General features: G+C 45.4%; 3 protein-coding genes across 3 annotated transcripts; 1 reads left to right on the forward strand and 2 right to left on the reverse strand.

The window, feature by feature from the left end:
- Window positions 1-9,588: 9,588 nt before the first annotated feature.
- Window positions 9,589-58,608, reverse strand: PtA15_1A189 (uncharacterized protein; the record flags this gene model as incomplete). The annotated part of the gene is made up of 4 exons (XM_053165189.1): window positions 9,589-9,628; window positions 9,728-10,911; window positions 10,972-11,062; window positions 58,445-58,608. 4 exons carry the CDS (start codon window positions 58,606-58,608, stop codon window positions 9,589-9,591), a joined length of 1,479 nt encoding a protein of 492 aa, XP_053016406.1.
- A 202-nt stretch (window positions 58,609-58,810) lies between these two features.
- On the reverse strand, window positions 58,811-59,551 carry PtA15_1A190 (uncharacterized protein; the record flags this gene model as incomplete). Its single annotated transcript, XM_053165191.1, has 4 exons — window positions 58,811-58,859; window positions 58,938-59,068; window positions 59,150-59,381; window positions 59,481-59,551. The coding sequence occupies 4 exons, from the start codon at window positions 59,549-59,551 to the stop codon at window positions 58,811-58,813; spliced, it is 483 nt and encodes a 160-aa protein (XP_053016407.1).
- Window positions 59,552-65,027: 5,476 nt separating this feature from the next.
- PtA15_1A191 (uncharacterized protein) lies at window positions 65,028-65,482 on the forward strand (the record flags this gene model as incomplete). Its single annotated transcript, XM_053165192.1, has 2 exons — window positions 65,028-65,030; window positions 65,066-65,482. The coding sequence occupies 2 exons, from the start codon at window positions 65,028-65,030 to the stop codon at window positions 65,480-65,482; spliced, it is 420 nt and encodes a 139-aa protein (XP_053016408.1).
- Window positions 65,483-72,089: the final 6,607 nt, after the last annotated feature.

Raw genomic sequence — 72,089 nt, forward strand, 5'->3', positions numbered from 1 at the left:
ATGTACGCACGTACATGATGGGGATGCTTCTTGTTCCCTCTATCTCCAGTGATGTAAAGAATCACGCATGCGCAGACTGAATCATGGGAATACATATGCCCACATGATGCAACCTCAGTTCCAGAGGGGAAATATAATTTAGTACAACTCACTTGAATACAGATTTCATTTCTGGCTTCGCTTGCCCATACATGACAATGTACTCAGAAAATTGTTTCCTTGCATGTGCCTCCCTGTTATTGAATCTGTTATATAAACCTTTCATTTTATAGATATGTATGGAGTCTATTCAAGTGAATTCTAACTTTGTGATCCTTTCAGCGTGATTTCATCGCCAGCAAACTCTGAATAATTGATACACTATACTTTCCAACATTTGTCACATCAGGCAAATTTTGTATTTGCATGTTCCTCGTGAGAGAGATGTCAAAAAATCACCTCACATGTTTAAGTTCTCCACATGATTTGGTCTGAGTCTGTTTGGGTCCAGATCGGACCGCAACATCATATCCCCTCCTCAAACTGATGTGTACCCAAATAGAAAAACACAGTTGATTACTCAACATGCTGCCTGATATTCACAGCATCTTCCTGTTCCCACTTCACATTTTCACATTCATTGATTTGAAGGCTGTTCATGTCATTTAGATGTACAAAGCCTCATATGGGGATCCTAACCATGTACATTCACCAATTTTTACTCAACCGGACAAGGTCTCTCTGATCTCCCAATTGTATCTTTCTAATGAACTGTTTCAAAATATTCATGAGTCAAGAGCTTGTTTCGTCATTTTTATCATTGAGGACCGTGTGTATTACATATCTCTATTTGCAATCTGAAGTGCTGTTTTACTTTCTCATGATTGAGTTTTTTGATGTCCTTGTTTGCTTGCTCGCCCTTCCAATTCAATGCTTACATCATCACTCTCCCATCGCGCGCGCCTCATTTCAAATCCCTCAGGTAGACCTGCTCACTGCAAGAAAAACTCTAGAAACTGCTTGCAGTTGAGATGCAAGATCTCAAGGCAAGCTGTGCCTCATGCAAGAATCAAGCACTGGGTGATTCAATTTCCATGCACATTGCATAATTTATGCAAGAGGGAGTCTAAGGTACAAAAAACTGAGTACAGGCTCCAAAATACTGAGTTGATACTTGTGCAAATTCCCCTTTCATGTGAAAATTCCCCTTTCATGTGCACATACCCCTTTCATGTGCGTGTATCCCTTTCATGTGCGTGTATCCCTTTCACAATGTGTACATACCCCTGTGAGCCGCGGCTCCCGCGAGCTCACAGAGAGGTTCACAGGAGTATCACCGACCGACATCGACCACCGACTTAGTCCCCAGCTCTCGCTATCCTAGTTCGGCAGGGAAGTACTGAGACTTCCCCCGAACTAGGTGAGCAAGACCTTTCCTTCTTTTCCGTTTCCCTCTCTCTCTCTTTCAATTTGTATTTCGAGGGAAGTACTGAGACTTCCCCCGAACTAGTGCCCCTTTGCAATTCACACAGAGGTTCTAGAACGTCGTGCCTTTGCCCTTCGTCCCCTTAGCCCACTCAGTGAAGTACCCCAAATCTGGGCGCTTACAACCCCTTTCATCATGCTTTCATGACCCTTTCATGTTTACATTTCCCCTTTGAGTTTTTTACATCCTTTTCAACCCTTTCATCATTCAGGTTTACATACCCCTTTGATGTTTACATATCCTTTTCATGTGCAAATACCCCTTATTGCACATACCCCTTTCATGCATACATACCCCTTTCATGAATACATACCCCTTTCATGCATACATACCCCTTTCATCATGTGTACATATCCCTTCTATGTGTTAATACACCTTCTCACATTCCCCTTTCATGTGTACATATTCCTTTCATATGTACATATCCCTTTCATGTGTACATACCATTTTTATGTTATTCTGGCTGGATTCAATGGCACACGGAGTTTTTTCTAAAAGAAAATAAAAGGGTGCTCAGGAGGATGCTCATTTGCAAGGTTGAACATTTGTCTCAGCCTACTGCATGAGCTCTACAGCATGTTAAGCATTGAGTTGCTGAACAAGGTGCACACTGAAGGTGCACCAGCATGGAATTTGGGTGCTTGACTCCAGCTTGAGCTGAGGCTTGATTCAAGCTTGCTGCATCTCAACTGCAAGCAGTTTCTAGAGTTTTTCTTGCAGTGTGCTGCTCCTTCCGGCGAGGGCCTCGCACACGTTTCTGCCCCGGCTGACGAACGACCCGAACCAGCTATTCAAACGTTGTGATCCTCTCTAGAGCTAAACCTGCTGATTCTCTAATCCATCCTTTGAATTGCTTTGCTAAAAAACCAGTGCCTCCAGTTTATATAACCTCTACAACTCGGCTGTCAATTGTACCCCTCGTTTCACTTCACCTTTAATTGAGTCATTACGCCAGCAATCATCCAAGCATCAACTCAGGAGTTCCATTGATGGAGCAAATCGATGTTGGTTTCATCAATGATCGCACGGGAGCGACCGTAAGAACATATTTTCTATGTATCTTCTATCCTTCAGTTATCAAACGATCCCACAGCACTGACATCCTCTGTCACAACCCCAATCTGATCGTTTGCTCCAGGAGAACGATCCCACTGTTGAACAGGACAGCGTGCCTGAAAGCCAACCTCGGCTTCCTGGAGCGCTTGTACTTCGCGATCACCCCAATCGCCCTAATCTCCTGACTTCTGCCTGCCCAACTAGACCCGCTGCTCCACCTCCTCTCTTAGTCCGCTTTACGGACCGCTGGTCGCATCACCCACTTGTATACTCGTATCCCACGCGCCAGAAGATATCCTCAAGTTCCTTTCCTCTACAGCCGCCATTTCCTCGGACCCGAAGCGGATCAACAATCTACTTCCCGCTGATTGATCCCCCAACCATCTTTTCTTTTGGTGGATGGTTTGATGGGGTCCTACAAAGCGATCTTTACTGTTTTAGCTTCGATCCAGCTGCCTCAAAGCCAAACTTAACGGCCAAAGTCGTCGCAACGCGAGGTCCAGCCCCAACTCCTCGATCCGACCCCCTGTTAGCTGCAGCAGATGGTCATCTGTTTCTCTGGGCCGGAATCACGGAAACGCTAGATGGTGCCGAGCAAGATACACGCCTCTATTCTCTTTCGCTATTGACAAGTTCCTGGAGTCGCTACACAGTCTCAGGACCCTGTCCAGCTGCAATGTTTGGATCGACTACAACAATCTTTGAAGGCTTTTTTTACGTCTACGCTGGCACTGACATCAATGGAATGGTTCACGATAGCCTGTGGCGAATTGACCTAGATCATTGTAAGATTTTCGCTCTTTGGGCTTATACATGATCTCAAAGCTGATCAATATCTCTCTGTTCAAAATATTCTTCCCTCCAGTAACCTCCAACTCGCTGTGGGAGGATATTTCATACCCCCATAACCCACCCGCGCGCATGGGCCATTCAGCGATTGTATATTCTCGCTTGTGGATTGTTTTTGGGGGTTCAAATGGTGGCAACGTTTTCAATGACATATGGAAGTTCAATTTTGGTGATAAGGAGTGGAAATCTGTAGCTTGTTCAGGATCTCTTCCCCCTCCGCGCCAACAGCATTCAGCACTTCGACTCGGCAACAAAATGTTTGTTTTCGGCGGAGTAGATGGTCAAACTACCAAACTTTGCAACATTTGGGCCTTGGACCTTCTGAGTACTTATTGCTTGTGTTTATATGTCCAACTGATCCTTTCCCTGCAGCTGAACACAAGCTTCTTTGTGATATGTAGGTTATGCTTGGTATGAGGTCGCTTGCGAAGGAGGTGCCGAAATAATGACTATCGGCCAACTCACAGCGGCGTGGGATGAAACAATTTACTTATTTGGTAGCAGCACTCCCACTGCCGGCCTGCCCCTTCGTCATTCGCTCTACCACACAATGGACTGCTCGAAAATAACTTTGTCATCCACACAATCCCGGGATTTCCAGTTAGCTTTTGGGGATGTCTGCAAAACTGTTGTGGCGCTGCCACATGAACTGTACCGGACAAACGATCTACCGTGAGTTTTCCTCTGATAGATGGCCTCGATCCTAATGCCTCCCCAAGAATTGGTGTTGCGTAGAGTTAGTGCAGTAGGCGTGCATATCATCCATGCCACGGCTAATTCTACAAGGCACTGATTCTTGGGGAAGCCGTTGGACCAGGGAGGTGCTGGTGTTATTTACGAGTAGTGCAGTCGGCGTGCACATCAACCGTTCCACGGCTACTCCTATGTACACCACACCTCTTCTGCATTACCACCAAGCAGTGCTCAAGATTATTTGGACCGGCTATTCCTGTCGTATCCCTTCTTGTAGTGAATTGTGCAATGTGTTTTTTGGCTGATATCAAGTCTTAATTTGTTTATTCAGCCCAGGCAAACGCTCACAAATGGGCAAGGACACTAAGCGATTTGCGCGAGAAAAGGCAAAAAGAGAAGCACCTCTTTGTATCCCCGGGCAGCACAACAACATACACCACCGTACCGTGCCACCTTCTCGTCAACACGATCCGTGCCCCAATGAAGTCATTACAACTGACCAAACAATCCGAGAACATTACGTATCCCTGACCCATGGTGTTTGCATCGTTGCGCCAAACAACCTTCCTCCATTCTGCATGGCAGCTTGGTATCCGTTCGAAACAATGGCGGCCAGCGAGAAAAAAGGTTGGGAAAAATTTGTCCTTCACCTCCTTAGCCGAATCAACTATGTTTCCGAAATCAACACAAACGGGCCCCAAATTCGTGGATCTTTATGGGGCGACGGCTGGCAGAAATGCTCAAAGAACACTGAACACTTTGGACGGTTTTGCTCCGTGGAGTTTTTGCGGAAACAGATGAAGCTCCTGAAATTCGACCCAGAGGACCAGAAAGCCCGACTCCTTGAAGCTGGACAGTGGATCTCTGACAAATTGAGAAGGTTTGCGCCTGGCGTCCACGACTCGAATCAAAAGCTGCTCATCACTAATCAGTACCCTTCGATGAATCACACGGAGTATGGCGAACCCTATACATTGGCCGACTTCTCCTCTTTCCTGACCTTTACCATGTACAACTTTCACAATCATCCGCACACCGATAACAATGTGAACGACTGGACGCTTGTTGGTTCAATTCCGATCTTCAACCCAAAAAACTCGGATAATCCTCAGATCTTGGCCGATGAAATGTTTGACATGGAGGGGGGTCAGTTCTCCTTTCGCGATTTTCAAGTCTGTCTAGACTTGAACAAAACCCTTGGTGTTACACTGTGCGTATTCAGATCTCAAGATTACCGCCATCAAACTCTGCCTGGCTGTTCCCCTTCTGGAATGTATACCAGAATTGGATTTTCTTGTCAGATAAACAGGAGAATGGCTAATGCTATTACCGCTTATATCAATGGCTTATATAAAAAAGATTTAGACATTGGGGGCTTGCAGAATCAAATTGACAATGCAAACGCTCCTCCAAAGAAAAGAAATAAATAGTTGTTTTCCAAATCTTTTTACAATTGGTTTTAAATGAAATGTCATGATTTCCTCTTTTTTTTATGTTCCTTAATTTCCAAACTCTTCATCCAACCCATGTCTTGAAGTGATCTGTCTTCAATCCAATTCAAGTTTCCTTCTCAAATGTCCCAAACAGTGCTTTGATCCACATCAATTTGTGACAATGTATCTCATCAGTTGTGAAAGTCAATTTCTGACAAATGAATGGTTTGGATGAATGTGGAATATTAAGTTTTTGATGAAGAACCGGTCAAGTTTCTTTCTCAGCAGAATCAATATACCACGCTGAAAATAGTCACAGTGCTCATGCAGTGTGCTTAAACATTTGTGAAAGTAACTGAGATTAAGATTTCTGGTTCAAATTGACCAAACATATGTGCATTTATGTATGAGTTTTGTCACTTTCTTTCCTTTGGACAATTTGAAACATCACAAGCATTTCTCACTGCATTTTGTATTTGAGGATGAAATCATATATCACAAACCATTCCAACAACTCCCTCAATCCCTTGGCTGGATTTTATACTGCAATTATAATCTGATGAACAATAAATCTTTGTGGAGATTAATTGGGCTTTATTTAAGCCATTCAGAGCTGTAATCAATTTAGACAAGGTGTTCTTAGCACTTGTTTCACTGCAGTCAATCCATGGATAATTCTATGCAAGAATGAATGTGTAACAACGTGAAAATGGGATTATCAAAAATTGGATCAATTCAACATGCCATGAACAACAGCTGGCATCATTGAAATTTAGTACTTCAGCAAGATAAGGTTATTTAGTTGTACATTGAAGCCACTAAGCATTAGCATTAACTATTATTTCTAGGTGCAAGTTGAATGGTTTGTTTGTGCTCAACTGCAAGAAACAACATATCCTTTTCAGAAACATTTGTCACTTCCCGCTGGTGCAATAAACAAATGGCCACAAATAATTCAATTATACTTACAGGAAACTGCTTTGATATGTTCCAGTTCAGTTAAAACTGATTTGAATTTGAGTTCTGGGTTATATTTCAAGATGAGTTATGGATGATTCCCAAATTAGTTTGAATTCAGTTATGAATTACTTATTGATACTGTCTGGAAGAGTTCAGGGTGAGCTGTGCATCAGTTCTGAATAATTTTCCCCTGTGACAAGAAGACTTTTGGGATGAGTTCCAGACCACTTATGGATGATCTTCCTGACTATATACAATACTGCTTAAGCTATATTTACTAAAGGCCTCCAGCACAGTTATGGAAAAAAATTCACGTAGGGCACTCCCTGGAGAGTGGGAACATATCTCCCCTGGTGAAAGACGCTTACAATATTGCCGCAGGCATATCTCATGCACTACATATTCAGAGTGCCAGACACACTTTTGATAGTGGCGGGCACCCTTTTGATAGTGGCAGACACACTTTTGATAGTGGCGGACCCACTTTTGATAGTGGTGGATGCACTTTTGATAGTGGCGGACACACTTTTGATAGTGGCAGACCCACTTTTGATAGTGGCAGACCCACTTTTGATAGTGGCGGACCCACTTTTGATAGGGGCGGATGCACTTTTGACGGTGGCGGACGCACCTTTGATAGTGGCAGATGCAGCACAGCGTGTGCTCTTTTGCGCCCTGCGTGCTTAGCGTTAGCGCAATTGCGCCTATCTGTGTTAACGCTACACTAAAATCTAAAATGCATCTGTGCTAACGCTACGCTAAAAGCTAAAATAGCTTTGCACCCTGTGCGCGTAGTGTCAGCGCAGATGCGCGCAATTGCAATAACGCTATGCTAAAAAAGAGCGCATTTGCGCTGTGCTACACTACACTAACAGCTATGGTTAGCGTAGCTGACCCACTTTTGGGCCTTTTCAAACTCATCTGGGGCCTTTGGGCCCCAGAAAAGCTTGCATTGAGCCATTATTCAAATTTATCCAAATATTTGAGCTCAAATTTGCCCGGGAATTATTTGACTCAAATTTAATACGAATACAAATACTCAAATCAATTTGATTTGATGTGCTAGTCTTTGTTTCCAGGTCAATTTAGGCATTTTCAGTAACCCGCCAAACTACAACAACAGGAATCCTTGCAATTTAAACCTATTTCTAGATTCTTCTTTCAAACCCTTTATTGAGTTGATTTGCTCATGTAAAAATTGTTCAACCTTTTCCTCCACTCACACAATATTATACTTTTCCTCAACACTGATTCATTGGTTATTTCAAAATCATCTGATGTCCCCAAATAAAATGGTTTCACTTATTACATCATATTTTTTCAGTGGCTGTGAGGGAGACTTCAAAACAGTGTCTGAATTAAACCTGATCTTAATGCACAGTCTGAGACAAGCAGCGGCGAAGCCGCCCTAAAAGTTTAGTTGTATTTATTGCAACATTGATGCAGGCTAGTTGTAGTTCAAATTTTGTGACCATTGAAATTCAGTATTACATCAAACTGATACTTTGATAAATATCTTTCACAGCCAATGATTTATGGCAGGACAGCAACAAGATAGAGCTTATTACCTTAAGTGGTGATGGCAAAAACTACATCACTGCTACAAAATAACTGTCAGCAGATTACATCTTGTACACTGACTTGTCTCATTATCACCAAACAAATGTATGCTGTGGATCTCCATTAAAAAGTGACTAGAGGACAAGGCGGCTTTGCCGCTGCAGGTTTATGGTCCACCCTCACAGCTGAGTGCTGCATATAAATTACTCTATTTAGGTTGTGATGGATAATCACTTTACCATAAGTTCCACCTTGACCAAATGCATATTCATCAAATCAGCCTTCATGCCTAGTTCATTATGCTTTAATTAAATATGATTGAGCTAATCTCTCTGCATTTGAGATTAGATATGCTTATATGTAGTGATGCTTATACTAAGACTATCTTGTCTAATCTCCAGCATATCCCTTAACTGACTTGGCCATGCGTCAGTAGCTATTGGGCAGGAGGAAGACCCGTTTTGCCGGACCATGGGGCTCGGTTGTAATCCATGTTTATTTGAAGGATCGCCCAACTTCATTATGTACATAAATAATTACCTCCCTTCCCGGTGGAGGAGGTTGACCATATTTTGTGTTTTGGTGGGCACCTGCGTGTACTTTTTGCAAACGGACATCCCCCCCAACTCCTTGCACTTATCAGAACGTGGGTTACATCCCTCAGGACCGGCTAGATCTTTTCTAGCTGCCTGTTGGGCTTTCTTTCCCCTCTACATCCCTCCCCTTCCTTCATGAATTTTTTAAGGTTGACAAAACTGACTAGTTTTGAGACTCGTCCTATACAATGCTGGAGCACTTCCGTCCAATCTGCAGCCCCTGCAGATGCTGTTTCACAGCCGCAAAACCTAAATTTTTGCGGAGAAATGCAGCCCCAGAGTCTAGAGAGGTGAGAGCTCTTACAAGATTTTGTTACAAGATGGACCAATTAGAGTGTTTGAGCAACATCTTGTTTTCCAATCTGCAGGTATCGATGCTGATCATGCACACCTTTGTGCCTGGTACGACAAGATAAAACAGCGCAGTCCGCGAGGATTGCCTGTAGATCCTTTGGGCACACTTGTTTCAACGTATGGTTTCTCTAGGTTTCTCTCCACTGAACATCCCAACATCTGGATTCTTCCCCTCAAGATCGGGGCCTGCAGACACATACATCCTTGCAGACCGATGATCGCCTCCGCATCTCTGACATCAGATTGGTCCAGCTCCACCGCAGAATTATGCGCTAGTTGCTGTGAGCTTGGTTTCCGAGCGCGACGGGTAGGCCATCTCATGTCTGTGGATTGGATGGCCTCGTGACCATTGGCTTCGGGTAGTAATGGGGCCACGGCCGGGGGAGAATCATAACATAGATCATGGAAAGAATTTGGATGTCTGCGCAAATCTTCTCGAGCCGCTTATCTGCCACACTTACAGTTACCACTACACATACGCTGTTCTAGATGGGCGTACTCAGGAACCGGTGAGAAAAACACCGCAGACTTTCTGGGCACACAAACAAAAAATATTGGTGCAATGTTGTGTCCTCTTTAGGAGCTCTGTATGTAAACAGAAGTTTTAGACTGGGTGTCGGGGTCAGTTCATCTCGTCCATGATTTCAGCTAGTTCGGCTTCCCTACCAAAGTTTTCAACCAGCGTAAGAGTACAAGGAACGGAGAATTAGGTCATTAATTTTCAACGCACGCATACACACTATTAAGAAGAAATCGCTTACTCTTCGGCAGTCAGCTCGAACTGGGGTTCTTTTTTCGTGTGAGATGCAGGCTCGGCATGACTCGGGATAGAGTGGGTGCCAATGTGAGGGGCGAAGCGTCGCTGGAGAATTGTCAGTTCCCATTTGCGCAGGGTCCCGTCTAAGCCCGAGCTGACGAGCCAGGGCTTGTGCGTCTGGGAGTCGATCCAGATTCTCAAGCAGTTGACCTCGTGCCAATGACCTTTGAGGGCGCCGAACCAGCCATTAGAGACTGTCTTCAATGTGGCCGAAGGCGCTGGTTTGTGCAGCGGACGGCTGGACGAGACGGCCTGTTCCTGATGCTCGATAGCTTCGAGGTTGTAGATCCGGATATCTTCGTCCGTGCTGCCAGTGATCAACCAGTTCGGAACGGCCGTCTCAGCGTGGACTGTCTGGGCGAAGAACAGGGGGAGGTTGAGGACGCAGCGGACGAAGTAAGGCTGCTCGATGCGAAGGATGTTGACGATCCGCTGGGTGGACGAGGGCAGGAGGTCAAGGGCAGAATGGAGGACGGCGTTGTCGGCAGAGGCCGTCCAGAGTTGCGCACTGGTCTGGTGGTCGATGTCGTGCCGCAGATCACAGCCGATCTTGATATCATTGATGCTCGTCTTGTGGGGCCAGAAGGTGGAGTCGATGGTGGCTTTGGCGGTCTGTACGTTCGAGGGGATGAGCCAGACTTTGAGGGCGCCCATCGAATTGGCAGACACGAGCAGATGGGGCAAGGTGCCGCTCTTCCTGCTGGAGTACGCCTCTTCCTCTGTTGGACAGACGGTCGGGTATGAGTTCAGAGAGTCAATCGGCCGGGTGTGTGATTTGAGGGTCCCGCGACACACCATCGGAGGATAGAGGGCGTCCGGCCCCGTGGACCGAGTGCTCAAGGATGGAGAGTTGAAGTTTGGGAGACCCGCCGGGGCGTCTTCTATGGCATCTTCAGCCGCGATCTCCTGCTCCGTTTTTGACCGATTTGCCTCGATCTTCGCCCGCCTTCGCGCGTGACATTGCGCCTCAATCTCGCTACAGTCAAATGACTCGATCGACTGCTTGAAGTCCCACAGTCGGATGTCCCGGTCTGTCGAGCCGGACACCAAAAGACCCAGATTAGGGATGATATGGATTGACTTGACGAAGTCAACGTGGCCGGTAGAGGTTGATAATAAGACTTGGGTCTTTCAGGAAACAAATACAAATCAGCTGTATCAAAAAAAAAAAGCATATACAATGCTCACCTCGACGTCCCATGTTTTGATGGTCTTGTCCCACGAGCCCGTGAATAAGATCTTGTGTTTTTGTTGCGCTGTGATGGGATGAGTGAAGAGGCTGGGAGGGAAGGATGGTTGGAGGTTTGGGCGTGTTAGCTTTGGGTTAGTGGCTGGTGAGCCCCTGGCAACTGGCTGGCTACGGTTGGCGATGATGTGGCACTTGCAACAACATAACAACCAAGGGCGGTGCGGCGTGGCATTTTCAACAAGGTAGCGACCGAGTTTTGCGCATCGAGGCCTATTTAGGCGTAGACACAAATGGTGGTGTGAGTGCGGGTGTTGAGTATATAAGGAGCCTCTGGAGTGGGGGATGAAGCTAACTTAACTAAGTCTCACCCTCCTACAGGTGGAGTGGTAAAACACTGGTCGCATTGCGCCGACCGGAGGGAGGGACTTACGCACTAAACGGACTTACAGGCTGACAGCATTTGGTTTTTTGGTGGGGACTTTTTTAAAACTGCCCTCACCCATCCATTTCCTGTCCAATTTCATTATTGTTTGGATTTCCATGATGACCAAAGTCTTATATATCCATGTACTATACCCACCTATCCCCAACCTGTCTTCTTGATGTGCCATGTCCCTTGTAAGAGCATCCTTACCAGTGACTAGTTTAGCTCAAAACTAGCTAGTTTAGCCACCAATCTCAACCACACCGGGTGTAGCTAAGCCCAAGCTAAATTAGTGAGAAGCTTGAATTTCAGCTAACCGTCACTACATTTAGTGACGGTTAGCTCGAAGCTAACTGCCATTTCCCGCGCCCACCACTCAGCTCCACCCCGCACAAGCAGAACCGATACGGCTGAATCGCTGTCGCTAAGTTAGTTTGCAACAGCTGCGAGTCAAAACTCGCGCCAACATAGCTCGACCGGTAAGGATGCTCTAACATCATGAGTTTTGGATTCTGTACAGTGTGAACTTTGTAATATAGGATGAAGCAGACCACAGATAGTCACAAGAAATAGATCTGAGGGATTCTGAAGGCCTCAAAAAATTCAGAAAAAGTTGGAGAGATTCTCCTTGATCTTGGGAATCTTTTGTTCCCCCAAACCTTTGCTGCCCAATGGGAAAGGGTGAAGCCAGAAACATTTGAAAAACAACATAATTCTGATTCTGTCAGCCCAAACTTGGACATTGGGTGTAAGTCCCTCCTTTGGAGGGTCCCTGCGGGACAGCGTCCCCCCTCAAATAGAGGGACTTTGTTAAGTTAGGGGATGAAGGCCAGGCGACTCCCCCGGCTGCGTTTCCAGCGGGGGTTTTGTCTCACCCCGTCCGCTGTTGCACTTGTGCAGTCTGGCAGGGATTATTTGTTGGCCCCCCTTTGCTTAACCGCTGGGGGTCATCCTCCCACTTGTTTTTTGACCCTGCTAGACAGGGATGGACAGTGGGCCATGATATCTCAGCTTGCTGGATTAGGTGGCAGGTTGCGGGTTGCTTTTTTGAATAAATTGTTGTAATGTGACTTTGTTGTGCCATGTATTTTATGTGGGGAAAACCCTGGCCTTTTTCTTATGATTTTTTGTAAAGGGGAATCCCTGGCATTTTTTTTTTGTGATTTTGGTATTTTGTAGGGGGAACCCTTGATTTTTTTTTCCATGATTCTCAAGCTTTAATATACTTGGATGTACAGCTCCAAAAGCTGGATTTCCCTGCAAAACTCTAGACTTTTTGTTTGTAAATCAGCATCTGCAAGTATCCCAGATTTGACATCAATTAATCAAACGGATGACTTCCTGTATCCTGAATTGTATGATTTGGAAGGACACTGTAAACCTTGTTTACAGGTAAAAAAATTCTGCAAACAATTTTGACCAGCAAGCAAGACTTAGCCTATCTTTCTAAATTAACAGCTTTAGCCAAAATGAAGACCTCCAATACATACTGTTCACTCAAGAATCTGCATAATTTTGAAACTTGTGTACTCAGCTGCTGCTTGAGACTGCTGCAACACTGAAACATTGTAAGAGAAAGTTTACTGTGCATAGATGTGCTCATTTATATTAATGTCACTTTTTGAGTCAAGCATGTCTGAAACTATACACAAATTTTTCACTGTATCCAATCTTGGAAGGCTTTTCCCACTGCTGGTGCACAAGCACCTAAACCTAATAGTATGTACATAAAACTGTCATCCCCTTCTGTGGAAAAAAAAGGGTTCCTACTAATATATAAAGGTGGTTGCAAATTGTTTTTGAGCTTGCTTCAGGACAAAAGACCACTGATCCACAAAATATGCCCAACTCTTGTCTACTAATTACTTTTATAATATGCACCTTCCAGATTTTTGGATTTCAAGCAGTTGAGCCACTAAAGGATTTGGTAATTGATAGAACAGACCATGCCACAGAATCATCCATTTCAGATAGCACCATAAACACCAGGGGAAATATAAATGAAGTTTTACACATAGGTGGAGGAAAAAAAGATGATTTTATTGCAAGCAATACACAGCCATCATCCCTTGAAGGTAAGACTAACCCTATTACTATTATTTATTTTGTAGGTCAAAATAAAATGATTGGTCTGAATCTTCTTTTTTTATCCTGCTGATTCATCTGCTCAGTTATTCATACTGCAGCTACCAGTGCAAAAAAATCAAGAAAACCTAGTGTAACATCTGACAGAGAATTGGAAAAAGGCACAAAGGAATGTTACACAAGAACCTTGAAAAATTTTCATATCTGGAAATCTAGTGTCTCAAAGTTGCACCTACATAAGGCTGAACTCCATGTAATTAAACGGGATATGAAAGAGATAAATAAAGCACTTGAAAATTTGTTTCAAAACAGAATTGATGAGTTCAGAGGTAAGCCATGTCAATCAAAGGAAAAGAAAATTGAAGTGAACAGAAATCCTGCTGCATCAATCAAGGAGAAAATGGAGACAAATTGGCTAAATTTGGTAGCAGATATCAACAATTTGTGGGAGTTTCTAGAGCCTATTGATGAAGAGGAATCAATCTCATTTGTCAGAAAAGGAAGTAATTTCATGATTGATTTCTTCATTGACTTGCAAAAGCATCAAATTATCACTAAGAAGAGTCTCTCCAATTTCTTAAACAATGAGGGCGGCTCAAAAATAATATCCACATATGCCTACAACAGATTCCTTCAACCCAGATTAGATGTATGCAAGCTTTACATGAACTTCAATGTTAAACTGAGTCTTCTTGAAGGACCTGCAACAGAAAAGGTGGCAGATCTTTTGAAAGGTTAGTCAAATTAAATAGAAACTAAGGGGAAATCCAAAAAATTATAGATGACATATTTCAATGATTCTCTTCTTTACTTACAAATGTACAGTTTTAAACAAGGATGCATGGATACAAATTGAATTTGATTATTTAAAGTCTCAAATCATAGCTTATTCTCAAGAGGCTCAAAAAGAAGAACCTGATGACATTCAATACTTATGTGACTGGTTCCTTGGATTGGCAGCACCAAAATCCATGGACAAAATATCAGAAAAAATAGTGATAGATTTCATGAAAGAATCTATTGTTTATTTAAAAGGATGGATAAATGTACACAATGCAGTCTGGTGGCAAATAGAAGCAAGATCTCTTATTTCAACTAAGCTTGTCTATGACATGATCAGTTTCATCCTGCGTTATAACCAACAAATCAAAACTACCATTGAAAGAGAAAATCAAGGGGACCAATTTTTTATTGACATGTGTGTAATTGAGAATTGTGTTTTGCTTCTATCTAGCATATATCACTCAATATATGTCAGGGCTAGAGAATATCAAAGCCTCTTGGATGATTTACCCTGGATACCTGATTTTCTGGTGGATAGCAATGAAAACAGGCAGGTTTCACTCTTTTCTGTAAATGAACAAGAGGCAGAAGAAATAGGAGATTGTTTTGACAAGGATCTAGAGCCATGGCTTGAAGAAATTAAAGAAAATGAATCAGTTCAAAAATCCATCCAAAAGTGCAAATATTTTATTTCAAGGTGGTGCTACTCCTGTATGAAAATTTTTTATTGGGGGGAGGAAGACGGATATAAACATGCATATATAGCTCTCATTCAAAACATCCCCAAATCTTTTAATATCATCATCAAGCATTATGAGAAGTTATTCCAAGAAAGGCTTCCAAGAGAAAAGTTCAATGAAAGAATGAACAAGGTCACTTTTTATCCAAACTATCCTTTGCAGATCTAAAGTTTTCTTCTTTGGCTTATTTTTAGCAATTTTACTTGTCTTCAATCTCATTTTTATTTTTTATTTCACATTCATGTCACTCCTTTCATTTTGTGCACTATGCATGTGATGTTTTTCCCTTATTTATTATGCTTAATCAACATGCCCCAAGTTGATCAGATCTAAGTTTATTAAAGACAGATAATCACAAAAACAAGAATCAAGGGTTTCCCCTACAAAATAATAACAAGAAAAAAAAGAAAGTCAAACAACAACACCAGAACCAATACCCATCCTCTTCTAGAGAGGTTGCAAGTATTGGGCAGATAACCCCCAGCGCCCCGAATTTGAGGCAATTGCAAAGGGGGGTCATCAAGAATTAACCCTCAAACTGTGCAAGTGCAACAGCGGAGGGGTTGAGGACAAGCTGCCAGCTGGAAGTGCAGTGGCAGAGAACCTCCTGGGGTAAGAAAAATCTAAACCCCAGGTTTATATACCCCAACCAACTCACCCACCTTGAGTTTTTGGGTATGTATGCCTACAAGAACTGTACGGGCAGTCGCGAGGCAGCAGCGTGGTGGTGGCGTCGCCCTCCATGCTGTATGTTGTGTGTAACATGGAGGGTTGAGTACTGGCTGTACCAGTCACTATGCTCCAAGGCAGCGGGTTGCCCCTACTACAAAGGCCTGCCACAATGGTTGCTACATGCCGCGCCACCCACTCCGCTCGCCTCGCGCATTTCATTTGCTACACAGCGGGGCAGAGTCGGGGCGCCCAGCCGGCGCACCAGCAGTGCAGGCGCCACATTGGCGCCACTGGGGCTCATGAGGACACACAGTCATTGTGACGCCCCCTGTCATGAACCGGGGCGCCACTGGTTGAGGTGCGAGCTTAACAAAGCCTCTCTGGAGGAGGGCCCCGCAGGGTCTCTGTCTCACAGAGAGGCTTGCCCCCAAGCGGCGAGGTTTGGAGTGAATCCCGACGGGCCCAAGGCTCGGCCAACCCCCAAATTTCATTAAATCCTTTATTACACATCAACCACTGCCAGGATAGGCCCATGAGTGGCATGGCCTTGAAGCCTAGCTTCTTGCGCAGGCAGCCAGCCATCCACCATCCATCAAGCCCCTTGTAGAGCTGCTGGACATGCTTTCAAAAACCATGCCGAGCTTGTCCCAGCGAGCAGAGTGTGTTTTTTTCAACTCCTGTACACATTTTATGTGTGGCCTGCATATCGAATGTAGTTCAGGGTTCAATTCAAACACTAAACATACTTCATGTACTTATTAGAAGTAATTGAAACTTTCATGTACTTATCCAATAGTATGGTGTAAGATCAATCCTGGAATCCTGATTCCATGACTTTACATCCTTGTAGCTTTAAGGTCATTCAAGGCATCAACATGTGGCCTATGTAGTCTTGAAGGCCAGATGCAGACGTTCAATTTGGCACCTGGGCGGCCTATTTGGCCACCAGGATGCTATAGAAAAGTGGTGCCAAACTTTCACACCAGCCAAATGGGTGAAAGCTGTACTCAGGACTCACGCCAAATTTTGCCGCTTAGTCCCAAGTCCCTCCTTTAGAGGCTCGCACTTCGCGCGAGGGTGTAAGGGTTTCACCAAGGCTCCACCCTTACATAAGCTGTGTTGTAATAGAAGCATTATTATCCATGCTTATACATAGTATTCCCGCTTTATATAGTTTTGATCCCATCTCTTCTCTTCTCCCCCAAGCTGGTCTTCCCCTTCTTCCTTCTTTCATCGGCCGATCTCAGAAATTCACATTCTTTTTATAGACTTCAGGCCTTTGGCCCTCCGTCCCTCCGTACCTTCCAGTGAGGGTTCACAGAACCCTTACAGAGGGGCCCCTGCCCGCCCCTCAGAAGAGGGACTGACTAAGTTTGGTTGAGGTGACGCCCTCACACCTATGATAGTGGAGAGCTGACATCTAAAGGGTGAGTTCCCAGATGTTTGGGAAAGCACCCTTTAGACGCCCTTCTCCGAATTGGCGGGCAGCTTAGAGCCGCTTGAGCTGCACAGAGTGTGAAACTCCATAAAATATTATGTGTCCTATGGGAGTTGAACCCATGTCTCTTATATCCATGTCAAGTGTACTAACCACTGTACTAAGGACGCTTGGATATGAATAGCTGCAGGTGGGTCAATGAACATCCACTGGTGTCACATGAAGATCCCTAATTGAGGGGAAGACCTGTAAATGACAGGTCATGAATGAGTGACACCAGCAGGTATGATAAAGCTAAGAGTAGCAGGACCACAACCTGACACAGAGTTCGCCTGCCAAATCTCAGCTGCCCCCCTTGACTCTATTTCTGTGTGGCCTGATCATGTCTGCACCGCAACTGGAACTCCAAACCTGTGCAAGTTTATGTAAATATGTACATATTCCCTTGTATATACATACACAATTTGTAACTCAAGGTAACACGTAACTTGGACTTTGTCATTGGGCCTTTTGTTTTCTTCTTCTTACTTGTGCTTCAACCTTGCCTCGGCCATGGTATCCGACAGACACAAGTTCCACCGCTCTTCCCGACTTCCCGCGCGAGAAACTCGGCTACAGAGGCAATACCAACTCGCCAAGAAAAAGGAAGCTGAAGATGAGATGGTGGCATACCATGCGGACAATGCTTGATGGGCTGCTGAGCAAGCCGTAAGAACCCAAGATGTGAATGCACCCAATTTTTCTGAGGACTATTCAACTCACCCGGTGTGGAACTCTGGCCGGTGCTAGGCCGGCAGAAGTTCGGGGAGGGGAAAAAAAGAAAACTGAGAATAGGATGCGTATGCCCTCCGGGTGATTGGCCGTGAGTGTCAGCTGGCTACTATGTCAGAGCCACCGTGACATAATATCACAGAAAAATAATAAAATTGTTACATATGTTAAAGACATTATTACTAATCTCCTACATATGTAACACTATAAAAAGTATAAATATTACCTATGAAAGAGACATTATTACGCACTCTTACATATGTAAATTGTAGAATATTACTTCAGATTCCTAATCCACGCCTAAAATAAACTAGGGTACCTCACTGCAACGTACCCTAAACTCTTACTCCTTCCCTGTGTAAATTACACATGAAAATATACCCAGTTACCACGGATAAGGTAGCGCTCATGCTTATATGCTCATGTACATATGCTTGTAAGCGCCACAGACACCCAAAAAGGCCGTGATCACGCCATATTATGAAGATATGACACCTTCTGAGGCCCATGAGCGCCTAGAATGTTCCATTACATATGTAATGATGTAAATAAAACATTCTTGACGCACAAAGATAAGTCGAAGTACCAACCAATTGGTACATGTGATGTCATTATGTAGACCAAAGCAGAACAATTGGCCACACGTGACAGTCTGCATGTCCCAAACAGTAATTACTATTATGTAACCTGTAAATTAGCCTGAAACAATTACCATGTGTTTCAGACTAATTATGATACAGGAGCATCATAAGTGGCCCAATCTAGAAGATAGGACACACGTAACAACCCCTACTAGTTAGAAGTGTTTTAGACTAGTCCTGATACGGCCAAATATTACTTTTGCAGCCATTTGCACGCCCCAAAAAGGAATAGTCCTCCTGTAGCGTTGCCAAATTGGTCTAAAATCACGCCCACAAGTTGGCCAACCGCCAAATTGAGCCAGAATTACGCCCACAAGTTGGCCAGCAGCTATATGGCTCCCTGAGCGCTCCCTGAGGGCTTTCATGACTATTTAAAGGGCCCTCTGTGCGCTCCAAAGACCCTCCCTCATGCTATTACACCTACTCTGATCATTACCCGCTTCCAACACGTGCTCAACACCTGTTCTCTGCCTGGTAAGATCCTTAGTTGCTGACTTTAGCTCAATTCCTTCGTCTGAATCTGCTCAGATTCTCCCCTGAAGAACCTCAAGACTTTAAGGGCTTAATTCTAGTAAGTTTAACCCCTTTCTCTTGAGATTCTCCGCTTCATTCTTGCTGGGATCTAAACCACCCCTGCTTGCAGGCCCCAGTACTAACAGGTACCTAAATCTTCTGCTTTTGCACGATACCTTAGAGGGATCTAAACCACCCCTGCTTGCAGGCCCCTCTTATTTTAATTATATTAATTTTATTAATATAATTAAACTACTATTTCTCTATTTTTTCACGCCACACAACCTCTCCAAAGCCTTGGATATCATCCCCAGAGTCCTTAAAACTCTAGTATTTCACTTTGCAGCTCGTGTAGCTAGAAGGATTATTGTCCTTGGCATCACGCAGGCTGACAGTGAGTGAGCGCTGAGAGATTCGTGTAAGCGTGGGGGGGGAGTTGATTTTACGACGGCTGTAGATGCGCGTTGTGGTGGCCCCTCTCGTGGCCAGCTAGTCAGGAGCAACACCGCCGCCAGCGAGATCATCAAGGTCCCTCTTTTCCCCTCATCTTCCAACCTCCTTCAAGATCTTTCTGCCCTTCTTCCTTCTTCCTCCTTTCCACCTTTCCATCTCCTCTTTCCTTTCCATTCCCCCTTTTTTCCTTCATCCTCAAAATCCCCCTCTTCTTCTCAGTCTCCGTCCCTGTCTCATCTTTCTTGGTCCTAACACAGCATCTGCTGTGGGTTTATTCCCTGTTTTTGCTTTCTGGCTCCTTCTCTCCTGTTTGATTTTTGTCTGTCTTGAGTGTTTCTTTCTCCTCTGTTCTCTTTCCCTTTCTTTTCTCTGTTTCTTCTCCTTCTGTCTCATCTCATTCTGATTTCCTCATTTCTTTGTGTTGTGTCTTCTTTTCTCCTTCTTCTGTTGTCTGTTGTGTGTGTGTGCGCGAGTAGCGCGCGGAGGATATGATGAAATCTATGTGACATGTGGCTCTCCCGGAGTCCAAGTTCGCCGAACTTGGATGATGGGAGAGGCATGGCATTCTGATCCCCAGAATACGGACCATCACTGAGCTTATAGATCCTATCTTCAGAGTTTCAACTTACGGGCTCCGCCCGCCGATCATCCTTCATCAGAGTTTTCCGGATCTTTTTCCTTCCTCTTCCTTAAGATCACATCTCCCTTCCCCTCAAACAAAACAACCGCCGCCGAGGATCCAAAACCCCGGCGAACTTCTCAAAACCACCCAAAACCCAATAGCTATCCCTGATCCCCCCCATTTTCAGCGCTCATCACCACGGACCACCCAGCCACGAGGGCAGCCTAAACAGCACCCATCCCCTCACACGACTGCCTCCGCTTGTACGGACAGGAGTCCCTCAGCGTCGGCGGGGTTTTTGTTTTATTTTTTTGAGAGAAAGCCGGGGATACTGCCGGCGGGGTTGTGATCTAAACCAGTAAGGTGGAGGAGATCGGTGTTTTGCGGGGTAAAGAACTTAAAGACTTCAGACTTGCGGGCAGACAATTGCCAAGACTTAAACTTAGAATGTTGATGGATAACTGGGAATTTTATGGTTCAGAGTGAGTCCATGCTGCTCCAAAGCCTGAGTTCGAACTGAACTCCAACCTTGGAGTTGGTGACATGTAGCAGACATCTCATCACAACCTAGCGCGCACACGCGCGCTACAACAAGACAAGAAACAAAAGAAAGCACAAAACACAACACAACAAAACCAAGACCAACCCTCCTCATCAAAAACCTGTCCAACGCGCGCAGAGTGAAAGAAGAAAATAACAAACATGATGAAAAGAAAAGAAGGGAAAACAAAACCATCAAAAAAGGAGAGAAAAGAAGGGAAAAGAAAAACCTGAAACGTCTTGAGGATGCGCGCCACGCCGCGCCATTGAATCTTGAGGAAGCCTTGAGGGCTGGGAACTTTATGCCTTGATGTCTTGAATCCTGACGTCCTCCGGCGCGCGCCATGCGCGGCAAAAAACTTGATTCCTCCGCGTGTACCAGATTGTCCACCACACCGGTGTGGAACTCCGTCCGGTGCAGGCCGGCGGCAGTTGTTGGAGGGGAAAGGTTGGGAAATGCCCTCCGGGGCTGGTCGCAAAAGAAAGGGAGGATCTGTTAGCGATGAGGTAAGGGGGTGTTTGATTTACGACGGCGTTGAGCGCGCGTCCGCAGGGTTGTATTTATTGAAGAGGAAGGGGAAGGGAGCTGAGAAAGATGAGGAAGATTCGCGAAGAGAAGATCGTCAAGGGGCGCCGGAAGGCGGGGTCAGAGTGAGGGGGATCGACAGAGAACGCCATGTGCGTGATAAGATGATATCCCAGATCTTCGGGACAGATAAAGCTCAGAAAAATGCTCAAGACAGCAATGAGTAACCGTGATTAATAAAATTTTGATGGGAAAAAAATATGGTTCAGAGTGTCTCCCATGCCGTCCCATCATCTAAGTTTGGACAGAACTTAGACTCCGGGCGCAGCACGCAGCGGGACCTTCAACATACACCCACGCGCGCAACAAACACAAAAGAAAAAAAAAGAAACAAACAAAAAGAACAAAAAACCAAAACAAAACCAAAACTCAGACAAAACCAACCCACCACATAGCCAAACCTTCCAACACGCGCAGATAAGAAACAGAATCAACAGACAAGTGTAGAAAGGAAAGCAACAAAGAAGAGAAGGAAAGAAAATAAAGAAAAGCTGCCACACTACATAGAAGAAAAGAAACCCTGCGCGCCAATCCGCGCACCCTTGCCAATTTTGATCTTGACACTGTATTTACCGAATAGCACACCACATCTCCTCCCCAAATGCAGTCTATCCCTAGACTGCTACGCGCCTTTCGTCGAAGTTGAAAAAGAAATCCGCGCCTAGGAAGATCCAGAAAAAAAAAACCAGGAAGGGAAAAGAACCAAAGGCCGCCGCGGTGCTCACGAGTAAGGCATGGAGTAGGGTTTTGAAAAGCGGTGGTAGCTACCCTGGAGATGCCAACATTGGGAGGACTTACTTCTAGTCTCCTCTGCCTCCGCTGGAATAATTCCTTTTGACCTGGTCCGCTGAAAAGCGCCGCGCCAGCCGCGTACCATCGAGCTCCTCCAGAATGTAAGAACCTCCGCGCACCTGCTGAACCACGCGAAAAGGGCCGCTCCAACGGTTGGCAGATAACTTGCCCCACTGAACCTCAAGAGAGCGATTGTAGGCGAGCACCATGTCGCCGGGCTTTAAAGGCGTCCTGAGCCGACTTGCAGACCTCTCTTCCCAATACTTGATAGATTCTTCACGAGCTTTCATCATCTTCTGGTGCGCTAGCTCACGCACTTCCTCGCTGCGCTCCAATTGCCGGCAGCGCGCCGCCAAAAGATCCGCTGTGGCTTGAAGTTCATCCCAATCAATCCCAAGGTACGACTCCATCTTGAGATCAATGGGCAGGACGGCCCTTTGGCCAAAGACAAGCTCGTACGGAGAGTAGCCAGTCGAGCGCTTGGTTGAAATCCTATCGGCAAACAAGACTAAGGGGAGATACTTCCTGCAATTCTTTCCACTTTCGCCGGCGAGCTTGACAAGGGCGGCCTTGAGGGGACCGTGGCCGCGCTCAACCATTCCTTGACCTTCAGGATAATAGGGAGTCGAGACGCGGTGCTGGCCTGGGAGTTCTCGCAGCATCTCCGAGAGCTTTCCATCGAACTCAGAGCCGCCGTCGGTCGAGTAAGAGCGCGCCAAACCATAGCGCATAGTCCAATTTTCATGAAGGAACGTGGCCACGGACTCAGAGCTAAGGGTGTTCAAAAATTTAGCCTCCACCCAGCCCGAGAAATTGTCACGCGTCACAATGAGATACTGCGCGCCAGCTGCCTTGATATGTACGACGTCCATGGACACGCGCCCAAACACGGAAGTCTCGCCAGTAGGTCCACGAAGCTCCATCGGCCGACAAAGGTCGCGCTTCTGACATGCTTCACAGCTCTTGCACCAACGCAGCACATTTTTCTTCAAGGATGGCCACCAAAATTGTTCTGCAACACGTCGATAAGTCTTGACCTCGCCGCAATGACCCAAACCTTTGTGCAGGCTTTTGAGAACTTTGTCTTGCTTAGAGGGAATTCGCGGGCACGGGGAGCCCCGCTTCATGAGACAGCCCGCGTGAACAAAGAAGTCGACAGATTTGCGCTTCAGCACCCGGAAGTCGTCAGTGTGCATGCCGTCTGGCATCTTGAGATCTAAGAGATACCGCTCCAATTGCCGCCAAAAACCCTGTTGATAGCCTGAGTACTTGCCGTCAGCAGAGGCTAGGCAAAAACTCAGAGGTTGTGTGTAAGACCCTTCCTCATCAAAGTCAGCTTCTGGGATGGACTCATCTTCGCCCATGGGTCTCCTAGACAGGCCGTCTGGCATTGTGAATGATGTGCCCGGGCGGTGAACGATATCAAAAGAAACCAATTGAATAAAGGCAACCCAACGCATCATCAGTGCTTTGGGCAAGCTCGGGGCGTTGATCATCTGAATGAGGGATTGCGCGTCAACCTGAAGCTTGAAATGTTGTCCCCAAAGGACCGTCTGAAACTTCTTGAGGATCCGTGCCACGCCACACAACTCCAGCTTGGGCTGCGAGTACCAAGACTCAACGTCGGAAAACAGCAACAACTCATAGAGAGCGGGACAATCCAGGCCATTGGAATCCTCTTGAGTAAGCACGGCTCCCGCAGCGTGAAAACTGGAGTCCACAGCTAGTTTGATCTTGCCCGCGTCGGGTCTGTAGACAATCTTGGCTAGAACAATATCCTGGCCCACGATGGTCTTAAGTTTCTGGAAGGGCGCTTCACACTCCGCCAACCAGATCCATTCCGCGTCCTTGCGCGTCAAGCGCCGGAGAGGGAGGCAGATCTCGGATAAGGAAGGGATGAATATCCGCACATAGACTACCACGCCAAGAAAGCCGTGAATCTCTGATGCATTGATGGGAGTCGGCCAGGAGAGAACTTTATTCACCTTGCTCTTCGCCATCCTGCGACCTTCTTTACACACAATGTGCCCTACAATCTCCAGCGCGGGCACGCAAGCCGCCAGCTTGGACACGGAGACTGTAAGGCCGGATTCTTTGATTCAAAAAAGGACGCGTTCCAAGGTTTTCGCGTATTCCCAGATAAAGCGGCGTATGCCGGAATGCCAAGGAAGAACCTCGTCACCATAATCAGACACGGGGCCCTTAATACCCCCATCTTCAATGAAGATTCCCGCGTGATCCGGGATCTCGTCCTGGAGAATCCAAACCATCTGTGCTTGATAAACAGCAACAGAGTTTGTCGCTCCCTGAGGCAACTGCGTGAGTTGAAACCTGCCGAGCAGGGTGTCGAAAGTAGTAAGTGGTCGAGAGATTGGATGTAAGGCGCGCTTATTGTAGCCGCCCATAATATCTCCTAAACCATAGCAGGCGCGGCCTGCGAATGACTCCACAAACTCCTCTGTGGCCGGCGGAACGCCGGCGTCTTTGATTGTGACTTTGTTCAGTGGTTGAAGATTGTGTACAACGTGTATTTTGCCGTTGCTCTTGAGGACGCAAAAGACCGGAGAAGAGTAGCTTGACGTTGACTGCTCATATAGGCCCGTGGCAACACGCTCACGGATGACTTTGATGAATTCATCCAGCTTAGCTGCGGGGATAGGAATTTTGCACTTCTGCCACGGCTTGTGCTCCACGACAGGGATGATGTAAGGCAAGACGTAGGAGTCCTTGAGCAGACCCCTCTCTTCCGGCGTAAATGCTATCGAGAGATTCCGTTCTGCAAAAACATTCTTGAGCAGATCCAACTCAGCTGGCCAGAGCCAGCCTTTAGGGCCGAAGTTGACAACAGCAAGCCAATCTTCCGTGACGCGCCCCTTTGGGACAAAAGGACCGGCTAGCGAACAGGGAAGACCGCAATACGGATTGCGCGAAAGAGGCGGGTTCAGATCTTGAGGTATAGCTTGATTGACTGGCTTGATCTTGCACGCCACTGGCTTGTACTTTGTGGCGAAGGAAAGAAACTCCCCGCGCGTCCACACATCCACCAGCTCCATCTGCTCGTGATAGCGCAGACCGTGCTCCATCAAATTCCACGTGCAATGCTCCGCGTGATCCCGGAAAGCCGCCTTATCTGAGAATGCAAAATCAAACGGAAGGACTTTGCTCACAAGTGTGGCCCAAGGTAGAGTTTTGAAAGATTGCGCAGCATCACGCCTCAGAGGTGCACATTGGGAGGAACTTACTTCTATTCCCAATTGCCTCCACGGAACACCGAATTCCACCACGCCGTTCTCACAATTCAAAGGAAATCGTAGATTTACCTCATTTTGGAGAATCTTTAGTTTTTCCTTGTTGCGGAGGCTCGGGAGTTTAAGCTCATCGCGGAGTTCAGCTAGATTACCCTTGTTGCGGAGGACATCATAGGACGTTTCTAGTTTATTCTCTTCACGGAGACAAGATTGAGAACTTGGGAAGCCGCCTAGAACAGAAAATCGGGGCAAACAACCGGTGGGGCTCACAGACGTGGCATGTAATGCTAATGACGATGCAGTAGAACCCTGGGAGGAACTTACTTCCTGTCTCCCAAACCTCCGCGAATTCCCTATATCCTCCATTCCACCCTGCGCCATTAAACCACCGCCAAGAGCCGCGCCAGAGAAAGGAAAGGTTCCACGCGAAGAAGCGCCAAGAGAGCCGGAAAAAAGAAGTGAACTGAGATCTAATGATATGTTTTTGAGGGTTTTAATGTTTTCTTCATGTTTTTCAGATTTGATATTTTGGTTATTGAATGGGAAAGAAAAACAAGGCCGGTGAATCTCTTGATGATGAGTTGACCCAGCAGCACGTGGGCGAGATCCTAGATTAACACAGCCGCTTGACGGATCAACTTAAAAGATTTGAAGCAACTGAAATGTATTTTTTTCTTTGTTTAATCACTTGTAACTACAATATTGATTTAAACAAATGTAAAGAAAAACAGATAAAGAGCTTTCCCTGAAAGGAGCACGAGTGGGTGCTTGGTTTTGGTATGAAGTAGCTCTGTTGCTGGGCTTAGCGTGAGGAGATCTGTGAGGGCTAAAGGTAAGTCTACACAAAGCGCCTTTGTTAGCTACCTTCCTCTTTGCGCCTGTTGCTTTTCTATTCTTTGTCTAAGCTTGTAGCGCTTACCAATTCAGGCACTAGTCAAATCAGTATCCTAGATTTGTCCTGTCTGTGTTGGTGCGCTACTTCTGTGTCTGCTTGTCAAACAAGGTTCAAGACAAGTTAGCTGGGCTATCTCTTCCGGGTCTGAGGAATGAGACTACTCACCACGAGTGGTGCTGTTGGCGATCCTAGCGAGTAGGGACGCTTTTGTCTTCAAGCTGATGCGGTCTGCGAGAGTTCTGTGAGTGTAGAGTTGGTTAGCTTGGTATTAGCTCCAACTCTAACTCTGCTCGGGTACGTACTTGGCTGAGTCTAATCTTCCTTGTTCCCACTTGGTTTTTGTTAAGGTTGCCGTGTCTACAGAGTGAGCAAGCGGGGCTCTTCAGCTAAGAGAGTTGGGTTAGGGTGTTAAGATGATGTTATAATTTCTATGTGATAAATATGTAATTCTGTAAGACTGTTGAGCGAGGCTACCAGTCTTTGCTATATGATGATTTGTATATACAGTGATGATAATGTGATGATAAGATATTGTGTGATGAAAGAGATGATGAAATTACAACTGGGCCGAATGGGCCTATTTATACTAATGCCCACCACTGGTGGGTGTGAATTAACCCGGTGGGTCCTCCCCTCCTATCAAAGCATTTGAGCACGCTTGCTTTCTCAGTGCGTTTCACTTGCTTCACTCTGTACTTACCAAGAGTCACTCGCCTTCTCTTGACGATTGTGCGCTCAGCAATCAGTGCTTTTCTTTTCCTTGCATTCATTCTGAATGCTACTTTGACATTCTCGGCTAACACTTGCGCATTCGCATCTATGAGCGCAGCGAGCTCCTGACTTGACCATTTAGCCTGCTTGGCTGCTTTTCGTCTGCTGTGTTGCTCTCGACGGTACCTTAGTGCCATCCGCACATGCTGAGCATGTTCGGTGGCCTGTAGTTCGGGTAGACGGGGATCGTCTATCTCTAGTTCGGTAGATCGAATGCGTGACGGTTCCTGTGACATGTCGTGTGTGACACTTGCTGATGATTGGGTCGAAAGCACACACAAACTGGCTGAGGCCCGTTGTTCAACACACCCCCTTGCTTTCGGCGCGATCATCGACAACGGTAACAACCCCATCATCGATGAGAACTTGGTGTGTTTTTCGCGATCCAATGCTTTGGTAAAGATGTCGGCGACCATTTCGTCTGTTGGTACGTATTCTATTTGAATTTCCTTATTTATTACCAGATCTTTGGTGAAATTGTAGTGTACTCCAATATGTTTGGTCCTTGCGTGGTATACTGGGTTTTTGGCTAACTGAATTGCACCTTGGTTGTCCGACCAGATTTTTGTCTTTTCAGATACAGCACGATGTATGTCAAACGTCAGTTTCCGGAGCCATTGTGCCTCTTGCGATGCTGAAAGGTACGCTCTATATTCTGCTTCCGTTGATGAGGAACTTGGTCCTCCTAGCTTTTTGCTCCGCCACGACACGAGTCCTCGTCCGCATTGGAAGTTGTATCTGCTTGTTGATAAACTATGGTCATCTTCTGCCCAACTCGAATCAACATACCCTTCTATTTCATGACCGCTTCCGGCTTGATACAGTATTCCCCAGTCCTGCAATCCTTTCAAATATCGAACAACTCGTTTAAAAGCTGTCCAGTGAGTGTCATTTGGGTTTTCAAGAAACTGTGATAGCTTTCCGACTGCGTATGTTATGTCTGGCCTTGTACATTGGGATAGATAATTTAATGATCCTATGGCTGACCGGTAATCCAATCCTCTTTCTCTGAACTGTTCAGATTCTTCGGGTGTTGACTTAACGAGCTTGATATTTGATTGCATTGGGGTACCGGTTGTCTTGCCGTCCTCTAAGCCGTACTCCTCTACTAACCCTTTGATATAATGTTCTTGATTTACAAACATCCTCCCGTCATCAAGATATTCTATCTTCATCCCTAGAATATGTTGTGCTAATCCTAAGTCTTTGATTTTAAAGGTTTTTCCTAGTTCGCTGATGAGATTATCTGTGTTTTCTCCCACCAGTATCAAGTCGTCTACCCAAGCAAAAGCTAAGTCTCCTGCGTTCGAAATTAATAAGCAAGGATCAGCATCGCTTATCCTGTATCCTTTACTGATGAACCAGTCCGTCATGGTGGTGTACCACCCTCTTGCTGCTTGTTTTAAACCGTACAGGGTTTTCTTAAGCTTTATGACAAAACCTTTGGGCTGATCGATCAGCGAACGGGCTAGCTCCCTTGTGTAAGCTTCTTGCTTAGTTTCTTTTAACCAATCTACAAACCCTTCGGGTATACTGATGTATACGGCTTCTTCGTCTTCTAGTTTTGAGTTTAAATAGGCTGTCACAAAGTCCGCCTGTCTGGGTTTGATTCCTAGTTGCGTTGCGTGGTTTAAGATGTATCGCATAGTGCTTAAGCGTCCGGTAGGTGAGAAAGTCTCTTCGTAATCGATTCCTTCTTTTTGTTTGAAACCTCTTGCCACGCATCTGGCCTTGTATCTTTTTAGGGCTCCCTCGGTGTCGAATTTCTTGTTTAGGACCCATCTCGTATTAATTAATGTTTTATTTTTGTCTCTTTTTTCTTTAGGTACGATCTCGAAGACACCGTTTTCTACGATTGAGTCTAATTCAGCAAAGATAGCTTTTCTCCAAGCTGGCTATTCAGTTGATTTGTTGGCTGTTTGGAAACTGTCAGGTACTATGGCGTTTTCTTTTACAAAGGTCTGGAGTGCCATCGCTTCACCATGGGATTCATCTTTTTCGAATTCTTGTTTAGCTGCTATGTAGGTTGTCCAGTTCCCGTATCTATCTACTGGTTTTCTTTCTCTGTTGCTTGATCTGACCTTCTGTTGTGTTTGATTTACCGAAGGCTGACTATTAATGACTTCTTTCTCACTCTCACCCCCTTCATTCATAGTCGGCGGTGGTAAGTCAGCTGTTTCTTCGATTTTTGGTTCTGCCGTTTCCGGCTGGGGTTCTTCTGCTTCAAATTCGTCAACAAATATATCCCCCATGTCATTGTTCCCGACATGGAAAGTTACATCTCTGGATCTAATTACTTTGCCTGTCTCTGGGTCCCAGATTTGATAGGACCTCATATCCTCGTCAAAGCCTATCAGGATCCCTTTTCGACATCTCGGATCCAATTTTCCAATGTTCTGGTAATGATGTATGCTGTAGAGTACCTCTGATCCTACAGGTTTGATGTTGGTTAGTCTTGGTTCTATTCCCCACATTTTTAAGAAGGGATTAGTCTTCTGATTTCGGTTATACAAAAAAACAGCTGTTGACACCAATTCTGCCCATAGGTGTTTTGGTACTTCAGCATCAATCCTGATCGTCCGGGCTTTTTCCATAATGGTGCGGTTCATTCGCTCCGCCGTCCCATTGTTTTGCGGTGTATTTCTAGTGGTTATTAGATGAGAAATCCCCTTATCCCCGAGCCATTGGGCCATGCTTTGATTGACGAACTCGCCTCCCCCGTCAGTGATTATTCTTTTAACTTTTCTTTCTAGTTTATTTTCTACTTGGTTGACAACTTTCTTTAGTTCATCCTTGGCTTGACTTTTTACCTTGAGTATTCTTATCCATGCATATCGGCTAGCGGTGTCTACGACGGTTAGGAAATAACGGGATCCTCCGAGAGACGCCGGCGAGATTGGTCCTACAACATCAGCCGAGAGTTCCTCCCCTACTGTATCCGTTCGTTCGCGCTTCTTTGAAAATGGTTGTCTGGTCTGTTTCCCCAGTCGACACGCCTCACATTCTTTGTGTCCGCCTGGATGTCCCATGCTTCTGTGTTCTTCTAGACTGATTTGGCACGTGTTTCTTTTGCGTTCTAGATTAGGAAATGGTAGTCGGTTGCTTATTTTTCCATCAAACAGCCTTTTTCCGTCGACTGTGACTTCGAAATTGTTTCCGCTGATTTTTCTAATCTGCGCACCTCCATTCCACAGAGAAGTCTGTGAAATTAAACAATACGGCAACGAGGGGACATAGTATGCATTGCGTAAAGTGATAGTGTTATTGTTAGCTGTAAGTACAACATCCCCTTTCCCTAGTATCTCAACGCTTCTTCCGACTTCACCTATATCGACCTTTCCCTTATGTTTGGTATAGTTTACAAAATCTTCCTTATTGTTAAACATGTGGTCTGATGCTCCAGAGTCCAGTATGATCGAGTCCGCGGAAGCCATCACGTTATTTGCTACAATGATACCGGTCAGAGCTTGATGAGCGTTAATTTCTTCTTCGCTATAGAAACCGTCGTTTCCGAGGTTCCCAAATAATTCTAGTTCAGTTCCAATGGGATCATAGAAGCTGATCTCATCTTCGTCGGTTTCTTCTTCCTTTATAGCTATGAAAGAAACGTTCATTCCTTCGGTCTCTCCTATATTCGCCTTGGGAGGTGCAAATTTATAGTTGGTCCATGGCTTTCGGCATTCCTTTGCCGAGTGTCCAGGTATGTCACAGTTGTAACATTTCCCCATTCTGCGTGTTCCTTGCTGTTGCTGACCGACCATTGCGATCTTGTCGGTCTTCTTTAATTTAAATTGTAAATAATCTTTCTCTATTTTGCTGATGACATCCTCGGTTTTCAACGTTCCGCTATCTTGGATGATGATTCGGACCAGCGATTCGAACTCTTTGGGTAGCTTCTTCAAGATTAGTAAGGCTAAGACTTGCTCCTTTACATCGAGTCCTGATGTGCGAATCTTGCTGATGCCGTTGCGAACCTCTTTAACAAATTCCTTTGTTTCCTTGAACTCTAAGTCAATAAACTCGCCTAGCGCGAGCATCTGGTGGTGAGCTTCGCTTCCTGCATATTTCTTTTTAAAAAGCTCCCATAATTCAAGGCCTTCGCCTTCTTTGTCGGTCCCGAGTTCGCTATTGACTATGGCGATGTGTTCCTCATCAAGGTGTTTCATGATGAGTATGTATAGTTTCATTTTCTTCTCGGCAACGCCTTCGACCGGTTCTCGTTTGACTAACGGTAAGCATCCCAAGCCGTACATTTCGGCGCGCATCATGGTTGCCCATGTGGCGTAGTTTTTGTTGTTGAGCCTGTAACGTTTGGTTTCAGTGGCGGATTCCATTTCGCGGTGTCAAAGTTTTGTAGTCGGTAGGGGTAAGGTGACCGTACTGATAATGTGATGATAAGATATTGTGTGATGAAAGAGATGATGAAATTACAACTGGGCCGAATGGGCCTATTTATACTAATGCCCACCACTGGTGGGTGTGAATTAACCCGGTGGGTCCTCCCCTCCTATCAAAGCATTTGAGCACGCTTGCTTTCTCAGTGCGTTTCACTTGCTTCACTCTGTACTTACCAAGAGTCACTCGCCTTCTCTTGACGATTGTGCGCTCAGCAATCAGTGCTTTTCTTTTCCTTGCATTCATTCTGAATGCTACTTTGACATTCTCGGCTAACACTTGCGCATTCGCATCTATGAGCGCAGCGAGCTCCTGACTTGACCATTTAGCCTGCTTGGCTGCTTTTCGTCTGCTGTGTTGCTCTCGACGGTACCTTAGTGCCATCCGCACATGCTGAGCATGTTCGGTGGCCTGTAGTTCGGGTAGACGGGGATCGTCTATCTCTAGTTCGGTAGATCGAATGCGTGACGGTTCCTGTGACATGTCGTGTGTGACACTTTCTGATGATTGGGTCGAAAGCACACACAAACTGGCTGAGGCCCGTTGTTCAACATAGGGTTCTGGGCTGGACTGCAGAGGGGGGCTTTCCTCTTTGTGCAGCTGGGGTTTCTGGGTTTATGTCTAACCGCGCTAGCTTCCTTTTGGGTTGCTGCGGGTGGTCTGATCCTGGATTCCTACACAACTTGAGTCATAAAAAATGACGCCCCTCGACAGGGTCGTCGCGCGCCGTGCTTGAGCGCGTCAGGATAGCCTTCTTCCCTTTGCCAGGAAATTCGCGCTCCCATCGTCCCGGATCCGTCGCGCAGAGAGAGACTTCTATCTCCTCCCATTCGCATTGGGGAGCAAGATCCTCTCGCCGACCTCTCCCGAAAAGCTGAGAGTGGCGTCGAAATCCATGAGAAAGGGCCTTCCCAAGATCATGGGTCCGACCATTTGGGTGATCCAGAAATGGCACGTGCCCACAATGGATTTGCCGATGCGAAGCGGAACGTCCTCAGCAACACCGACCAATTCACATGCTTGATTGCCGATCCCATAGACTGCTGAACTAAAGTTGACGCGCGGGCTAATATTAAACTTGTTAGCCATCGCGTCCGAGATAAGGTTAAGCTGGGAACCAGAGTCCACCAAAGGAGATGCATTACTCTCCTCGTCTCCCACCAGGCACGGCAAATAACCCAACGGACACGAATAGAGACGAGGCTCGAATCCGTTCGCCTTGAAATCCACTCCCTCGGCCAAAGTACCTGAAGAAACCTTCAGCTCTTCCGAGCCAACCTCGACTCGCTTGCGCGATACTCATCGCTTCATGCCTTCTGCCACAGCTGGTGACACCGCTAAAAGCTCCGAAACTGACAATTCCGGAACCTTGAGCCCGGAGATCTTTTTGAGCACGCCCTCGACGGCGTTCGGATGATCCTTGGAGATACCGCGCTCGAAGCGCACCTTGGGCGCGGCGCTAGCAGGCTTGGCTGGCTGCTCGGAAGGAGACTGCTCGGGAGGAGAAAGGTCCACGATCGGAGAGGCAGGAGCCCTCTCAAACAGTTCAGCTTCCATATCTGATTCACCTACATCAGAATTGGGAGCACGCGCTGTAGACCTTTTATCCGGCTTACGGGCAGCAGAAAGAGGAACCGCAGGCGCCTTGTACGGCTTCGGCGCCTCATGCTTCTTTCGCGCCGGGTCCGCCTCGTAGGATCCAGAAAAGGATTGAGACGTGACAACTGGGGGGTACCAGGGATCGAGAGAACCACACGTAGCGCGAAATTCCGGGGTGACTACACTTGCGGTTGGAGGAGGTTGAAAGGAGGCGACCACATGATGTATGGGCCGCGAAGAATCAAAAGGGATAAGTGCCCCGTTGCGCAAGAAGAAGTTGTTGCCCTTCTGCTCGACCAGATTGGCTTCCTTGTCTTTCTTGAGCTCGAAACAGCGCCCCGTTCCATGGCCTTCACGATGGCAATAGTAACAAACCAACGGGCCGCGCTCAGATGGAGGTACCTTGCCCGACGGCTGCGGCGCCTGATTGGTGAACTTCTTCTCTAGACATTGCTCGAAAGACTGCAGCATCCTCGAAATCTCGTCGACGGTGGCCGGGGCTTTATCCGGTGCCGCGACCGCAGCGGGTCGCCTATCTTGCTCCATCTTCTTCATCACCTCATTCCCTTGCTGAAAGAGGCCGACCGGAACGGGTGACGACGACCAGTAACCGTGATTAATGAAATTTTAATGGGAAAAAAATATGGTTCAGAGTGTCTCCCATGCCGTCCAATCATCTAAGTTCGGACAGAACTTAGACTCCGGGCGCAGCACGCAGCGGGACCTTCATCATACACCCACGTGCGCAACAAACACACAAAAAAAAAAAAAAGAAACAAATTAAAAAGAACAAAAAGAACAAAAAACCAAAACAAAACAAACAAAACTCAGACAAAACCAACCCACCACATGGCCAAACCTTCCAACACGCGCAGATAAGAAACAGAATCAACAGACAAGTGTAGAAAGGAAAGCAACAAAGAAGAGAAGGAAAGAAAATAAAGAAAAGCTGCCACACTACATAGAAGAAAAGAAACCCTGCGCGCCAATCCGCGCACCCTCGCCAATTTTGATCTTGACACCGCCTGTACCAAATAGCGCACCACACTGGCCGCATATGGCGGACCATCGTACTGGGAGGATCTAGAAGAAAATGTGAATCAACATCAGGAGACGCGCGCCAAAATAGGTTCATACTATCAGAGCTTGATCCAACAGCAGAGGTGGCGGAGCTGGACCGACGTTTTCAATGCACTTTTTCCGGCATACACCCTGTTAAAGCGAGTCACAAACAACTGGACCTCGCCTAGCTCTTTTCATGATAACTCAAAAGAGCTCTGTAACTGTGAAGATCACCAGAAAAAAGCTCGACTGGTTGACTTGGTTGAATTATTAGGTGTGTAGTTGTCTGAAGAATTTGCCTTCTTTAAAAGTAACTGACCTCTGAGTAAAATTTTTATGTGCACAGGCCAGCAGCGCAAAATGATAAATTTTTGTTCTTGCACCCCTGATGCGGTACAAATAATGGCACACGGTTACCTGGCCAGCACACCAATATTTCCCCAAACCTCCTTTTCCCTGCGACTGCTAAACTTTTATGATCTACTCTGGAACTTGTGTAATGCAGCCGCCACACCATTTTCTGAAGTTCTGCGTCGTTGGAACGAGTCAATTTCAATGCGGCTTTACAATAAGAAGGAGACTAAGGTAGAAAGTATTTAGTGTTTGATGTGGGTTGCATATCTCACTCCTTCTATCAACTCCTTCTTTAGCCCCGCGACCTCCGCCGCAATTTGACAGCTGCAATCAATGCATATTGCTTGCTTTTAGCAAAGCATTGGACTGCGGTTGAAATATTCACATCAGATTGTCCTCAAGATATACTAGCCATAGCCGTTTCCTTGCTCTCTACAAGCGGTTTTGTGACGGCCGCCAACAGGAGGTAAATTGGCCAGGACTGATCAAGGCAGCAACTTGATGAAAGCCGATTTGGGTCTTGTTCCCCCGGCATAACACACCTTGCTTGTTGTGCACCTTAACAACAATATCAAGGTGATTTCTTGGCCCGTCTCAGGTTAGTAATGACAATTTTAGGGCCTAGAAATTCATGTTTTTGGTCTGTCGTGGTCAATGGCTCGAGAGACTTCTCCTCACCTGCTGCTGTGCACAGCAACACCAGCTCGGGCTCAACCGAGTTCACCTCATCAAAGTTTGGTCTCAAAACTCCTCTCCAAGAAAACACTTCTCAAAGGGTTCTGGGTTGCTGGATACCATGGTGTTGGTAGTTGCAATGAGTGTAAGGTTGCCTGTATGTGCTATAGCAAAGGTAACAAGGCTTAGCGTTGGAGACAGCAAGGCTTGCTGGTGACCGGGTGTTTTGTCTGGGCAAGTAAGGGCAAGTATAAAGTGGACTGTTTGAATGCGGATAGTTTGTCCCCTTGTCAAGTCAATTGTCCAGCAATATCATGTCCTACTGCGCTTGCATAGGCATGGTTTGCTTAACGGCTCCTCTCCAGCTCAGCACTTGCTGAGCACAGGGTGGTCCGCCAGCCCCTTTTTGCCTGTTGCTTGTGCACCGGCTGGGGGGTCAATCCAAGGCACTTTGGTGTTTGGAGGTTATTTATTTTGAACTTTTAGTTAGAAAATTCATTCTTTTTTTTTTGTGTGTTTTCAACAAGTTGCAGGCCAAAACCACGCTCCTAATTTCTGTGAAACTCTGTTTTTAATAAACTTTGATTGACTTTGATATACTATTGATTTGATGAAATATTGATGCATTCTTTGTAAGCACAGTCATATTTTTAGTCACTCTCTTCAAACATACATAGAGACATGAAATATTCTCTTCAAACATAGAGACATGAAGTATGTTCAAACATGGCCCTACATTGAAAGGGGCTGACTAAAAATATTTGAGTGCTTCCAAAGTGTATATTAATACTTCACTAAGTTAATTAAACAATCTCAAATTCTTTGCAAGCAGTCCAACTTATGTAGTCACTATTTCAACATACATAGAGGATTGAAACAAAGAGAAGTAAGTTGAAACGCAGAAAAGCAAACCACAATGCCACAAGTCTAAGTGCTGTCACAGCTTTTTTTTTTGCTCCACATTTAAACTACAGAGCTATTTGCACCAGATGTTTCAATTTGTTTGATAGGTAGCAGTTTTATCCATCCCATTTAAATTATCCCACGCAGGATCTTCCAGGTTGGCTCTATCTTCATGCTTTTTATTGGCTTATTCCGCAGGCATTCTTTAATATTCAGTGTGTTTGGTGAAACCACAAGTTTGAGCTTGAAGGCTGGAAGTCCTGCATTGGCGTTGTGGTAGACGGAAAGGTTCCACTACATCAAAAATAAAAAATTTCTTTGTTTTCTTTTCTTTACATAGTATTCATCAGGAATCATGGACTTTGGCACAAGGACAGGACTCTACAGGACTAGAAGTTACATTCCAAGCTACATATACACCTCACCTCCTATTACAACCTCACATTTACATATACAACCCAGCTGCTGGACAGCTACACATACTCATTTACACTGTATAGTATGTACATACATTCTAAATTAGTGGATTTTCACAACTGACAGCTGCAGGTGACATCATAGAAGTACCACCTTAAATCCCTCATGTTCTGACCAATCATAGTCACTCATTCAGATGTTTGTACCTTCTACATGTCATGTACATTTCCGACCAACCACATTAACTCATTCAGTTCCCCTGCAGCTAAAATCCCTCATACAGGGCTTCCTTGTAGCTAAATTCCCTCACATTTGTCTATATAAGGACCTCTCCCCCCCCTCAGTTGTCTTTTCCTCAGTTCAGTACCCACCTATCACATACCCCACAACATTACATACCATCCAGACCCTTTACACATTATAAGAACCCTTACCAACTCAATAACAACTGAACTCACTCTCATATTCTCATATCTCTCACCGCAGTTCATTACTCACCAATTACAGTCACCCCAACATTTACATAAACAAGCTTACATATACTTAACAACCTACATACATAACAATCCTTACAATAACAATATCAACAAATTATTTAGTGTCATCAACAAGCTCATCTTGAACCAACCAACCCTATCACTTCATTAAAACTTGCCAAGCTTACCTTGGTGGGTCTTGTTTTCTGATAGTATAGAAGGGCAGAGTTTGCAACTCCATCATCCCCTTCTCCATTCAGCAAAAGGTTCTCAGGAACACTTTTGAGTCTTACACCGGCCATCTCTGAGAGTCACCCCCACTTGCAGCTAAAGGCTCAATTAGTTATGGATTTTGCTGGTTAACAGGTATGAATTGGTTGAATGTGCTCACAGAAAATGTTCCCTAGCACTTTGGTTATGTATCTTTTATTGTTGACAAGGCTTCCTGACAAAGTGATGTGGAAATGAGTTAATCGGCCAACAAGAATGCAACCCAATGACCCGAAATCCATTCTTTGCATACATCTGCATATTTGTTGAAACCAGCAGGCTTCCTCCGGTTACGGGTAGTAAGGGCCGTGTTTGGAACGTTTGCGCTAGGAAGAGCCGCAGTAGTCAAAGCAACATTGCCGTTAGAACCCACTTCCGTCCCAGGAGCAACCTCCGCACTAGGGATGAACTTGGGGCTAGGTCCAACCTCAGAGCTAGTAACAACCACTGTACTCGGACCATCTTTTGAACTTGCACCAAAATCAGTGCTTGTTACAGCCTTGCAGCTAGAGACAGCTTGGGTGGTTGCCCCAATTTTTTTACGCGGGCCCCTCCCTTGTGTTCCTGCTGCGTACAAGTGGAAGCCACCAACCGGATCACCCTTTTCCATAAGCGTTTGCAGGAACTGATTCGCAATGAAACTGCCTCCCTGAGAAAAGAAATTTGTTGTGTGATCTTGTGATGCGAGTACAAGGAATCCTTCAATATGAGCCTTGTCACTTAGTTCCTTCAACTTCAGCAAGTCAAGCACAGAAAAAACCGGAAGGAATCAGGCAAACATACCAATAAGACTGTCAATTAAACACATTCAATTCTCACCTCGCGCTCTATGGTGTCACACCATCTTCGGACATTGGTCATCACAGTCTGAGTCAACTTCACTTTCTTCTTTGCATCAAACCCGTCTTCTTCTTCTTCAGTAAAATCGCGAGGCTTTGGAATTGTTTCTTTGTAAGTCACGGCGACATACTTGGTTCGCTTTGATAGATCCACACTGGCTTAATGATGTGGGCAATCTTACATTATTCAAGACGCAAGGTAATTTATGATTAAGTCAAAATAATAAAAAACAACTTACAATCCTTAAATGTTTCTTTTGATTTTGGATTCTCCGCCTCAGACCATAGCACGGTGGTATTCAACACCTTTTTTGGGCCCGTCAAATACCGATTTGTCAAATAGTCAAGTATTCAGAGATATTCAAACAAAAAACTCCCAAAAATCAACAAAAACGCCAAAAAAGACATTTGTGGCTCTTTTGTTAGTTTCTGAGAATCCACAATTCTCAATTTCATTTCAAACAGTCATGTATTTCATTTAAGCACTATTTTTAATCAACTTGGCGTGTATTATAGCTATTTTTTTGCTTGGCGTGTATTATATGTATGTTTTTGAGAGAAAAAGTTGAAATAAACAAGAAAAACTGAAAACTAATCATCAATTTTAATTGAATTGTATGCCTTATCAAGTAAATTGCCTTGGAGCCAAGATTGCATACACATGTTAGATTCAACTGAGTTGTTGGAGAGAGAAAACCTTTTTACAGCAACTAGATTACCTGACTGAGAGAAAACCCGTTCACTCACTGCTGAACTAGCCGGAATTGCAAGGAAGTCCTTGGCAATCATTGAGAGGGTCGGAAGCACAAACTGATTATCTTTTCACCAAGTGATAATATCGGTCTTGAAAGTTGGTTCAGGCATCTGCAGATAGGTCGAAATTTCATTGGTTGGAGACTGCTTTGATATCTTCTTGTATTTCTGTAACGGGTGGAACTGAAGCTTCTCTTTTGCCTTTGTGGAAACCAATTCAGAAGGCAATTCATCGTTCTTTGGTTTCTTCTTGACGGAAGACTTTGCTGAGTAATCATCGAATGTTGCTTGTAAAACTTTCATCGCTTTGTCTTTTGATTCGATCTGGATGTTGCCATTTTTATTCACATCGTTGCTGATGGTATCAAGTTGTTGTTTGAATAGAGTGAGCTTGAAACGTGGATCCAAAACAACGGCGAGGATGGAGTGTTGCGAGTGGATTGAATAGTAGCCTTGAATCTTTTCAATAGCAGCCTTAGCTGCTTCAATCATGACCAATCGTGATGTGCGGCGGGATTTTGTGAATTTTTTGACTGTTTTGTTGCAGTGGTCAAGCAATGCCTTGTACCACGGGATCACAATTGTCAGAGCCGCATAAAATTTGCCTTGGGTGTTGATTGATGCCTGTTGGAACTTCTCCAAGAATGAATGAATCCACTCGAAAAGGTCCCAATTGTCATCCTGGATGACTTCCTGTTACATAGAATACATATTGTATTAGAAAGCGAGCTGAGTGACACCAAATAAATCAAAAATCTGGACGGATTACTGACCAGCTCTCGAGTTTTCTTATCATTAAGATAACGCACCGCATTGACAATTTGAGATTTTCCAGAGCCAGTTTTACCCTTCTTCCTTGATTGAGATTTCTTTTTTTTTCCTTTTGACTAGATCGGTTAGTTTTCTTGTAAGAGGAGAGAAGGTTGTCAATTTCTGGTCTTTGAATAAGAGCTAGATCGAGCATGTTAAAGGTGGAATTCCAACGTGTGGCATTGTTGATGATCGGCCTTGAATCTTTTACATTGTTATCCTAACAGAGAACCTGGAACAAGGCATACACTTGATCGGACTGTTGGATATGTAAAACAACAGCTCAAAGTTTGGTTAACAAAGGCTCAACAACGCGGAGAACTTCATTTGCCGCAAGGTTGAGAATGTAGGCAAAACATTGGACGTGAGCTTCAGGAGTCGTCAGCAGTTTGGTGTCGAGGGCAGTCTGGATAAATTTATCATTGTTTGAAGCATTGTCCAACGTGATCAATATGATTTGCTTTCCGAGATAAGAAAGATCCACTTCGCCAGCTTTGTTCTTGTCAGGTTGGCTATTTCCGTTTTCATTGGTATTAACATTGGATTCAGAAGCAGTCTCAGAAGCGCTAGAGTATTTGTCGCAACTATCATCAATTTCAATCGCTTTTCGTTTTTTTGATGTCAAGTCGCCAAGTTTGTGATGGCAAAAGAAATCCTCGTGAATCTGGAGAATTTTGTTGTGGATGTTGATGCCGGTGTGTTTTTCTCGGAACGGTTTGAAGCCAATCGTGGCAGAAATAGCCTTCCAATCTTTGGAGATGAAATGACAAGTAAGGGAGATGTAAGGGGTTCTGCCAGCTGAGGACCAGATATCGGTCGTGAAAGAGAAACACTTGGATTTGTTTTTCAAGAAGCAATACACTACAGGCTTACTATCTGCGTACAGCGCCTTTATTCGCCAAGCAACTGTATGTTCACTGAAGATGGTGATCCCTGCATCGATTCCTTGGATCATCTTGATGAATTTGGGGGTTTTGACTTTTGCGTAAGGGAGCTGGTCTTCGATGATCCAGTGGATGAGATTAGTGTCAAAGGTGGACTGTCAAGACTTGAGCATTGTCAGCCGGGCTACTACATTAAGTTAGAGCCCAGCTAACTTAAGATACAACAGGTGTTAAGAAGCACACATTTATTGCGGCGCAGAGCGCCGCGCATAAAATAAATACCATATTCATTATTAGAACACTAAATAGCGGCGCAGAGCGCCGCGCATACTAAAATGAATATATAACAAAGTCTTCCCTTAGAACAATGAGAGACTGTCAGGACTCCAGCCGCAAGCAGCGGCCGGAGAAGAAAAATAAACTATGTTCAAAAACCCGTTCTCAGGCCAAGAGAACGGGTTTGCTATTCGTCTGAACAGAACAAAGAGATGGTAGAACATTCTACAGGAAACGGCCGGAGGAGAGTAGTAAAAGAAGTGAACTACTTCTTCTCCACCGGCCGAAGATGAACAACCAATAGAACAACACCAAGAGTGGAACTCTTCCTTGGACTGAGGAAGAGTAATACTTGCCGTTGAGTAACAAGGACAGGAGCAATGCGAGCAATAGAAAGCTCTACCACTCCTGTCCTAACCAATCTTTCCCGCGGCCGAGAAGCCGCGAGGAATTTGAAAATAGAAAGGCGACCCCACCGGTCGCCGCAAGAATATATAAAGGAGACTTTTGAGCGAGTAAAAGCCTCCTCAGATTCATACCAACCACCTCGTCGCCATACCAGCCCCGCCCCCGTCTATCCGACCGGTCGCTTGTCTGTATTGTTCCGATCTCGGTTTGTTGAGTTGTTTGCCGCCTTCTTCCGCGGACTCTCTTCACGAGTAAGTCCGCCGTTTTCATTTCTTCATCGGGATCTCTATCCCCTAGCCTGGGAACGTTTATAAGTTCGAAATACACCCTTAGTTGGGCCCCAGAAGTCACAGGTTTTATAAAAACCCCTGCGCATCTCGTGCGCAGGCCCTGTAAGATCCCCGGAGGGCACTTAAATACCCCAGGCGCTCCTGGCCCCTCCGTTACAACCCTTTTGGGTTTTTCCTAAAAATAACTTTAAGTTATTTTCATCCTTCTACCGCGCTTTTATTGCGCCTACCACCACACCGTGCTCTGTCGCCGGTGTAGCTAGAGGAGTATTCATACTCTTGGCATCACCAATCCTGACAAGCATGATCTTTTCAAGGGGTCCTTTGGCTTTGTATGTTGGTGTTGACTGAGATGGGGTGGGGCTACTAGAAGGTTCAGTGCTGTCTTGGGTATTTTTGGATGCTTCTAGAGCAAGTTTCCATTCGCCAGGGTGCTTACGAGCTATGTGATTCACAAAATTTGCCTTAGTGGTCTTGTTTGCCACTAGCACATCGCCGCAGTTCTCAATCAAGCAGGTACATTTTCCTTTTGAATCGGGTGGACCGAAAAAAAGAACTGGCTGTTTTGGATTGGTTCACTCCAATCGATTTACGTCTGTTGACCACTATTTCTTGTGAAGATGAGTGGTTGGATTGCGGACGGGGAGTTGATTGGATTTTTGGTGTAGGATTGTTTTTGCTTGCCATGATTCTGCAGCTGCTTGAGTAATTGGTAAAGAAAACAAATGATTATCAGTCATTGATCAAGATCTGGCAATCTGCAGGGATTAGAAAAAAAATCCGTTCTTACCGGCAGGAACCAATGTTGGCCAACAGTCAACGGTCGACGGTTGTATGTGGTTGGTGGCGGTGGTCTGATGCCTAGGATATGTGATGGTCCGGGTTATGTATATAGTATATATTCCGGTGCTGTATAGGGGACCCATGCAAGCCCCTCCAAAGCCCATATAACCCTGTATGGAAATATGAGAAACTATTCTATTTCATGCGAATATTCGACATAAAATCTACCCCATCATTATTCAAATCAAATCAAATACAAATACAAATACTCAAATCAATTTGGTTTGAAGTGCTATGGTCTGCTCCGCCTTAAATATATTCCAGTGGTTCTTTCTTTGCAAGCAATCTTTCCCAAGGTACCTGGCTATAGAACTCGTTGGTCTAGAAAACTTTAAGCTGAGGAGTTGAATTTTCTTCTGATATTCAAAATAGAGCTTCTCTGCCTCGGACTTGATTCTGAGGTTGAGGCGATGGAGCTTGATGTGGGTGGATTGAAGCTTACGGAGCTCGTACAATGGGAGCTTCTTGAACTTAGCCATTGTTTCCGGAGGGGTGCAAAACATTTCAGAGAGCTTGCCGATGTTGTCCGGTGGCGGGAGTGGTATATCAAAAGAGGCAAACGTTGGTTCACCATTGTCAGTGTGAGCAATTTGACAATCATCAGAGGTTGTAGGTAGTGCACAATCATCAGGGATATCGTATTCTTCTCTATTTTCTGTTTGTCTTTGCTTATTTCTTCCTTGTGATTGGGCCGTGTCGGGATCTGGATTAAATCTGGGAATGGTCAAGCCATTGGAAGGTGCTGATTTTGAAACATTGATCTGCTGGGCTGGAGCTGAAACAGTTATGGGATCCCAAAGCAACTGATGAGGATTCACACTGGATATTGAGGTCAATGAGTTTCCCTGATACAATAAGTTACGCTGTATGACTCAGGGATGGATGGGTAATCGAAGTTCCTTTGAGGGGGAAATAAATTGTATGAATAGGTTGAAAGGCTATTACAATCTACGGGTGGTTTGAAAGACCTGCCCCTCTAATAGTACTATGCAAATAACCAAGAGTCTTGTAATCAATATTTAAGAAAAATGTGGCAGATTCCAAGATAGCTCTTACTTTTATATAGTAATCTCTATCAGACCTAAATATCTAATTCAATGTGTTTTTCAGACCGGTTATAACTAAGGATAATGTGGTTTGTTATGGTGAAGTTCCTCTACTGTTGTTGATGTTATGAGTTGTACCACTACTTCTACTACTACTACTACTACTACTACTAATATGCTAATAAGGAGAACGGGTTGTTGGTTGGTTGGTTGGTTGGTTGTTGGTTGGTTGGTTGTTGGTTGGTTGGTTGGTTGGTTGGTTGGTTGGTTGGTTGGTTGTTGATTGTTGGTTCTACTACTGCACTAACACTCTACTGACTGACTGACTCTACGCTACTCAATACTACTACTGCTAAACTACTACTAAACTACTACTGTGACCAAACCTCTGTAGGCTGATGATGAAAAGAAGAAATTATGGGGGGGAGAAGAGCTCCTTTTATAATGAAGAGTGAGGGATTTTAGCTCCAGGGGAATGTGTTTGAGAGAATTTAGCTGCAGGGGATCTCAGTTGCACAGCATATGTACACCTGTACTGCACAGCCACCCAAACAATGAGGGAATTATGCTGCAGTGACACTATTCGTACACCTTATCTGCCTGCATATATTGCGCTGCCTGATGTCATGTGTTGCTATGTACCCAAGCCACCTTCCATATCCTTCAGAATATGTTGCTATGTAACCAAGCCACCTTCCATGCACGCTGCACCCAACTAGAATACTCCTCCTTTCCACGATTTGGGGTTCAAAGCCTCTCTCTGGTCCTCCTTCCTTCCTCCTCCCTCGTCCTTGTATCCACGTCGTGTATTCTTCCGTCCAATCCGCCGCAGTGACCAAAGGGTGTATGTATGTAAATGTTGTAACTGTTGTGTAAGATTATCTCCTCCTCTTGTAATGGGTTCCACCTGTATGTAACTGTACTATCCCAATACCTTTGCATATGTCCTTTTGGCATTGCAACAGGCACAGAACACCACAACGCAAGCAGCAGTTTCTATCAGAATAGGTTAGATAGGAGACATTTTGTGTATCGTCAAAGCCACGAGAAGAAGAGATGTGAAAACTATAAAGCTGCTGAGACCTACAGCCTTGATGGTGTTAGATTATGAATCTGGCAACTCAGGCTTCGTAGCTTAGTGGTAAAGCAGGCACCTAGAGTTAGCCCAACCCGGGTTCAAGTCCTGGTGGAGCCATTTCTTTTCTGACAGATGGTATTGATATTCGTTGTGTTGACTTTGGTTGGGTTGATGATGTCCACTTTCAGGGACAGCCGGATTAGACATAAAAAATTGAGCATCATAATGAATATTATAACTATATGCGCCAGATGCCACCAATTAATCCATCGTAGTATCACGGATTGGAGGGAGTCCCAATTCATCGTCCCGGAGAGGTCTTGACATTGTAACTCTGGTGGTGCAGAGACAAGATGAGCTGGAGGTGCAAAAGACGTGTTGTTTTGTTGTAATGTTTTGCCAAGTAAGGTGCTGCATAGAGCTAGCACAAGTTTGGAGTTCCAGGTGCGGTGCAGACATGATCAGGGACACAGAAATGGAGTTGAGGGGGGCAGCTGGGATTTGGCAGGCAAACTCCGTGCAGCTCGAGCGGCTCTAAGCCGCCTGCCAATTCGGAGAAGGGTGTCTAAAGGGTGCCTTCCCAAACATCCGGGAACTCACCCTTTAGATGTCAGCTCTCCAATATCATAGGTGCGCCCTCATGTGAAACATAGGATTGCCATTGACCTGGGCGCCCCAGGGACGCCCCCATCTGGCACCCCTATGCCGCCTCGGCAGGGGGGGCGCCCCGCGGGTCCATCATGGTGTTGCCGAGGCTGGCCGCCGGCAGGACGGGGGGTGCCTTGGGGTGAGTATGGCCCCGGGGTCGCCCGCGAGTCGGCCACATGCCTCCACGGCCGTACCGCCGCCCTGTTGAGGCGTAGGCCCAGAGAGGCCCCATCGGAGCCTTTGAGCCGGGTCGGGCGAGCCATGAGGGCAGCCCCAAGGGGTGTGGGATGTGGGCAGAGGGCGCTTGCATTCAACAACCCCCAGAAACACCTTGAAGAGACCCTTGGTTTCACCTCAGAGGTGAGGCAAGGTGAAACTGTAACGCTTCCTTCCCCAGCACTTGGTGAGGTGAAACCATAAACACTTCCTGCCCCAGCCAAGATCCTCTTCTCATCCAAAACAACCCACTCAGACCCCACTTCACAAATTCACCCGCCCAGGACCACACAATCATCAATCTGCGGCTGAAATGGGCCCCACTGATGAGCCAGGTATGCTTTTTCTCCACTACTTCAGTTGTTTGTGACACACAGGCTCACATATTCTGTCAGCGGGCTGCTAGTCTGGACAGCGCAGCAACTGACAAACCTGCTCTAGATAGCGGGTCCAGAGCCTCTACTCAAAGGAGTGCACTTAGCCGCAGCTATTCAGTGACATAGATCTGTAACATGACAAATAACATGTCACAGATCAACAAATTGGCGGAGTACAAGTGAGAGGAATTCCTCCAACTCAGATTCCTTAGATTAGATACCACGCCCAACTTGATTGTAGTTTCAACTGACTCATATACTGCAATTGGGGCTTTCATCTATCTCTTTTCCTTTTATTTCTATTTTGACTTCAACACCTCCGCTTGACCTCGCCGATACCGGGTAAGTCAAGCTTCCTATTTGTATCTCTCCTTTGTCTAGTTTCCTAGAGAGTTGTGATAGACTCCGGTTGACAAGAAGTTAACAGCCCCTCCTCAAGGAGGCGTTGTTTCATTCCTCCCGCTGAGCCGGTCAAGTAGAGCTCCGACGAGTATAGACTCCGGTTGACAATAAGTCAACAGCCCCTCCTTAAGGAGGCGTGGTTTCATTCCTCCCGCTGAGCAGGTCAAGTAGAGCTCCGACAAGTACGTCGTGATAGCTGTTATCATACAATTCCATTCAGAGCGCGGTCACTGAAGAGACACACCCTGACATATTCCTCCTTGTCAAAAGACTAAACCCACAAAGAGAGTGTTAAATACTATGTATTTCCCCAAGCAAGAAAAGGACTGGCACCAGCATGTCAAAAATGCTGCACACAAGAACAATGTCTAACAGCGCAATGAATTGAGGAGGTCAAGGGTACCCCCTTGGGAGGCTGATCCAACTCAGAAACAGGACAACTGGCAATTCCATGAAGAAGGCATTGCTCATGAAGATTGTACATGGGCTCACATGATGGCACTGATTGGGGGACTTAACACACAGATGCTTGAACCAGAGACAAATGATTCTTGGCCTTTAGAGCCTGGGGTTTAATATTGACAGCAATTCCATTTGACTGATGATTCTTGTATGGAAAACCTCCATAAATCACTTTTGCATACTGTTAAAACCCATTCATTAACCTTTCCACATAGGACCTTAAATGAGAGGCAATGGTCATTAATTGGTGTCTATACTTTGCCCCTTCCCACACCAAATGTAAGTCTGACTGATCCACCAATGGATGTGTTAATGTTTTATCTGCTTGCTATCTAGATTGAATTTCTTCGGATCAAAATCCACAATGTTAACTGAAGATTACCCTTCCTATCACCTCCATCTGGCCCCTAACCCAACTTTTACTTAAAAGGATTAATAGAATGTGATGGTTCTTGGTCTTCAGGGTTTTAAACCCTGCAGCGGCGCAGCCGCCTTGGCCTCTAGTAGTCAACCAAACGCACCTGAACCGGTCATAGCCCCACCAACAAAACCAACACAGCCAACTGTAAATGAAGGGTGGGAACATCTGGAAGAGATCATTGATAGTCAGCCTAGTAATACAAACCCGGAAAAACTGAAAACCCAATCCAGTACTAGAGAAAAGAAACCGGTAGATAGATATGGAAAATGGACAGCTTACCTAGCTCTTAAAGCCAAAATTGAAAAAGAAAACCAAGACAATATTCATTTCAAAGCAATAGCTATGCAGACATTCATAAAAGAAAACACCATTTTACCAGATAGTTTTAATACTGCAAAAAATTCTACTGAAAGGCCAGCCTGGAGGAAAGCCATCTTTGCAGAACTCAACTTGATAATAGAAAACAGAGTTTTTGAAATTGTACCTAAAGAAAAAAGAGACCAAAGCAAGATGTTGATCAATACTCAATGGGTCCTAAACAAGAAATTTGATACTGAAGGCAACTTGAAAAGGTACAAGGCCAGATGTGTAGCAAGGGGATTCAAACAGAAAGAAGGTATAGATTATGAAGAAACATTCTCACCTACTGGTTGATTAAGCACAATGCAATATGTACTTTATTATGCAACTCAGAAAAAGATCAAACCGCAACAAGCCGATTTCATAACAGCATACTTAAATTTGAAATTAGAAGACGGCAAAGCTGTATACATAAGCCTGCCTGAAGGATTTGTGGAGTGGATTAGAGAAACTAAACAAGAAACCTACACGAGAGACTTAGCTAGATCGCTGATAGAAGAACCCAAAGCATTTGTGATAAAACTCAAGAAGACACTTTATGGACTAAAACAAGCAGCACAAGGATGGTACACCACAATGAAAAACTGGTTCATAAATAATGGGTATTGAATTAGTGATGCCGATCCCTTGCACTTCAAGGATAATTAAATTTCCCAAAAAAAAATACTCAAAGTTTGAGGTTGGGAAAATCATTGAAAAAAAATCACTCCGTACTGAAAAAAATGCAAACTGAGCGCGCTCAGCCAAAAAATAAAAATGTGTCAGACTGAGTAAAAAGCAATGGGGCACATTTTTGGGGTGACTTGTTGGATGGGCCTGCACAAGGCCTGCATGGGCCCCTAACAGGCCCGTTGGGCCCATTGAAAAAGTAGTATTTGTTTGGAATTCCAATGCTCTGCTAAAATGTGAAATGGGTCAAACTGAATAAAAAACATGGGGGTACATTTTTGGGGAGATTTTTTGGACGGGCCTGAATGAGGCCCACATGGCCCCTACAAAGCCCACTGGGCCCATTGAAAGAGTAGCCTTGGCTAAGAAAGCATATGCTCAGCTAAGAAATAAAATGTGTCAGACTGAGTAAAAACCCTAGGGGCACATTGTTGGGGAGGGTTTTTGGACGGGCCTGCAGCAGGCCCGTACGGGCCAACAGGGTTCCAAGGAAAAGGAAAGGGCCTGGAAATACATTCTGTGAGTGCACAAATGTCATACAGATGTCAGAAGCCCTTCAATATCTTCTGTTGATTAGTGGTCAATTGGTGCTGTTCTGAAACATCATATGGGCATTCTTAACCAAGAATACTTCTGGGTTGGCCGAACCAGCTTTGGGTGGGCCCTGACGGGCCTGATGCAGGTCTGTCAATAAGCCCTCCCCAAAAGTGTGGCCCCATGTTTTTTACTCAGGTTGACACATTTTTGTTTCTTAGCTGAGCATAGGCATTCTTGACCAAGGCTACTCTTTCAATGGGCCCAGTGGGCTTTGTGGGGGCCATGTGGGCCTCATTCAGGCCCGTCCAAAAAATCTCCCCAAAAATGTACCCCCATGTTTTTTATTCAGTTTGACCCATTTCACATTTTAGCAGAGCATTGGAATTACAAACAAATACTACTTTTTCAATGGGCCCAACGGGCCTGTTAGGGGCCCATGCGGGCCTTGTGCAGGCCCATCCAACAAATCACCCCAAAAATGTGCCCCATTGTTTTTTACTCAGTCTGGCACATTTTTATTTTTTTGGCTGAGCACGCTCAGTTTGCATTTTTTATCAGTACCACCAGGAAAATAAAATAGTCAGTCAATGACAAATGACATCACACCAGCTCCAGCCAGCTACCCACCATCTATTCAATATCTATCCACCATCTACCCCAATCTCCCAACCATTTCCTCAACTTCCAAAATTTACCAAGGAGGTCCTTTTCAGTTTTTGATGAGTCCAACTGATCCTCAGTTCTGTCCAGCTGATACTCAGCTTTGGTACCCAGCTCATACTCAGCTCATACTCAGCTTTTTTTCTCAGCTCATACTCAGCTCATACTCAGCTTTTTTGCTCAGCTCATATTCAGCTTTTTTGCTCAGCTCATACTCAGCTTTTTCACGCAGCTCAGTCTCAGAATTGAAATGAAGCCTTTTGAACAGTCCTTGCCCAGGTGATGCTCAGCTTTGTACTAGTCCTGGCGCAGCTGATGCTCAGCTTTGTACCAGTCCTTGCTCAGCCTTTTCCTAGTTCTGTCCCAGCTGATGCTCAGCTTTGATCCAGTCCTGGGCCAGCTGGCCAGCTGATGCTCAGCTTGCTGAGTATCAGCTGAGCCAGGCCAGGTAAAAAGATGGGAATCAGCTTGAAAAGGACCAGAGCTGAAAATCAGCTAGGCTAGGGCCAAAGCTGAGCATCAGCTCAGCCACGGCCAAGGCTGAGCATCAGCTGTGCCAGGGAAAAAGATGATAATCAGGTAGCCGGTGCCAAGCTGAGCATCAGCTGGGCCAGGGCAAAAGCTGAGCATCAGCTGAGCCAGGATAAAAGCTGAGCATCAGCTGGGCCAGGGCCAAAGCTGAGCATCATCTGGTTTTGTCAAATGGATTGCTTTGATCCTGACACCTGTCATGTGAGCCCTAGATTTGCTGGTGGAGAGGAGCAGCATTGGAGCAGTGTTGGAGATGAAACCAAAGCTGTGTCATGTCACTTGCCATCAAGTGACTACTTTTTTTTCCTGGTGTACGGAGTGATTTTTTTTCAATGATTTTCCCAACCTCAAACTTTGAGTATTTTTTTTGGGAAATTTAATTATTGTTGAAGTGCCTGTCTAATGATTTCAGATCAGGGTGACTTGGCATTTGCGTGGGTTGACAATCTGATACTGGTAGGAGACAATACCGACAAACTGATCAATAAACTAGGAAAAGAATTCAAGATAAAAGACCTAGGTATTGCTCAACAAATTCTTGGAATGAAGATTGACTATCTTGGTGGGAATAAAATTTTTTTGAATCAAGGACATTACATAAAGAATCTAGTAGAAGAGTACGGACTTGAAGACGGAAAAAAAAAAACCGGGACCCCTATGCAGTCAAACATTAAGCTTATCAAATCCACATCCAAAGAAGCAGCACAATTTAAATTGAGAGGGCTTGATTGCAGATCTGCAATTGGGTCACTCAACTATTTATCATGTACAGTGCACAAGACCAGATATAACCTATGCAGTTGGGAAACTTTCTCAATTCCTCATAAGCCCAAACGAAATCCATTGGACCGCATTCAAGAGAGTAGTTAGATATCCAAAAGGATCCCAAGATTGGGGTATATTATACCATCCCAAGGGCGGAGACGAAGTCATTGGATATGTTGACTCCAGTTGGGCTGAAGACAAACAGAGTATTTCAACAAGCGGATACAGCTTTAGTTGTGGCAGCGGACTTGTCTTGTGGCGTAGCAAGGAATTAGGGGCTCCAAGTTCATCGTCCACAGAAGCCAAATATCAAGTGTATTTATTGGCATCCCAAGAGGCGCAATGGCTTTGTAAGCTTACGTTTGACGTACACAGGAATGTGCCTGAAAAAACAAAGATTTGGTCAGATAATCAAGGGGAAATCCAATTAGCAAAGAACCCAGTGTTTCATTCTAGGACTAAGAACATTGGAGTGCATTACAACTTCAAAGATCTGGTAGCAAATAAAGAAATCCAAATTGAGTACGTACCAACTGAAAACATGATAGCCAATATCTTCACAAAAGCCTTGGACCGAGAGAAGCACACCAAGTTTTCATCAATGATGGGACTACTGCCGTTATCAATGATTGAGCCAAGATTAAGGGGGTGTGTTGAGAAATGGGCATCGGCCAGTTTATGTGTACCCTTGACTCAACCATCTCAAGATATGTCACAGAAAGCAGATGTCATTTGGTCATCCAAGCTCAACATTAGGGGGTTTCAAACATGTTTCATGTCAGCCTGTGTGTAACTAACTGTGTCTGAGAGGGTTGTTACTATCAAGATGATGGTGTAAGATGCCAAGGATGGGCCAATGGGTTCGTGGTAAGACCTGTAAAAGGTTTCACTCTATCAGTAATGTTGACTGAGAGGCTTTCTCAATTAAGGCGCATCCAGATCAACACAGGGTGTTAATAGGCGTCCAAGGAATAACTCAACTTGGGTTCGTGGTTTTACCTACAGAAAGGTAAGGGTAATCAAGAGTTGAGAGTATTCCTGAATTGAATGATGGGTGAGAATGAAAGCACTGTTTAACTATAGTATGGGTCAAACTTTGCTGTAATAATATTCTGAGGGATAAACAGTCCTAGGGGGCGTGTTTATATAGAGGGGAAAAGAGCAGGAGGGAACATGAGGCGCTTGGAGGCGCTTCAGGACTAGGGGGGAACTGGAAGCGCTCAAAGGAAGCAGATCCTCATGAGGATCAACATTGGAAATGATCAGGGCAGTGTAATGATCAGTACTGATCCTAGATCAGTAGCTGTGCACACTAGCTGATCACAACCAATCAGTGATTCCATTCAGTGCTCTTTGAATTGGATTACATCATGTATTGTTTATGTATTTATATCATAACCAATATATTATGTAAATGGGTACTGAGGCGTAATGAGTGATACCTGTCTTGGGTATTTCACGTGTACAGTAATATTACAATGTATTGTAATCTTACTGTTGCACGTAACTTAACTCTCATAACAACAGTACATTATGGTAACTGTATTTAACTATGGTTATCTGTAATGTAATGTATAACAGGAGTACATTCTTAAGCTTGTATCTAATGATATACATATGTAATAAAGGTGTAAAAGGAATGTACTATATGTAATGTGAACAATTGCAGGTACTTGGTACGTGTAAGGTACTGTGACATGTACTCTGTGGCTGACATTGCAGGTCCCAGTCCAGGAAACCCAATCCAGGAAAACAAAGTTCCTGCACAAAGAATTTTGAAATTATTTCTGCATGTTTTTTGGGTAAAATTGGGTCCATGTATGCAGGGTGTCTTGCAGCTGCACCAATTTCCTGAATTTGGGGTTCCTGAAACAGGACCTGCACCATGTTTGAAACCCCCTATTGATGATCCCTGATTACCCAATTTACAGGCCATAGAGAATGCCGAGCATGCTCAAATGGCATTAAGTCAACGAAGAAAGCAGAACAACAAACGCAAAATAGTGAAGCAAAACAAATGCTCCAGCAAAGATTTAGCCGAGCTTATAGATGCAAATGCAGAAAAGATAGTGATCAATGTGAAGGCAGCATTCAGAGTGAAGGCAGAATTCAGAGTGAAGGCAGCATTCAGAGTGAAGGCAGCATTCAGAGTGAAGGCAGCATTCAGAGTGAAGGCAGCATTCAGAGTGAAGGCAGCATTCAGAGTGAAGGCAGCATTCAGAGTGAATGCACGCAAGAGAAGAATGCAGGTTATTGAGCATGCATTAACTAAGAAGCAAAGAGTGACGCTGGGAAAGTATCAAGTCAGAAGGGGGAAATGTGCTGGAAAAGCAAGTCTACTCAAATGCTTTGACAGACGAGGTGGACCCTCAGGAAAAGTCCACACTCACCAGTGGTGGGTGTTAGTATAAATAGTGCAGGGCCATCGGCCAAATTTGTTTTCTGTGTTTTTTTTAATCTCATCTTATCAATATATCTTATCATCATATTATCACCACTGTATATATATACAATCATCATATAGCAAAGACTGATAGCCTTGCTCAACAGTCTTATAGAATTACATATTCATCACATAGAAATTACAACACCTTCTTAACAGGTAACTCGTGAGAGGTGCGTGATATGCAACCAGGAGATATGAGAGTATGAGAATATGAGAGTGAGCTCAGTGGTTATTGCAGATAAGAGGGATGATTTGGTGTGTTATAACAGTGTAAGGGTGATGATAATGGCTAATGGGTGATTTCTGTATAACTGGTGGGTACTGAACTGAGGGAAAAACAACTGGGGGGGGGGGGGGGGGGGGGGAGAGCTCCTTATATAGACAAATGTGAGAGATTTTAGCTACAAGGGGACCCTGAATGAGGGATTTTAGCTGGTGGGCTGCGTACAAGTGGTGTCAGAAGACACTAAATATAACAGGTAGAAAGTGGGGTGAGAAATGAAAGATGAGGTCATACTATGCAAGGAGTGCATAAACAAAGCGGGGAAATGTCAAATACAGGGGTACTTCATGCAAGGGGTGCATGAGTGGTGTCAGACTAATGGAAGGAGTGCAGAAATGGAGTCAGAAGAATGCATTCAGCTGGGAAAGGTGACTTGAGGGGTGTGACAGGTTGATGACTGGGGTTGGCCGTGTCCATGAGGATCCAAGAGGGTGTAACTTCCAATCCAGCGGGGTTCCAGTGACGCTTCCAGTGGCGACTAAGGGTAAAATTGGCAGTAGAATCCATTTCTGAGGTCCATTTGGTGGTATCTTGAGGCGTATTGTGAGTAACTATGTAGTATAGAAAAAACTTTTGATTTTTCACTTTTCCGTCTACCACAACGCAAAAAGCTGTAAATTTTATTTTTATCTATTTTATGTTTTCAGCAGGTATGACAGATACAGTACCAATAATTTATTGGTATTGTATTGACTAAGAAATACAGTACATGGTATTGCTTATCCATGGATTGGCTTTCCAATACAATGTATCTGTATTGTATTGGTTAGCCAATACATGACCAATGTATTGTATTGCCATGTATTGGCTAAAAACTACAATACAGATACATTGGCCATTACTGTATTGTATTGGTTTCATCGTTGCACCTGATATTGAGGCATTGGGGGACTATGCACGCCATCTGAATTGGCGTACAGCGTCTGGCACTCCACTAATTTCAATGATTTTGACGTGGACCTTGCAGAACGCCACATACTTTGGGGCAATCAAATCCTACGCCACGTAAATGGTGTCAGATTTGTGACATGCCAACTTATTTGGTGATTTGTGACATGCCAACTTATTTGGTGATTTGTGACATGCCAACTTGTTTGGTGTGCGCTTCAGGACACCCCAATATCTTGGTGTGCTTTGGGGAATTTTTTGGTGTGCCTTTAGGCCAACCCTTCAAGAAAAATTGTAAGGTTCATCTGTTTCAGTAAAAAGTGTGAAAAATTAGTCCAGTTAATCTCTGGTAATTCTGGTCAAACAGTCAGAGCAGTCATACATGTTGTATGAAGTTGTAAGATAAGCACTAGTTCAAAATAAAAAATGACTGAGATGTTTATCAGTTCAACATAGGTTAGGTTACAGTCAAAATCCTCATGGATTTGAAAGTAAAACAGAGTTTATGGGTGATATGAACTACACACCGGTGCATACATCAGATGAAATTACAGCCAGGAACTCTCTGGAGAGTGTCACAGATTCCTCACTGGTGCAAATACTTTTTAAACCTGTGTACTCAGCTGCTGCTTGAGACTGCTGAAACACTGAAACATTTTAAGAGAAATTTTACTGCACATAGCTGTACTTCTTTATATTAATCTGAATTGTTGAGTCAAGCATTTCTGAAACTATACACAAATTTTTCACTGTATCCAATCTTGCAAGGCTTTTACCACTGCTGGGGCACAAGAACCTAAACCTAATATTACATACATGAAACTGTAAGCCCCTGCTGTGGAAAAAAAACAGGGTTCCTGCTAATATATAAAGGTGGTTGCAAGTTTTTTTTGAGCTTGCTTCAGGACAAAAGACCACTGATCCACAAAATATGCCCAATTCTTGTCTACTTGTTACTTTTATAATAAGCACCTTCCAGATTTTTGGCTTTCAAGCAGTTGAGCCACTAAAGGATTTGACAATTGGTAAAACAGACCATGTCACAGAATCATCATTTTCAGATAGCACCATAAACACCAGGGGAAATATAAATGAAGTTTTACACATAGGTGGAGGAAAAAAGATGATTTTATTGCAAGCAATACACAGCCATCATCCCTTGAAGGTAAGACAAACCCTATTGCTATGATTTATTCAAAAAAATTAGCTTCAAATAAACAACATTAGTCTGAATCTTCTTTCTTTTATACTTCTGATTCATCTGCTCAGTTATTCATACTGCAGCTGCCAGTTCAAAAAAATCAAGAAAACCTGGTGTAAAATCTGATAGAGAATTGGAAAAAAGCACAAAGGAATGTTACAAAAGAACCTTGAAAACTTTTCATATCTGGAAATCTAGTGTCTCAAAGTTGCACCTACATAAGGCTGACCTTCATGTGATTGAACGGCATATGAAAGAGACAAATAAAGCACTTGAAAATTTGTTTCAAAAGAGAATTGATGAGCTCAGAGGTAAGCCATGTCAACCAAAGGAGAAGAAAGTTCAAGTGAACAGTGATCCTGCTGCATCAAACAAGGAGAAAATGGAGAAAATTTGGCTAAATTTGGTAGCAGATATTAACAAGTTTTGGAAGTTTCTTGAGCCTATTGATGAAGAGGAATCAATCTCATTTGTCAGACAAGGCAGTGATTTCATGATTGATTTCTTCATTGACTTGCAAAAGCATCAAATTATCACTAAGAAGAGTCTCTCTAATTTCTTAAACAATGAAGGCGGCTCAAAAATAATATCCACATATGCCTACAACAGATTCCTTCAACCCAGATTAGATGTATGCAAGCTTTACATGAACTTCAATGTTAAACTTAGTCTTCTTGAAGGCCCTGCAACAGAAAAGGTGGCAGCTCTTTTGAAAGGTTAGTCAAATTAAATAGGAACTAAGGAGAAATCTGAAATTTATAGATGACATATTTCAATGAATCTGTTCTTTACTTCCAAATATACAGTTTTAAAAAAGGGTGCATGGATGGAAATTGAATTTAATTATTTGAAGTCTCAAATCATGGCTTATTCTGAAGAGGCTCAAAAAGAAGAACCTGATTACATTGAATATTTATGTGACTGGTTCCTTGAATTGGCAGCACCAAAATCCATGGACAAAATCTCAGCAGAAATAGTGATAGATTTCATGGATGATTCTATTGTTTATTTAAAAGGATGGATAGATGAACACAAAGCAGCTTTTTTTCCAATAGAAGCAAGATCTCTTGTTTCAACAAAGCTTGTCTATGACATGATCAGTTTCATTCTGTGTTATAACCAAGAGATTAAAAATACCATTGAAAGAGAAAATCAGGGAAACCAATTTTTTATTGACATGTGTGTGATTGAGAATTGTGTTTTGCTTCTATCTAGCATATATCACTCAATATATGTCAGGGCTAGAGAATATCAAAGCCTCTTGGATGATGTACCCTGGATACCTGATTTCTTGGTGGATAGCAATGAAAACAGGCAGGTTTCACTCTTTTCTGTGAATGAAGAAGAGGCAGAAGAAATAGGAGATTTTTATGACAAGAAGCTAGAGACATGGCTTGAAGAACTTGAAGAAAATGAATCAGTTCAAAAATCCATACAAAAGTGTAAATATTTTATTTCAAGGTGGACCTACTCACGTAGGAATATTTTTTATTGGGGGGAGAAAGATGAATATAAACATGCATTTTTAGCTCTCATTCAACACATCCCCAAATCTTTTAATATCATCATCAAGCATTACGAGAAGTTATTCCAAGAAAGGCTTCCAAGAGAAAAGTTGAATGAAAGAATGAATGAGGTCACTTTCTATCCAAACTATCCTTTACAGATGTAAAGTTTTCTTCTTTAGCTGAATTTTTGGAATTTCACTTATCTTCAATCTCATTCTTTTCTTGTCTTTTGTATTCATTTCACTCATTTCATTTTGTGCACTATGCAAGTGATGTTTTTTTTTCCTTATTTATCATGCTCAATTGACATGCCACCATGTTGATCAAATTACAATTAGTCCATTAAAGCCATATAGACTAAACAAATAAAACCAATCATCTCTGACCAAAATTTTCTCTTTTGCGGACTTGAGCCCACCCATTGGTCTTATCTGCAAAGCCACTTTAGACCCTTTGAGTAAGTATGCCTTCCTTTTCAGACTTATTGTCTGCTATTGGCCAAGCCAAACTTATTCCTCTTCCTCTTGACCCAGGCTGTAAATTATTCATTAAGTTTCCTTTCAGCTTATGAGTTTAGCCGGATTGTTTTTGGTTTTTGTGTGCATTCTTGAAAAAAGAATCTGCCTTTTTTTCTTTTGGAGACTCCACGCACATCTCTCAAGTAATGAATTAGTTTTACAAGCTGCAAAAGGGGAAGTCTCCTTGGAAAGACAAACAAGGCAATCATTTTTATTGAACTGGAAACAAAACTATTTCTTGAGAGAAGTGATGATAACAAACAACTGGAGTGTGTGAAATATTTTTTCATTGCAGAGAGTATTGAGAGGCAAGAGAGAAAGAATAAAAGTATGGATGTACTTGGAGATGGCTCCGTCACACCCACCCGCGGGGGGGCGGGTACCCGCGGCCTTTTGACTGGATCCTGACATCCGTACCCGCATCCGCACTCGTTGGCGGGTACCCGCGGATACCCGCTCCTTGAAACTCATCTCGGCGACCGGAAGGGGCCCCTTTCGGTCGAGGAGGGATGACCTCGGCGACCAAAAGGAAGTCGTTCTGGTTGCAATAAGACCTCTGCGACCAGGAGGCTTCCTTCTGTTCGCCGAGGTAACTTTGACGACCAGGAGGTTGTCTTCTGGTCGCCGAGGTAGCTTCAGCGACCAGGAGGTTAGCTTCTGGTCGGCGAGGTAGCCTCGGCGACCAAGAGGTTGCCTTCTGGTCGGCGAGGTAACCTCTGCGACCAGGAGGTTACCTGCTGGTCGCGCGCTGAGGTTATATCACTGCCAATACAATTGTATCGGTTGACCGTATCCGCGCTTAAATCGGACGTTTTGAACTGATGTTACATCGGTCTAAGCGTCTGATGCAATCCCCGTGCGATGTTACATCGGTCACGGCCGATAATACATCGACGGGGTCCGATTTGGAAAGGATCCCAGGCGATGTTATATCGGCTGACCCCCCACCGACGCAACCCCGGTTCGATGCTATGTCGACCGGGTTGCAAACCAACTCAAAGGGCTCCTGATGCATCATCGGCCAACCGCGACGCAACAGTCGACCCAAAACCGCCTGGCGCCCTCGATGCAAACCCGTCCGTGGTCGATACAGCCTCAATCTTTGCTGATGCAATCTTGGCCTCGTCAATGCAACCTTAGTCATGGGACCGGACACAATCACAAGATCAGCAAGTCCATTAATCTAAGTCGCCTGGCCACGAAAGAATGTGGCCAAAGCATTAATCACCTGGATCTTCTGCCTATCCAGTCTTCCTCGACGTGGCAGGCTTCCTCGTCGTTCTCGACCAACAGCGGTTCCAATTTGAATCGGGGCTTTTTCAACCATACCTCGCTAACATCCAATGCCTCTGTCGACCTGAACGCACTCAAACACCTCAAGAACCGCAGCATTCATTCCTCACGTCTCGACAGCGGGTGCAGCATGCCTTCTCCTCGGATCCGGCACACCAAGATATTGGGCTCCCCGCGTAGCTCATCCCGGATCAATACCCTCAGCGCCTCCAGTTTCTCTTCGGTTGGAAGCATCATCAACACAGGTCTTAGCACCCATCACAGCTGTGGCTACCAACTCGGAGGAGCCTGCGAGCGCACCTCAGGTAGGACTGTCACCAACAGTTTGAACAACCTTGGTCCGAGAGACACTGTTCTCGTCATTAGTCACATAAAAAAAGGTTGATTTAGCAAAAACGCGCGGGGAAAAATCGTGAGCTCCTGCGGACCTCAACGCGCCAACAGCCAAAACGTAGACACTCAGATGATGTTTATGGAAAGACAATTGATCAACCGATTTATCGGTAGAGTAAGTCTCCGGTTTAGCGGGGTCGATCAAGAGCGGATTAGAGACGTATTCCTACAAAGACGGATCAAGGTTAGCAATAGGGACTGGTGAAGGTTGAACAGCGATGCAAAAAGAGCGATGAGGATATGGCACCTGAATGATCCAGTCTCGCATTTGAGAAACGGAGACCCAAGTCTGACGCCGCTCGTCATTGACTCCTGTGTCCTCTTTTTGCGGATCATCGAGTTCCTGGGATTCTTCGAGTTCCTCGAGCCTCTCGAAGTCTGTAAAGATTTCGTAGAGCTCCTCCCTGGAGCGAAATAACCGGATTCCCTGAGCCTTGTCGGCGACGGCAGGCTTGAGAATCCACACCTTCTTGGGGTGTCTGCCTGAGGCATGGCGCTTGGCGAGACGGCCGGCACGTGGGGGATGTTATTGCGGTTTTTGGTCAAGTGTGGTTTTTTTCGGCGGATAGTTGGCTTACCGATGACGAGCCCTCTTAAAGCTGAGATCTGTTGACCGCCCAATGTCTCCGTAGATCTGTTGACCGCCCATTCTCTCGGTGTGCTTATCTGTTGACCATGAACCAAACCAAAGACCATCACAGATACCAAGAACAATATCAATCGTTTGATCCCAGTTGCCCAGCTCAGTTTCTCAACGACATGAAAACTTGATCAGCCTCACAATTAAAACCCCTTGAGCCTCTGATGCGTGAGGTCAAACAAGCTCACAAAGATGAACCTATCTGTTTAACTTCGATATTGATTCAACTTCAGAGCACTCCATGGTCGATTCAATTCACCAGGAGGACTCTTACCACCCAGCCGATTCTCGCGCTCGTGGTGTTTCAAACCAATCCTGGCCAAAATTGATACCTGTGACCGCATTGCGTAAGTAGCGATCGGGTTGCTAAGTCGTAACATTCAGATATTTGATTCTGTTGAATCCTTTTACAATCTGCTTGCTGGTCATCGTCTGGTCAGCTGAACCCTATAGCGACTTCTTTGCTTTCAGTCACTTCAACAGTGTACAGAGCGAATGTTTCCCAACTGTGAGCATCGAGCCTTCAGAAGCCACATGTTCACATTGGACTGATGGTTTGTGTGTGGTTTTATAGGTGTATGACACCAACCACAATGTTTTAACAAACGCTCCCACTGGAAGCGGAAAGACGGTAATTTTCGAATTAGCAAGAATCCACCATATTGAGGCATAGGCCGGGCATACTCTCATGCGCCGTGCTGCGGGCTTGGACCGACTGGGCTTGAACCTAGTTGATGAGATTGCAAACCCTAATTGTAGATGTAGTATTTCAACCGCGTGTATTCTCTGTTGTTCTTATTCATCTTCTTCATTGTTTTCAATCACATTCAACTCACTTCACACTCATCTCACTCGGTCTTAGGTGTGCCTCCACCGCTTCCGTGTCCTCAGCGTGTTTGTCTCACTCATCACAGCCTCCGTGCTGCATCAGGTCTCCCCCTTGTCGCCCATTAGGTTATGAGCCTGCGCTCCACTTAGCTATCGCAAAATCATCACGCACAACATGTCGGACAACAGATCGTTTCCAATCCTCACCGATCTCAACTGGGATGCCTGGAAGGTCAAGATTCGAGGATATTGCATGCAACACAGGCTAGCCAAATACCTCGAGGGTTGTGCCCAACCAACCGATCCAATTCTTCTTGCCGAACATCTCGACAAGGAGGAGCAAGTGGCCGGGATTCTTTTCCAATCGATCGGACAAACCAATCATCAACGCTTTGTCACCGAGGCAAATATGAAGAAGCCCAATCTCATCTGGGCACTTCTCGTTGGGTACTACGAATCTCACTCTGCTCAAAATCAATCGGTAGTCTACATTGATTTCTGCACGTTCCCCTACCGCGACTTGATTGCAACCTTCATCGATGATCTCAATGCCGGTCTCAATCGTGTAGCCTCAGTTGGACTTAAAATCGGAACTCCAAAAGAAAATATTGATCTCAAAGAATCACTTCTGGCTGAAATCATCCTCAACAAGCTTCCCGACGACTACAAGCATCTCAAGGCAAGTCTCTTCAAACAGAGGCCACTCACCATCGAACTGATCAAAACGGAACTCGAGAACGAACGCACGGGTTCCTTATCAGCTTCTCATCAACCATCTTTGGTAAGCGCACCAAAGATCAAGCAAGAATCCGCTCTTGCTGCTGCTTTGCCTCCTTTCTGCGCTCCCGGTACCCACAACCCGGACACACAACACTCAGCTTCCGAGTGTCGAGCGCTCAGGAAGAAAAAGAAGCATACTGCCAAAGCAGCAACCACCAAGCCAGCATCACCTGCTGGTAGCGATCAAGACGATACCTCATCCATCAGCACTACAAGCAGTGGACTACTGTGTATTCGTAGGGCTCTCTCGGCGGTCAAGTCGGACGACGTTTGCTTCCTCGACAGTGGCGCGAGTCACCACATGTTCAGCAACAGATCTTGTTTCACGGATTATCGTCAACGTTCAACTCAAATCTCTCTTGCTGACGGGAATCACCTCGAGTCCGTCGGTGAAGGCTATGTGCGTCTTATGGCGAACGACGGCACGGAACTCAAGCTCAAAGCGTTGCACGTACCTGGTCTGGCCGGCACTTTGATCAGCTTTGGACGACTCTTTGAGCGCAACTGCGACGTCGTTCGCACTGGTCCGAACACCTTTGATCTGGTACGGAACAAGTCGATCATCCTCTCGACGGCGGTCATAGGAGGCGTTTGCAACATCAAAATCGCCCCTGGTTCTCAAGGTCAGTCATCCACCGCTATCGCCAACAAAGCGTCTTCAACTGACATTGATACACTTCACAGGTCAGCAGGACACCCAAACCTCAAGGCTTTGAAGAGGATGTTTCCGGGGACAAGAACCTCCAAAATCAACTGCGAGGCCTGTTCACTCTCCAAATCTCACAGGCTCCCTTTTCCCGGATCCCTTCCAGAGGCTTCTCGTCCGCTTGAGTACGTCTACATGGACCTCAGCGGACGAATCAACCCTTGCTCATTTGGTGGGAAAGAGTACTATTTCAAAATCACGGATTATTTTACTCGATATCGCCATGTGTACCTACTTTCCAAGAAATCCGAGACCTTCTCTTTCTTTTTGCAATATTATCATGAAGTCACCAATCATCACTCGTCTAACATCAAGACAGTCATCTTTGACGGAGGTGGCGAATTCAATTCCACAGAGTTCCTTGATTTTCTCAAAAGTAAAGGCATCACGGTTCAAGTCACAGCACCATACACTCCTCAGCAAAACTCGGTCGCCGAGCGGGGTAATCGCTTGACCTCGGAGAAAGCGAGATGTATGCTAAAGCAAGCCAAACTCCCTTCCGAATACTGGGCTGAGGCAGTCTCAACCGCCGTTCTCCTTGAAAATATCACGCCAATGAGAAAACTCAAATGGGACACTCCCCACAACAAGTGGTTTGGATTTCCCTTCAATCTCACTCGCCTCAAGCCATTTGGCTGTCTTGCCTATGTCAACATTCCAAAGCAACTTCGCGATGGAAAATTCAGAGACACGGCCAAAAATTAAGGGCTCATGGTTGGGTATCAGCTGGGGACGCACAACTGGCGCATCCTTCTCCCGGGGGGGAAAGTGGAGCGCTGTCACGACGTCACATTTGTCGAGACAGACTTCCCGGGAATCTCCACTTTCTCTCCAGCTGACCCGTCCTTCCATTTTGATCCTCTCACTCCTCCGGACTTCGACGAAATCGACGAGTTCTCCTCTTCTTCAAACACACCCTCCACCGACTCTCTTCTGGACGTTCTAGAGTGGCGATCAGCAGAGGATGAATTTGATCTTGATTCAACAACAATCGACGCAAACACATTCTTTGGGGACTCGTCGGCCTCGAATCCACTTCCCATTCCTATGCCGCCGTCTGAAAACCCTGCTCCAGCAGGTCCTTCTCCAGAAACTACTCCATCCGGCTCCGATCCAACTCTTTGACCGAAGCCCGGTTACGACATCGTACTTACATCAGGCGTGGCGCCAAAAAACATAAGCTCTGACATCGATCCGTCCCACATTCTCCACACTAAGCGAAGGGCCAACCTGGCAAGGGCACTGTCGGCATCGGAAATTCCTCGCACTTACAGAGAAGCCATGCTGTCATCAGACGTGTCCTCGTGGACTCGGGCTGTAGAGTCTGAACTCAAGGCTATGAGTGACTTGAAAGTCTGGACGATAGAGGTGATTCCGGGTGACGAATCGCTCCTTGGAACAGTCTGGGTGTTTCGCAAGAAGAAGGACTCGGAAGGGATCGTGGTCAAATTCAAAGCACGATTGTGTGCGCAGGGTTCTCAACAGAAAACCGGGTACAGATTCACGTACGCTCCCACTGGTCGTTCCACCAGTCTTAGGGCAGCTCTAATCGTCGGTCTCTCTCGAGGATACGACATACATCAAATGGACGCGAAGAACGCCTTCCTCAATGGAAAGCTTGAGCAGTCCGTCTATCTGCGGCCGCCGCCTGGACTTGAAGTACCAAAAGGGTATTGCCTTAAACTTCACAAAGCCATCTATGGCCTCAAGCAAGCACCTCGGGTATGGTACGCTGAGCTGAAAAGCTTCTTCGATTCAATCAACTTCTTGCCATCACCAGCAGATCCTTGTCTATTCACTTCCACAGTCTCTGGCTGGGAGTGCTTCGTTCACGTATACGTGGATGATATGATTATCATTAGTCACGATGTCGCTCGATTCAAGAAGCTCATCTCCGAGAAATTTTGAATGGAAGATCTCGGAGAGGCTCACCACATATTGGGGATCAAGCTCACCCGATCATCAAAATCCACCTTACTTCTGAACCAAGAAAGCTGCACCAAATCCATACTCAACAACTACAACATGCTGGGATGTCGATCAACCCCAACTCCGATGTTGCCAAACTCACGTCTGGTAAAGTGTTCCGATGAGGAACATGCAGCCTTTCTTCAACTCGACGTCAACTATCGAGAAGCTCTCGGTTTACTCAACTATTTATCGGTCTCGACTCGACCGGACATCTCCTTCACGGTATCGCAACTGTCCCAGCATCTCGAGAAGCCTGGAATGCTTCACTGGAAAGCAGTACAACACCTTCTTCGTTATTTAGCAGGTACCATGGATCATGGTATTCTGCTCATGGATGGCTCTGGTGATCTCAACTCAATCTCAGTATACACCGATGCCGACTTCGCCAATTGCACCGATGATCGGCGCTCATATTCTGGCTACGTGACTTTGTTTGGCGGAAATCTTCTTTTGTGGCGTTCAAAAAAGCAGCAAACGGTTTCAACCTCAACAACCGAAGCAGAATACAGAGCTCTTTTTGAAGGCGTGCAAGAATCGGTTTGGCTGAAATACCTATTCTCTAGCTTATCCGTCAAGTATACCAGCAAATTTGAAATATTCGTCGACAACCAAAGCGCAATTGCTTTGGCCACCAATCCAATCTTTCAACAGCGATCGAAGCACATTGATATCATCTATCATTGGCTTCGTGAAGTCCACGATATCGGCTTGATACATATCAACTATGTTTCAACTCACCACCAAAAGGCGGACATGTGCACAAAGGCACTCGGACGACTAAAACATCAGCAAGTCATTACCAATCTCAAAATACAACGGCAATGAGAGAGGGGGGGTATTGAGGCATAGGCCGGGCATACTCTCATGCGCCGTGCTGCGGGCTTGGACCGACTGGGCTTGAACCTAGTTGATGAGATTGCAAACCCTAATCGTAGATGTAGTATTTCAACCGCGTGTATTCTCTGTTGTTCTTATTCATCTTCTTCATTGTTTTCAATCACATTCAACTCACTTCACACTCATCTCACTCGGTCTTAGGTGTGCCTCCACCGCTTCCGTGTCCTCAGCGTGTTTGTCTCACTCATCACAGCCTCCGTGCTGCATCAGGTCTCCCCCTTGTCGCCCATTACACCACACCCCCAGAGTATCCTGCTTCTGCCACCGAACCCAGGAGATTGGCTAGCATCGCGGGCTCGGACGATGGCCAGGACGGCAGCACTGATGGCGGGGACGGCGAGAAGGGGAATACGAGCAAGGATTTCAGGGATTTCTTGTTCGACGAATCGACGACGCCGCCCTTGGAAGAGCTCGATAGCATTCCTCCTCCCAATGCCGGTAATCGTGCCACTCCGCCTAGCGATGCTGATCGAGCCGATGAAGAGCCAGTTGCCGACGTGGGTGATAGTCCGGCTCCAGCCGGTGATGGCCCTGCCAAAAGTCGCATGCGAGCTCCTGGCACGCCAGCGGCGATGATCCGGCTGCATCTGGTATGTCGACCAAATACACACATTCTGGCTCCCGGGCGATCTTCCAGACCTGCTGAGATTGCAGCTGAGGCTGGTTCGTGGGCAGATACCGCGCCCCGAAGAAACGGCAAGAGTCCTTCTCAAGAGAATGACACGAAGCCGAGACGGAGCACGAATGCCTCCCATTAGCAAGCCCAAGTCAACTGGCCCGATGTGATCGAGGTGGAGTCTGATCCGGAGGACGCCTTCGGCAAACCCTACTAGTCGGGAGCAGGCCAAGCCTCCATGACAAGCCTGGTGACATCGACAGGTTAGCGATATGCTTGTTTGCTGCGGTGCAGCTCAGAGGTGCCGGGTGTGGTACTTGGTACGTGATTTCAGCCAAATTTCAACCTGGTACCCGGGTGCCAACCGGTACCCGGGTCCCACAGGGCCATCTTTATGTCCAGCTGATACTCAGCTTTGGCACCCAGCTCATACTCAGCTTTTCTGCCCAGCTCATACTCAGCTTTTTCACGCAGCTCACTCTCAGAATTGGAATAAAGCCGTTTGACCATTCCTTGCTCAGGTGATTCTCAGCTTTGTGCTAGTCCTGGCGCATCTGATGCTCAGCTTTGTACCAGTCCTTGCTCAGCCATCTCCTAGTCCTGTCCCAGCTGATGCTCAGCTTTGGCCCAGTCCTGGGCTAGCTGGCCAGCTGATGCTCAGCTTGCTGAGTATCAGCTGAGCCAGGCCAGGGAAAAAGATGGGAATCAGCTTGGACAGGACCAGAGCTGAAAATCAGCTAGGCTAGGGCCAAAGCTGAGCATCAGCTGAGCCATGGACAAGGCTGAGCATCAGCTGTGCCAGGGAAAAAGATTATAATCAGGTAGCCGGTGCCAAGCTGAGCATCAGCTGGGCCAGGGCAAAAGCTGAGCATCAGCTGAGCCAGGATAAAAGCTGAGCATCAGCTGGGCCAGGGCCAAAGCTGAGCATCAGCTGGGCCAGGGCCAAAGCTGAGCATCATCTGGGCCAGGGCCAAAGCTGAGCATCATCTGGTTTTGTCAAATGGATTGCTTTGATCCTGACACCTGTCGTGTGAGCCCTAGATTTGCTGGTGGAGAGGAGCAGCATTGGAGCAGTGTTGGAGACGAAACCAAAGCTGTGTCATGTCACTTGCCATCAAGTGACTACTTTTTTTTCCTGGTGTGAAAAACCTATTTTTTCAAATCAAAAAACATAAAAAGTGCAACTCCACATTTGTATATTTCACATGTGTATCTCATTTTCAATACTGACTCAGTTATTTCTGCTTTTTCTCCCTCTTTCTATAATGTTGAATTGGTTTTGGATTTTCTTCTTCTTTGGGACATTTGGCCTCTTGCGACGGCCATGTGACTCTACATGGTGTAATTGATCTTTACCTCATATCTATGGTCATTGCTTTGTGTAGTGCCCAAAGACTCCATCAAAGAAGAAGATCCAATGCCAATTCCCATCACAGAAAACAATTAGACAGGGAGGCTGACCGAGTCAATGCTTTGCAAGAATTATGTCCTGCACAAACCTCTGATCATCTACGCGGATGTTGAAACAGTTGATCTCTTCCCCGCCATCACTCAAGAAGTGGAAGACGCACTTGCCAAAAGAAAGCGTGTTTGGAAGAAGTACAGAAAGCAGAAGAACCGCAAAAACTCAAATCTAAAAAAAACCGGCTAGCATTCCCATCATCCCCTGAGCCCCTACTCCTGCTGAAATTGCTTCAGTTGAATCCCATTTCAAAACCAACTTCAAACTCTACAACCATGGCCATGTTCAAGTTTTTGATCAAGCCAACGGCAAGCTGATTGCAGCAATGCACTTCACAGACATAACCAAAGTGGACAAGGATGAACTTGACAATTATAAGTTCCTGTGTTTCTTTCTGCATCAGGCTAAAAAGTTTGTTTCGCCAGTGGCATCCAAGGGTAAAATAATTCAAACTTCTCTTTGCATTTAGTCATTTGGCAGTAAGTTTCTAACATATTCCTGCTATTTTTTTGTCAAAAGGTCAATCTTGCGCAGGAACAATGTGGGTGATTGGGTGGAGAAAGTCAATGAAAAGATTTGAAATTCTTGGACAATACACCAGAAAAGCCAACATCCGCTGGTTCCCCAAAGAATATCAACAACACATTAAGGATTTTTGTCGAGCCAATCAAGTCTTGTGGAAGATGTTCCATCAGTTCGGCAATGTGGCTCTTCAAAACAATCAAGATTACATGAAGAAATTCAATATCCCCTCCTTGGATACGGAAAACTACGTGGACGACAATAGCTCACCATTCAACTTCTCTTCCAATCTCTCTTTCACTTCAAACGGGTTTTTTAATCACGCTCACAAAGATGAAGGGGATGACTGTCAGCTTCCTTTTGCTTTTCTCATTTCCATACCCACAGTCAAACGGACCGGCAGGCTTGCATTGCCATCAGACAATTACGATGTTTCTGGGGGATGTTTCATCTTTCGTGACTGTAAGTTTGGGGTTAACTTGAAACCCAACATGATTTGTAAGATAATTTTCAGTCAACGTGACTATGTTCATGGTACGAGGCCGACCGCCGCCCGAAGGAGGTGCCGACCCAAGCGAGAGCTCCAGCTACGATGGACGATCTCAAACGTATGCTGCAGTCGTTCAAGCAGCGTCTGGAACAGAAGTTTGCGGCTCAGGCGCGACCCGCTACGCCTCGAGGCCCTATTGTTTGTTATTATTGCCACAGAGAGGGCCATGGGCTTGAGCGATGCGTCAAGCTGCAAAAGGACAAGGAAGAGAAGTTGGTGGAGCAAAGGGGGGGCAGTTTCTTCCTCCCTAATGGTGCGCTTATACCCATTGACTCGTCGCGACCTATCCGCCATGTAGTGGCTTTGTACAATCCGAAGGCAGCAACGGCTAGCGTTCCGGACCAGGAGTTTCGAGCTGCATGTGGATCTCTAGACCCCTGGCAGCCCCCCTCAATCTCATCTCAGTCGTTTTCTGGGACATATCAAGCAGATCCCGCGAAGAAGAAGCACGAGGCCCCTAAGCCTTTTAAGGCTCCTATTGTTCCCCCTGCAGCGGTGCGGCGACCGATGCGTAAGGCTCCAGCCCCAAAATCAGGGTCAGATACGGATGAAATGGATGCGGAATCCAAGTTGTTTGAGCGGGTGCCTGCGGCTCCCCCCATGGAAGATACGCCGAAGGACAGCCCAGCCGCTCCGGCGACGTCCAAGACAATTCCGCCGACCCCCAAGGTGCGCTTTGAGCGCGGCATTTCCAAGGACCACCCTAACGCGGCGGACGTGATACTTAAGAAGATGTTTGACGTCAACGTGCCGAACGTCACTGTATCCGAGTTGTTGGCCTTGGCTCCGTCAGTAGCTGAAGGTATGAAGAAGTGGGTTTCGCGTCGGAGCGTCGAGGTCGGGGCGGAGGAGATGAGGGTGTCGTCGGGAACGCTGGCAGAGGACTCGGAAGGTGAAGGGCGGATCGACGGGATGAGGCTTTATTCCTGTCCTTTAGGTTATATGCCGTGTTTGGTCGGCGACGAGGAGAGTAACGCCCTCCCATTAATCGACTCTGGTTCCCAGTTAAATCTGATTTCGGACGCCATGGCTAATAAATTTAACATTAGTCCTTGCGTGAATTTTAGCTCTGCGGTTTACGGGATTGGAAACCAAGCGTGTGAACTCGTAGGGGTTGCGGAGGATGTTCCAATCTGAGTGGGGAAGACAATTGTCGGCTTGTGTCACTTCTGGATCACGCGCATGGACGGGCCGCTCATTTTTGGTCGGCCTTTTCTTATGGACTTCAACGCTTCTCTCAATTTTGACAATCAAGTCGGCGAGAGGATCCTTCTACCGGATTCGACTGGCCGCAAGATTGAAGTCTCTTTATGTTCGGTGGACTCCAGACGCTGGGAGAGCGACTTTCCCGGCCACGGACGCAAGGCGGTCCTTTCCCATAAAGGAAAGGCTCGTGACAACCCGTTGGAGGGCCGGCATTTTTTGTAGACACGGTTGATCCGGGAGGCGGCAGATCTAATTTAGGGTTCCGAAATCTCGCCGCTGGATCAACTTCACCTCTAGGAACTCAAAGGCCCTATTTCTCTTTGTCCTCTCATTGTCACCAAGAAAATCAACCAACAAAACCCAAAAAACATTTGAAAAATACTCAAAATTCAGCAAAAATAGTTCCTTTGGTTGATTCATCTCTTTCCCTGCTCCCTCAAGTTTCTCTCAGGCCTCTTCAAGTTTCCGGTGCTCCGGGCGCAGTTCTAATGGCAAAGAATGGAAAGGAGGAAAATGGATGCTCGCGGAGGCAGGGAGAACCAAAAGTAAGTTCCTCCCAATTGTGCACCTCCGGGCGTGATGCTCTTAAGTCGTCGAAAACATTACATGCCACACATGTGAGCCCTTCTACCAATCCGCTTCGCTTCCCTATTCCAGTTGGCCTTCCGCCCCATCAAGTACGCCTCCGCAATGAGGAAAAACTAGCGCCGGTTTCGACTCCTGCTAGTCTCCGTAAAGAGAATAAACTAAGTCACAAATCTAGTCTCCGGAACAAGGATAAACTAGATACGTCCTATGGTGTCCTCCGCAACAAGATTAATCTAGTTCAGCTCCGCGATGAGCCTAAACTCCCAAGCCTCTGCGACAAGGTAAAACTAATGACCCTCCGTGATGAGGTGAAACTATCGGAATTTTGGATGGCGGCGGAGGGAGGATTTGTGTACTTCGGTATAACACGGAGGCAGGGAGAACTAAAAGTAAGTTCCTCCCAGTTGTGCACCTCCGGGCAAGATGCCGTTTCGTCTCCGAAAACTCTATCTCGTGCCACACTCGTGAGCAAAGCGCCGGCGTTTCGTTCTTTGTTTGCAGACAAGGCGCCATTCGAAGACGTCGCGGAGCACAGGACGTGGAAGATGTTGGAGTGCGGCCTAGTTTTGCGGGCTCAGATAGAGTTGGCCGAATCGTGGCGTGATGGAGCTCTCTTGTCCTTTGCGGCAAAGTACAAACCGGTAGCAAGGAAGGTCAAGCCGGTGAACCAGCCAATGCCGCAGAATCTCAACCCCCCCCCTTTTTCGTCTGCCTCTCTCTTGTGACCGGCATCGTGGTCTTCCCAGATCTTTAGTGGGACCGTTTGTGCCTCAAGGTCGAGTGACGGAGGAGCGGCTTTCAGTGGTCAATTTTGGCCCAGATGGGTGGTTGTGGCCAGACGAGCTCAATTTAATCAAGAATGTTTTGGCGGAGCGTAATCCGTCCATAGCTTTCACAGAGAAAGAGCGCGGCCTGCTGAAGGAGACCTATGGGATGCCTTATATCATACCGGTCGTGGAACACGAGCCGTGGCAAAAAAAAGAAGATTCCTATTCCGGCGGCCAAGCTAGAAGAATTCATTTGAGTGGTCCGTGAACGCGTTGATACCAGGCTTTACAAACAGTGTGGTAACCCTGTTCCCACTCATATCACCATTCTCATATCATACATATCCTTCACATATTCATCATTATTATTCCAGATTCAGATTCTACACCTCATTTTACCCCTAGTCACTCACTCATACCACCCTGAAATTCCCTTTGGATCAGAAGTTATTAGCATATACAGTTTCATTGGTACTTTCCTGCTTCTTACATCACTTCATCATTACATTTCATAGTGCTCATCATTACATCACTTCATCATTACACATTTCATAGTGCTCATCATTACATCACTTCATCATTACAGTTCATAGTGCTCATCATTACTTCACTTCATCATTACATTTCATAGTGCTCATCATTACTTCACTTTATCATTGCTCATCTTCAGACATTGTCACATTGTGCTCATCATGATTTCCCCTTGTTGTATTTCCTCACATATATACTCCCCTCTATATGTTGTATCCCCATTATTGAATTTCTACTCCATACACCCTGTATGACCTTTTCACCACACCATTAGATACACCTTCATCAGTACATATTTCACCACACCATTAGATAACATTGCCATTCACACATCTTATACACTTTCATACATACCAGAAATATATCCCCCTGCATATATCATTCACATTTGCACATCACCTTTCATCTTTGCCCCCCACTACTCCTCCACTCCTCCTCTTTCTGCCACTATATCTCATCCCAGAGTGGCAATTCTTCTGCAATATGGTTACCAAAATGTTTAAAAGCGGCCAAAGTTTCATTACATGCCTTTTTTCACCACAAAACCCCCAAATGTAGCAGCTACAGTCTGATCAGTTTCCAAATATCACTACTTTGGTAGTTTCTGGGTGTTTCTGCCACTATATCTCATCCCAGCGTGGGAATTCTTCTGCCATATGGTTACCAAAATGTTTTCAAGCGTCCAAAAATTTCATTATGTACCTTTGTTCACCACAAAAACCCCGAATGTAGCAGCTACAGTCTGATCAGTTTCCAAATATCACTACTTTGGCAATTTCTGGGTGTTTCTGCCACTGTATCTCATCCCAGTGCGGTGTGGAACTACTCAAATGGGAGAATAGAGCTGGGAAGGGAAATGTATAACTGCACTAGTACTAATGTAAGCTATGCCAAGGATGCTGATATAAGAGCTGCCTTCCTGACTAATACCACTGGGGATGAGTGTAACACTAAGAAAAAGAAGAAAGGTGTGGCTTTTCTACTATAATCTTAGACTGACTAATACTATGAGCTGACTACTTGTACCTGTAGGGTATGAGGAGGAGTGGAGGAGTAGCGGGGGGCAAAGATGAAAGGTGATGTGCAAATGTGAATGATATATGCAGGGGGATATATTTCTGGT

The sequence above is a fragment of the Puccinia triticina genome, chromosome 1A (assembly GCF_026914185.1).
Source record: "Puccinia triticina chromosome 1A, complete sequence".
In the NCBI taxonomy this organism is placed as follows: Eukaryota; Fungi; Basidiomycota; class Pucciniomycetes; order Pucciniales; family Pucciniaceae; genus Puccinia; species Puccinia triticina.